Raw genomic sequence first — 69,932 nt, 5'->3', positions numbered from 1 at the left:
CAGGATCTTATTATGCAGTTCAAGCTGGCCTTGAGCTCACCTTGAAGCCCAGGCTGGTCTTCAACTTGCAATGATCCTCCTGCCTCAGTCTCCCAAGTGCTGGGATTACAGGCAGGCACCAGCACGCCTGGCTAGAGTGAGTTATTTGAAATCACTCTGCATTAAAACTAATTAAAGCTCTGGACGACTCAGCCTGCCACAGGAGAATTCACTCAAAGTGCTACAGGCCAAGGGGATCCAGTATAATTCTCCTCCATCAGCAAATAATAGTATCTGGGGGGATGAACTCAATTTCCAGGGGAAAGCCTTGAACCCCAGTGGGATGATCATCTCCCTCTTCAGGTGCCTCCAGTTCAGCATGACTGATCCCAAAGAGTTTAACCTTACCTTCCATGAGTCACCCCTGCCACTTTCTCAGAGATAATCATTCTGCCCCATTGAATTAGAAAAGCCAAATGATTCAGGCACCACACAGAGGGAATCAGCAAAGGACAGAAATAGAAGAAAAGAAAAATCTGTGTGGTGTCTTGAAAAAGAGTGCCTTCCAATAAATTTGGTGAATTGTCTTCGAGGGAATTGGCTGAATGCATTAATCATTTACTGTATATCATAACCAGCGCACACATGATTAGCTGGAAATATTTGTGGGCCCATGGAGGCCCCGAAACAATGCAGGAGAGGAAGCTGGCTTCTGCAAGAGCTCAACTTTTCCCTGTTCAAGTCTTCCTCAGAGGGGCAGGGGCTGTTTCAGTCCTGGCCGCCGCTGGCCTGAGAATGAAGGCAGAAGGGGGACAGGCAAAAAGGAAATGGGCAGCAGGCTCCCACAAAGAAATGCTTCTCTACTTCCATTCCTTGTCATTTTTCTGCCTTGCACACACACACACACACACACACACACACACACACACACACACACAGTAGTTTAGCAACCCTGAAGTTGCATTCAGAGAGATCTAGATTGAAACCCAGCTTTACGATTTCTCTGGCTTTCAAATGTATAAATTGCAACCAATAATGCTGATACCCCAACCTGTCAGGGGATTTATATAAAATGATGTACATGAAGCATGTGGTTCATGGGGGCACTAAATAAGCCCCCGAAGGGCTCAATTCCTACCTGGGTAATTTTCTAAAGACAGAAAGCCTTTTGCCCAGAAGATACTGCGTAGGGATCTGTGGAAGACAGATGGTCTACTTGCAGCAGACGTTTCCATCAAGGGTCCACTTGAGGGCTCATGAGTGTGCAGACCTCTTTAGAAGATGAAGTGGTTCGGTTTGTGCTTAGGCAAAGCTCGGAATGGCCTGGCTCTGTATTTAAGCTTTGACAGAATGAATTTGTCATAGAGTAGGCCTGGAGAAGGTCCAACACTCTTTTTTGGACATCGAAATAACCTGGAGCTTAGAATTCAGAGACAAAGCCAAACAAGAAAGCACCCTGCCATGGGTCCAAAGACAGAAAAGTGTTTCCACCATGAAAAAAAAAAAAAAAATAAATGCAGTCGGTGAACCTGCAGTTAGACACAGGGCGGGGCTCAGTCTCCTACATGCAAAGGGGTCACAGCCAGCTCTTCATTAGAATCACTGTGAGAATTCCACAAGAGCAGATCCCTGACCCCACCCCTGGAAATTCAGCAGGCCACAAAGGCCTCAGGATCTTGGTTTTTCCCTCACTTTTTATTTTTACTTATACATGTTTGCAGTATATCATGATGACATCTTTGTGGAGAATTGGTAGATGTCATTTCATTCCTTTTTGTGAATCCTCTCCCTGTCCCTCTCTCCACCTGTTGGCCCCCTTCCCATTTGCAAAAGAATTATCTGCCTACTTCCTATCTTCTATCTTGTTCTTTATATATATTCGGGGTTAATCGTGCAAGAGTAACTGTGTAATATTTAAGCTGTCTGATTTATTTCGCATAAGAGGATAGGCTCCAGGTGCATCCACTTTCCTACAATCACTGAGGTTTATCATAGCACAGCACACTGTGCTGTGTATATGCACCACAAGTTCCTTGTGCATTTATCAGTTGATGGACATGTAGGCTACTTCCAAGATTTAGCTATTACCAATTATGCTGCTGTAAACTTGAGTATACATGTGCTATGGCTAGTTATTTAGCTGGTCCTCAAAGTCTCATAATTCATAAGTTGGGGCTTTTCAGAGTTGGCTAGATCAAGAATGTGTAATTAATACTAGAATCAAGGGCGTGTGGTACTGAAGTTTTTTGTATGTGGACTGAGGATTGAACTCAGGGCCTCGTGCAGGCTAGGCAAACACTCTACCACTGAGCTACATCTCTAGCTGTGTTTTGAGACAGGGTCTAGTTATGTGGCTCAGGCTGACCTTGAACTCACTATGTAGCCTAGGGTGGCAATCCTTCTGTCTCGGCCTCCCAAGTGCTAGGATTATAGGCGTGCACCACCACTCCTAGCTTTGTGGTACTAACTTAGTCCACTGACTGGAATTAGCAGAGTTCTGGACGTGGATAATGGAAGCCCTGCTGAAGGTGTGCACAGTGCCAATCAGTAGAGTTAGATCCTGGATGGAACATAAAGGGCAACAGAGAGGGCAGCCTTACTGCTGCTGCTGCTATGGCTTGCTGTCTCTGTCTGGCACATCATGAATTGCTTCTTCTATGTGATGCCCTCTGCCATGCCACCCTGCCAGCTGACTATGGACTTAAACCTCCATACACTGTGAGCTGAAATAAACCTTTCCACTGTAGCTTGTGGGTGTTGGGTATTTTGTCTCAGCAATGAGGTAACTATAACAGGTCTTTAACTCTTTTGGGAAGACACCCAGAAGGAGAATAAATAGCTAAGTCAAATGGAACTTCTAGTTTTCATTTTTTTGAAGAATTCCCATACTGATTTCCATAGTGGTTGCACCAGATTACAGTCCCACCAATAATGTAGGATGGTTGCTTTTCCCCTGCAGCCTTGACAGCATTTGTTATTGATTTCCTGGTGATGACCGCTCTTTCTAGAGTAAAGTAGAATCTCATTGCTGTTTTAATTTGCAGTTCTCTAATGGCCAGAGATGTTGAACATTTTTTCATGCATTCTTTGGTCAGTTGTATTTCTTCTTCTGAGAAATGTTTGTTCATTTCAGTTGTCCATTTTTTGTTTAGGTCTTTTGTTTGGGGAAGTCTGACTTCTCTGAGTTCTTTATGTATTTTAGATGTTAGCCCTGTCTGAGGAATAGCTGGCAAAATTTCCTCCTCCCCCCCCATTCTGTCTCTTCACTCAGTTGAGAGAAGGTGCCTGAGAGATAACACTGATGATGAAGGTCACCATCATCATCAAGGCTATTTTTTTTTTTTTTTTTTTTTTTTTTTTTTGGTACTGGGGATGGAACTCACGACCTCATACTTGCAAGCCAGGCACTTATGCTGCTGAGCTAAATCCTCAGCCCATCATCAAGGGTATTTTTGACACTCATGACCTGCACAATGAGAGTCAGCCTGCATCTTCTCTTCTTCACCGCCACCCGCAGGACACTAACATGTCTCCCGATACACTTTGAACTTTTCTAATTTTCTTCACCCTTTCTTCCTCAAACGGCAGTGAGCTCAGGTTTACTAATGGAGCAGCATGACTTACTGCTGAAGAGGTATCTTTGGAATGAATGCAGGCTGGATTTCTGGTGCATTCCATGCCCATCGACACCCTAATGATGGCACAGCAACAAGGTAGGAGGGGCCTGGGTCATCGCCGACGGCAGGCTCATGGACACCTACAGGAAAAACAAGCTTTTGTTTCATCCTGGCCACAGACATCTAAAGCCGCATCCTGTCAAACAGTGAGCCAGCTGTCATAATGCAGGTGATAAAGAGCTGCAAAAGCGGTAGCACTTGGCACGGAAAAACACCTCCCTGAAGAGGATATTTTGCAAAGCACATGAGCCTGGTGGCACTCAGCCAGGTGAGGAAACGAGGAGAGGGAAAGTGTGGGCACAGGGACAGCGCTCGGGAAACGATAGTTTAAAATTAGTAGAACATGGAGGAAAAGGGGGAGGTAACGAGGCTGGGCTTGAAAGCAGGGTTTGTGCGGGAAAAGAAGCAGTGTGATGACATGAATACTCCTCAGAGAACCTTCCCCATGGAGTGCCTCTCCACGGAAGCCTACCATGGAGCCTCACACCGGGGGACACCCATGAAACCCCATCGTGGGACCATCCCCCTTCATGTGGCTTCCCACTATGGAGGCCCCCATCATGGAACCTGCCCTCCACCCAACTACCCTCTGTCGGTGGAGCCCTCTACCGTGAAAGCGCGTGCTATGGAAACTCTGCATGAAACTCTTTACCACGGAACTCTCACCATGCAACTTTCTGTCTTTAGCAGCTCTAAAAGCGAAAGGAGACTGAAAGCCAAAGGTAAGTTGTCTGTTAGCTTCCCAATGGAGACTGCAGACTCAGCCCAGTATCTCTACCTGCGGCATCTCTTCTGAGACACCCGGGAAGCTCCAGTGGTTCTCAGAAACAGGCCGCTGGCTGGTTGACTGATAGGTATCTCAGTGTGAACTCAAAGCAACATCAGTGGCCGAGTAAATTTAACACAACCTAATGATAACAGGCAGAAGAGTTTCATTTGGTTCAAATAAGCTCTGGATGAGGTCCTGAGTTCGATTCCCAGTCCCCACACACCCCCCAAAAAAAGCTCTGGAAGGAAGGGGAACTAGGGAAAAAGGAGGAGCAGAACCAACCTGTCAGGTTATTATTATTGTTATTATTATATTATTATATTGAAACAGTGTCAGCCACATCAAATACTACCTTCCATAGTCTAAAACCCTATCAAAACTGGGTGTAGTGGCTCATGCAGGGTGTAATCTCAGCTCTTGGGAGGCTGAGGCAGGAGGATCATTGTGCATTGAGACCAGCCTGAGCTCAAGGCCAGCCTAATCTACACAGGGAAACCCTGTCTCAAAAAGACAAAAAAACAAAAAAACCCAAAACACCTATCAAGGCCCCCATTTTCTACACGCATTCCAGTTTCTCTGGGTTAAGCGGGTCCTCTTTCCCTTTCCTGATCTTTCCAGGCCTTTGGTCACCCACTGACATTGGGCCATCTTGGTTCACACTCTCTCAGGTGGCCCTGTGGGCTGAGGTTTTACAGTGAACCGGGTACTGCCAGATACTCCCATCAGCTCACCTCATTGTGGTATCTTTCCTATAAGCACTTTCCCCCAACAAGTAAAGAAGCAGAAGAGTAGGCTGGGGATTTAGCTCAGCGGCTTAAGCACCTGCCTTGCAAGCAGGCAGTCATGAGTTCGATCCCGGTACCGATAAAAGATTAAAAAAAAAAAGAAGCAGAAGAGCAGGCGTAGTGCCACTGCTCACTGCGAGAGGCTGTGTATTTACCTGCTTACATCTGCAGCTCCCTGTATTATCACAAAGGGATGGGTGTGCTTAGATCTAAAACAGCCCCTGTCTCCCGTTCAGAGGGGAGCTGCTGGCTTACTCCACTGATGAGCTGATGGTGACTGCTGTCGGAGTCGGGGCCTGATCTGAAGAGGTGCATCCTCCTCCCTGTCGCTCCCTTCTCTCTCTGCTTCCTGGCTGCCACGGGTTCTGTGGCTTTCCTCCACCGTGCCTTTCTGCCATGTTTCCTGCCCTGGGCTGACCAGCCATGCACCGCATCCTCCCAGTACTGCGAGGCAAAAAGAACCTCTCTTTTAAACGGTGGTATTGGGTTTTTGCCCCAGCCACAGGAGAGGTAGCTAATACATCACAGAACCACCATTTCAGCCCAGAAACAGAAGTCTGTAGCCAGTCTGCTCCCCTAAATCACCAGCTCCTTCCTCTTCAGCCCTGTGAAGCCAGGTCTTCTGGCTCCAAATTTCTGCTTTATCCCCTGCACCATTTCACTTGCTTGAACTCTTTATAGAACAGGAAGTGGACAGTAATGTCCTCTAACTACATGGGTAACGTCAAAGAGCCGGAGCTCGAACTCCTGTACAAAGCCCTCTGTACCTCCGTTGATCCCCTCCTCTCAGCTCATCCGAGTCCTATCCCTCCTCCAGCACCAAGCGAAGCTCTGTTTCTCCGTGGAGTCTGTATTCCCCTGCCTTGCTGACCTCTTCCTCTGCCTAGAAATGTTTCTTGCCTTGGCCGTTGGCCTTGTCTGTTTCTTTGACAGGGCCCTCGGCAGTCACTTCTGGGTTTGTCATTTCACGTCCTCGATTCATCTTCCTCCTGGTTTTGTAGGCTTTTTCCCTGGAGCTCAGGACCACAGTGTACACCTGTTTACCTTCCTGCAACTTGCAGAGCGATTTGCACACAGGAGGAGGCAGAGCAGCACGCTCCGGGCTCTGGAGTCAGACGCCGGGTTGAAGCCCGGCCCCGCTAATTGCTTGCCGTGTGACACGGAGCTATGTAATCTCTGTCCAAGTGCCTTCCTGAAGGGTTGTTGAGAAAATTAAAGCCCATAATAACTTTCAAGTGGGTAGCACAGTACCTGGTACATATTAGTCATGCCACCGAGGTCAGCTATTTTAGGAGCTCCAGTGTTTGTCTTTCATGGGGAATGAGGAAATTGATTCTCAAAGATTTAAAAAAATGTTTTTTGAAAGATGAAGTCAGGGACAGAAAATTTCCTTTGCATAGGAAGTCTAGAAAAAATAATGCTCAAGGTGGAAGGAGGCCGAATGAGGGGGAGGCATTGACTGGCTTCTCCTTTATCACATCCACCTTGCAAGAGACTGCCGTAACGACTCCCCGGTGGGCCAAGCTCTGAAATGACCAACAGCAGGGCAGGCCACCGGGGAGCAGTGTCAAGGGCCCCCTAAGTCAGGCACAGGAGGCCAGCTTTGTTAGGCTTCTGCAGCAGCGAATGCTGTTAGGATGGAAGATGGGTCCATTTGGGCCCCAAACCCTGGTGTCCAGTCAGGACTCTTGAAGGTCAGTGACTGGAAACAAATGTGAGGCCTGGAGCAGAAATTTCTAGGGGGTGGCCGAGCAGGCGGTTTTTGTCAAGAGTCAGGAAATGTGTTGCTCTAGGTGCCCATGTTTTGTTTTTGTTTTTGTTTCTGCAAAAACAGCCCATCTCTTGCAAGGATTTTAAAGGGCAAAAGCTTGCCTTTTATTCAATTTTATTTCCATTCGTAATCGCGGAACAGACTCTTTTGAAGCACACAATGCTTATTGCTTTCTTTATGTGCATCAACTTGCAAAGATATTCTTCTCTAAGTACTTTCAGGGGGTTTTATGGAGACTTTTGAGATGGGATTTACATATAGATCATCTTTGTTGCAGTCCCGCAAGTCACAGGAGAGACTTTCTGAGCAGCAGAGCCAAGCGCCATAGAATTGGGATGTGAGGTAAGCGAATCACAAGCTCTGGGAAGCTAAAGGGAGCTAAAGAGCTGTGAAAGAGCTCAGCCAGGCGCTCCAGATAACAGGAGTGGGCAGGATTAGTGGGAAAATGGTACTCTGCTGGGTTCTTCTGGAATACAAGATCTTGTAGTTTGGGTGGTGTTGTAGTCAGGGTTTGCAACGGAAAGGATATTAGATAGACACATAATTTATAGGATTATTATAGCCATCCAAAGAGTCAAATAAAAGAGTGCAGGAAACCTGTCCATACACTAGAGACCCAAAAAATCCAGCTGAGGGCCTGGGATCCCATGGCCATGTCCTGCACAAGTCTAGTTGGAGGCCTAGAGCCCATGACAATGTCTCATGCAAGTCTTCATCAAGGATCTGTGCTGAGAAGTCAGTGGTGGAAGCCAGAAAGTCTGCAACAGCAGGGTGAAGGACCTGCACCAGCAGGCTGAGGGACCTGCACTGGAGCCAGGAAGTGATGCTCAAGGCAAGCACCAGAGCTCCCCTCAAAAGAACCACAGCCACCCTTACCAGCAGTGAGGTCCTGAGCTCCTCCAATGATGAGAACAGCCGAGTTTATATCAGGAAAGCCAGTGTGACAAGCTTCTCCAGGAGAATCAACAGCACACCAGTTTCCCCTCCAGCTCTCCGTTTATGCTGCTGGCAACAATCCTCAGGTGGGCCTTCCATAGCCAGCCCCACGCGGACTCAGTTCAGCTGGGTATCACAAGGTGACCACTTGTTATCCACTGCAGGTGGAGACATACGAAGGCAAAGCTCAGTGTAAGAGCAGTTGTGACCACCAAGCCAGGAGCATGTTGGATAAAGCGGAAGCATGAAGCGATACCTTCTAAGCAAACGCAGAAGGTAACACTCAGTGTAAAGAATTGTAGAAGCAGCTGTTACTGTGGCACTGCCCAGGAATCGCAGAACCTCCTTAGTGTGCCCATGCACTCTCTCTCTCTCTCTCTCTCACTGGCTCGTTCTCTCTGGCCTCAGCTGCCCATAGTTAAGTCTGAAGACGTTACAGCACTCCCCAACCTGTTAATGCCAGCGCCCCTTCTCTGCTCCCTTGGACATGTGTGTTGTAGCTGTCTGTTAATGAGTCTGTATCCCCAGCTAGACCTTGAAGGTCTAAGGGCAAGATGATGTTTTCCTCATCTGCAGCCTCAGAGTCTAGCTCAGGCCTGGCATACAGCAGGTGTCTGATCAGCCTTGGCTGCGTGAATGGCCTGTTCTTTAAAGTCCTTGGAGGACAGATTCATAGAATGAGTGGATCTATGATGCAGAGAGTTGGTATGAAGCGTGGGCTGAATTACTGCTGCAGCGAGCAACCACGGACCGTGCAGAGGATGAAAGATTACTCAGAGATGAGAATTAGCTCAGTGACTGAAAGGACCAGTGGGGTATTCTAAACAAGAGTGCCCACTCACTAGGGAGACACTCTGGAGAAGAAAAAGCCATCAAGTAAAGAATTCTTCGGCTTTTATTTAGAATACCACTGTAAGAGTCGGGTGTGGTGGCACATGCCTGTAATCCCAGCACTCGGGAGGCTGAGCCAGGAGGGTCGTTGAGAATTCAAAATCAGCCTGGGATACAAAGTGAGCTCAAGGACAGTCTCAACTGCATAGAGAGACCCGGTCTCAAAAAGATCAATCAATCAATCAATCAATCAAAAAATCAATGTAAGAGGGAAAAAAAAAAAAGCAAGAGAAAAGCAGTTTGGCCCAGGTGCTGTCTCAAGGCTGGGGAGCTTTTCTGGGGGAAAAGAGAAAGACAGGCTCCAGACACCATGCTTCACTCATCCAGACTTCTTGTTTACCATTTGATACTCACGCAGCTGTGCTTCCGCTCCGTAGTTTAATCCTGTGTGTGCTTCTGTCCCACATTTTAACCATTCATTCCTGGTTGAGCCTATGCACTTTTGTCTTGCAGTTAACTACTCATTCCTGGCCAGGTCCCCTAAAATCACCTTCCCAGAAGTGGTCCCGACAGGTTGCTCTGGCCAAAACACTGTAGTCCTCTCCTCTCCTTCCTCCTTTTTCTTTTTCCTGTCTATTCCAAATATCTTCCTCGGACCATGATGATCTAAAGCCCTGTTCTATTTGCATCCTGCTTCAAAGTAGGGGTCTTTACATAAGCAACACCACCCAGCGCTCTAGAAAGTTACTTCATAATCTTGCATAGGTTTTTCAGAAGATCCAGAGATGAAGATTTGAATGCAAATCAGTGGAGAAGCGATTCTGAGAGAACACTGATAGGGGGGAAAGAAAATGAGGCAGGAGCAGGAAGGAAGACAATTTAGGGTGTATTTATGGGCCCTGGAGCTGGTCCTGCGGAAGGTCCCCCAGAGCCCGTGGAACGCACCTCAGAGGCATCCCCATGAGGAGCAAGGGAGCTGCGGCATTTATTCATCAGCTCTCATCCAAGTCGACAAAGGCTGTTTTGGGAGCCCAGGGGAGATTAATCCTGCAATGCTACCTGACTGTTCCATGCAGTAGAGAACACACTCCTGAGCCAGCGAGAGCCCTCAGGTGCCTGGAATCAGTGTGCACAGCAACAGCGATCTCTGAGGGATCCAGACAGCAGCGCCAGTATGTCATGAGTACTGTGCACGTTTCCCAATCCCAGGCTCCCTGTATCTTTCTGTAAGGCTCCCTAAGTCAGGCAGGAGATTTTGCACAAACCCAGATGCTAGACTTCTGCAAGAGCATCTCCTGACCCTGGCAGGGGCTCGAAGCAGGCCCAGCTGGTGCATTCATACCCTACCACTTGCTTCTTAGGGCTAGTTCAGGGAGAAAGAGGATCTGCATAGCAAATCCAGTAAAGCGTGACTTCATTATCCATAGACAAGCAGCAAAAATCAGTAAGAGCCTATGATCCATGGCGAGCCAGTTCCCCAAGGCCCAGGAAGGTGTCCAGCGCGGTTGAAGTCTCATCTGTGGGTGTCAGAAGCTGACGGACCACAAATGCACCCCACTCTGGGTTTTACACATCCGATGTCCCTTGACTATAGAACTCAAGACATCCTGTTGTTGGGGGAATCAAAAGCAGAGCTCAGGTCAATGGACATTTCTTTCCTCAGGACGATGCATTCCTGGGTCACTGTCCCTGAGAATCCCAAGCATGACGGGAAGAGTCGGGTCAATCAAAGCTGCTTGGGGATCTGCTCTGTGCCTTTTGCTACCTACTGTTAGCCTGGCGTTCCAAAGGCTTCCATCTCTCCTCCCAGGCTGCCCCGCGACAGCCTCTGCTCCTGTCCAGGAGCCCACTGCTCTGTAAGGCAGCGCACTCCGCTGCTGGAATAACACATGCCAACCTGTGTTTCAGATTCCATCTCTCATCTTGTGATTTCCAGCTTAGTTCTGCCCCCCTTCCTTGTTGGAACCCCACTGTTGCACTACACTACTGTGGCACGGGGCAAAGGACAAAGGATTACTTGGAGTCAATGTCCAATCCAGACTCCAGCCAGGCCCGGAGGGGCTGCCCTTACCTGAGACTTCTCAGGGTGGGAAAGTCTCACAAAACAGCCCCAGACTGAAGCTCTGCGGTCTCTTATTGATAGAACCAGGATGTAGGGGGCAGGGGAAGGACGGGACAGTCAGGATGGTCTGTTAAATGACTGACTTTGGGCCTAATTTAAATGATTATTGAGAATGGGGAGGGCAAAGGCCAGCCCATTCTCTCAGTAAGCAATGCATTTTGAGCCCAGAGTAACGTGAGGCCCAGTAGGCTATCTTTTAATCTCTACCTGTGCATTCTGGAAGGCTTCAGAATCCCTTACATCTGCACATCCATTTCCCACATACCTCTGGCCAATGCCTCACACCCCGCAAAACGATTCCCCTACCCCGTCCACAAGAGTAACACTGTACTGACGGACTGTGGTGCTGGGATTGGACCCAGAATCTCTGCACTGAGCTACAGCCCAAGCCCTTTATTTTTAAATTTTTTTCATTTTGGACAGGTCCTCACTAAGTCATTAAACTGCTCAGGCTGGGCACAAACTTGTGATCCTCCTGCCTCAGCCTCCCAAAGTACTGAGATTACAGGCATGAGCAGCACTTCATTATTAATAGATTTTCTAAAATTAACTGGTTATGGCTTTGCCATGGCTTTTCTTGTCTGGCTCATGTCACCCGCTGCCTTTATCCTTCTTCCAGGGTCGTGGTCTTTAGACCGGAGCTTCTTGACTCACAGCGAATCTGCTTCATAGCAGCATCTGGCACTATCCGGAGACATTTTTGGTTACTGCAACTAGAGTGCCATGTCCTGGGACCCAGCCAGGGACGCTGTTAAGAACCCTACAAGACATAGGGTGGCTCCCATGCTGTAGGAGCAGCTGACCCAAAATGGTCAACGTTCTTGTAGCTTAGACACCTTGATCTGGACACGCCATTATCTAGGTTACTACCTTCTAGAATTCTATGATTTGTGGCACGGTGTTCAGAATTTGATACGTGGCACCTGTGAGAACAGGTCCAAAAGGAGCCCAAGAGCACAGGGTATGGTTGTCCTCTCCCTCTGACAGTGCTGAAGCATCCACCATGCACCCTTCCCTCCTAACCGGGCCAGGGCAGGGACAGCTTCTCATCCCATGGAAGCAAACTGCTCTCAAAGCAATGACTAAGGAACAAAAGCAGCTGGGTATGGTGACTCACACCTATAATCCCAGTACTTGAGAGGCTGAGGCAGGAGGATCTTGCAAATTAAAAACCAGCCTGGGCTACAAAGTGAGCTCAAGACCAGCTTGAAATATATATCAAGACCCTGTCTCAAAAGGACAAAAACAGGGGGCTGGGAATTTAGCTCAGTGGTCTAAGAGCCAGTCTGGCAAGTGCAAGGTTGTGAGTTCAATCCCCAGTATCAAAATTAAAAAGAAAAAGGACAAAAACAAAAACCAAAGCTATAGAAACATAAATGTATATCTAGGTGGAGGCAAATTACCCTCTGAGCAATTCCACAATGCTTTAATCATAATGCTGTAAATTGAATAAAATTCATTTCAATTTGCCCTGAAGACATAATCATACATCTTCTCAAGCAAATTTGTCGCCTGAAAATATGATTAATTGCTTTCTTACAAATTTTCACCCAAGACACTCTTAAAAATATCATGCAGGAGAGACCAATGCTCCATCCCTGCACCCTTTTTGGGTAAGGATGAATTAACCAGCTATAAATTGACTTAATTGTACTGTGCATGTATTTATCGGATCCAAGAAAGTATTCCAGTCCAGATGGTTTGACTGCTAAGTCCTACCAAAGAAACTGTTAATTCCTATTTTATCCAAACATTCTAGAAAACTAGTGAGGCATGGAAATAGAGGCAGCCTATAAGCTAGTACAATCATAAAATTCAAACCCTCCAATGGTAGTTCATAAAAATTATACAACATTAATAAGAATTTTTATAAAGCAAGGGTGTTTGCTTACTGCAGGAATGGAGGACAACAGAAAAATCCATTAACGCACTCATCACTCTAATGAAGGAGTGGTCACAAGGACACAGGAGATAGACCTCAAGGAAATATTTTTAAGGGGTTTTTTCTCCTAAGTATTGGCTGCTCTTACTGTGTAACAAATAACCACAAAATTTTGGTGATATAAAATAAGCATCTATTTTTTATATATCTTCAGATAAGGAGGGAGTCTGCTACCTCAGGCTGGGCTCCGCTGGGCATCTCAGCTTTAAATTTCTGGGGAGTGGGTCAGCAGGCTGAGTGGTCAGCTGGGTCTCGCTGGCTGGAGGATGCACGCTCACCCCACAGCAGTTCAGAGCAATAGTGGGTGCACTGCTTGCTTCACTTCCCCTGTCTGTGTATTTGTCCAAAGCAATGTGCGAGCGCCAGTTTAAAGCTAAGGAAAGAGGAAAGAGAGTCTGCTTCTCATGGTAAGGAGGATAAAGAATAGGGGCAGATAGTATACTGTATCCCAGGGCTACAGGGTATGTGGGCATTTATTTATAATTTATAAATATATATGTACATGTATATTACATATAATAGTTTTTATATGCAAGTGTTTCATAATTTAAAAATTAGATTCATTATTTACTTATTTGTCTCTTTGAAACAGGGTCTCACTATACAGTACTGGCTGGCCTTGGGCTCACTTTGTAGCCCAGGTGAGTCTTGACTTTGCAACAATCCTCCTGCCTCAGCCTCCCAAGTGCTGGGATTACAGGCGCGAGCCACCACGCCTTGCTCAATTCACATTTTCTTAGCCCATCCCTAAGCATCTGCTTTTGAGGTAGATAACAGATGTTTGTAAATTCTTTTTAATTCCTCCTAGCGAAAGATGGAATCATGCTTCTCAGTTCCTGGAACCCAGCTTAGCTATGTTATAGTCTGATTGATAGAATGAAGTGAAATCAGTGTCACTTGTTTTAAAGCCAGGCATCCCCCAGCACTCTGGAAGGCTATCACAAAATTGAGCCCAGCCTGTGCAAAATGAGACCCTATCTCAGAATTTAAAATAAAATAGGGTTGGGATGTAGCTCAGTGCAAAGGGCATGGGTTCGATCTATAGCACTGAAAAAAAAGAAAAGTTTTACACGGAGCCCTCACGAGACCTGCAGCTTCCATTCATTTTCCTGCAGTGCCACTCAACCCTGGCTCTCTTGATGTTGTGACCCACATAATTCTTTCTTGCTGGGACCTGTCCCGTGCACTGCAGGATGCTTACCTGACTTCTGCATCTAGACGCCCCTTCCAAGTCTCACCCACCCCTTTCCCCCAAAGGGACAAGCTCATTAGTTCACACCCAAAGCCCATGCTTGGAACCCTTATTGGCAGAAGCTGTTCTTGATGATCATGTTTCTTCTGTTCCGAGAAAGCATTTAAAGACGTTTACGGGGCTGGGGATTTAGCTCAGCGGCATAAGTGCCTGCCCTGCAAGCAGGCAGTCGTGAGTTCGATCCCTGGTACCGATAAAAAGGAAAAAGACAAAAAAAAAAAAAAAAAGTTTACAGAGTATCAAGACAAAATAATTTCGGAATAAAGAAGAAAACAAAGAAAAGGGCAAATAAGGTTACTGAAGCAAGAGACATTTCCTGTTTGCTTCGGCTGATCCTTTCTATCCTTCTCCACCTGCTCTGGGTTCCCTTAACAGTTCCCCGATTGAGGCTTCGCCCAGCTACAGTCTCACTGGGGGCCAATAACCACTCTGTTACGCTGCTCCTTCTACCCTGGAGGTCCGTCCCTGCTGGCTGCTTCCTCCTGCCCACTCCCACAACTAATTCTTCACCACACCCTCCTTACTTAAGCCTTCTGAAGGTGCCACATCAGCTGCCAGGGACCCTGATTCCGACAGTCCACGTTATACTCCTTAATTCTGCAGTCAGCTCAATGCAGGCCATAAAGACTCTAAGGTCTAAGCGTCACTATCAAGTGAAACACAACAACGGGGTCTCCAGTCTCTTTAGACAAAGCCGACCCACCCCTAATACACCAAGATGGCCAAGACATTTCCTGTGGTTTCTCCACGAGGGTCCTTGTGGCATAAAACTCCATTCTTTTGTTTTGCAAACCATCTCTAGTCACTAATGGCTCAAATACAGTCTCATCCACACTGTCAAGTTAACCTCAGTCTCAGAGCTCACACATCACACACACGTGTGGATCACACATTTCCATTCCTGACTCTCCCTCGAATTCTGGTTTGCACTATTCAATGGATGTCCACTCCGATACCAACAGGCACCTCAAACTCTTGGAAATGCCCCAAACAAAACCTTCAGTGTTTATTCTGCGCTCCCCTCCTCCTACACTGCCCTCTTTCTAGTAGCGGACCCCAGCATTAATCACTTGGTTCCCCAGAACATTCGTGTGCATAGGGAGTGTTAGAATTTACAGGAGGCCATCAGTTTGGACAATAGACCAAACCAGAAAAGACCTACTCATGCTGAAGTTCCATACCATTTTGAATTTGAAGCCAAAACAAAATTGTTTTAGTGCATCTTCCAAGAAATCAGGAAAGAAAAAATAGCCAGATTCCCAGACAGGCATGTTTTAGCTGGTATAATAAAGTCCTTTTTGCTTTTATCTTTACAAGGAAAGTAACTCTGAGACAACTCAACCTACTTTTTGTTCTGCTTCTGCTTTCTCCAGCTCCCCTCTGTCCTGACTGAATTTGGTTTGTTTTGAGACAGCATTTCACTAGGCAGTTCAGGTTGGCCTTGAACACACTATGTACCCCCATCTGGCCTTGAAGTCACTGCAATATTCCTGCCTTAACCCCCCAAGTGCTGGCATTACAGACATAGGCCATCATGCCCAGCCTGAAATACTCCTGTCCTGGTAGCTACATGCCTCATTTAAGTTAGGTCTCTGCTCAGATAGCAAACCCTCAGAAAGGTATTTCCTGGCCCTTGGCTCCACCACTCTCATCCCTTATTTTCCCTTCATAGCCCTGGTCAGCACCTGACCTTACATTAGATGCGTACTTGTATGCTTGTTTACTGCTTGTCTTTCCACTTACATAATCTCTCAAAAAAAGAGGTTGTTTCATTCACCCCAGAACCACTTTGGTCCTGGAATATGCCCTAAATATTTGCTAAATGAAGGAAAGAGTGTTTGACTAGCTTATTGACTCAAGGTATGCAAGATCAAACAAGTATCTGAGGGCCCATTAAGCAGGAGGTACTTTGCCAGATGCTTTAAAAATCTGTAACTGTGTTCTTCTGGGTAGGTACTAATGTGAGGGCACAAAGAACTCCTAGGATCCTAGCAATGTTAGATTGGTGGTAGTTGTACAGAAGAATAGTTGAGGCTATACTTGAAATTTCTGTATTTTAAATTTCATCTTTTTTCTTTATTCAGTCAGTGGATTCAGCACTGGGCCTGAATACAGAGCCTTCCTGCTGAGCTTCACCCCCAGCTTTCATTGTCACATGGTCTTACTAAACTGCTGAGTTGTACAGGTTGGGCTCGAATTTATGATCCTACTGTCTCTGTCTCCTAGACTGCTGGGATTACAGATGTGGGCCACCATGCCTGGCTCGGGTTTGTTTTTTCTTTTCTTTCTTTTTTTCAGTGCTGAGGGTTCCTTGCGTGCTAGGCAAACAATTTATCACTGAGCTGCATTGCTGGACTAAAGATTTTTTTAAAAAGTTTCTGACTGATCAGGTCAGACATCAACAAACTACTTCCAGGGTGACAAGAGGACTGCGCAGCCTGCTCTGTGAGCACTGAGTCCCTGAATACGAAGACTGGCGTACCCTGATAAAAAGTAAAGGGCTGGCACCATCCTGACCCTAGAAACCTCAGTGATCTCGAGCCTTCTCGGTCCTCGGTCCATCTTTTCACTGTGGTGCTCACAGATGGAGCCAGTAGAGCGCTCAATATGAGTTAGAGTCTCCGAGGCGACAACGAGGCACGGGCCAGGTCTTGTTTAGCCTCTTTTTGGTTCATCTGGAGCAGCGACCACGTTGCCCAAGTGTGTTTGGACAGATGCGGGGATACGGACTCCCCGAGACGTCAGCGCCGCGTAGAGGCGGCCACTGCCCCGCCGGCGCGCATGCGCAACAGAGCGGCTTACGCAGGCGCACGACGGCCCGGCGCCGGAGAGGGCGGAAGGCGGGAGCGCGCGCCCGCTCCGGAGGCGCGCCATGGAACAGCGGCTGGCCGAGTTCCGGGCGGCTCGCAAACGGGCCGGGCAGGCGGCCCAACCGTGCGCTTCAAGTCAGACCGTACAAACCCTGGGAGAGAAGGCGGAAGCAGTTAGGACTCCAGAGGCAGCCTCAGGCTGGTTAAGGCGGTTCCTGATACTTGTACGGAAACCGAGGCCCGCGAATGCCCGGGTCCCGCCCAGCCGCGCTCAGGTGAGAGGACAGAGGCCTTTGCCCCCACCTGGCCTCGGGGACGCCGCCATGGCCTCTGTGGAAACCGCCGTGGCCCCGCCCCCTAGGCGAGGGCACGCCCAACACTGATGGTCGCAGGTCACGCCCACCGCGTGTCCTCGGCAGCCCCGGCGGCGGAGGCGTGGCTGCGGATTTATGCAGGGCTTGGGGTGCAGATCTCGCGTTCCTGTGGCCCTAATGCTTTTTTTTTTCCCAGCTGGGGTCCCACGCAGCCCTTACTCCAGGCAGAGTGCAAGCCCTTGAATTGTTCTTTGGAAGTTGAGGTCTCGCTGTCACACCCTGTCGTGTGGCTTCCACCGCTTGAATTGGAGCCAGAAAAAGTTTGTTTGCAAAGCTCACAAACCAAATAACCGGGGAGGCCGTCCCCAACAAAGATCTTAGGAAACCCTGGGGCCAAAGGGCATTTGAGGGAGAGAGGAGCAAAGCAGAGTTTGGCTTTTCTCTGCCAGACCATCCTTGAGTTAACAGTTGGATTTTCTCCCCCTTGGTCCGTACTTGTTCTTTAAAACATTATTTCCCTGCAAGTCGAAGGTTACTTTTAATTAAAGAGCAAGATTAGCACAACCTTGGCCTACACTTTGAAGTTACCTGAAGATCATCATATGCCTTGGGCTCTTTAAAATTGATGGTTCTGAAGTCTTGCCAGTCCTGTCTTTTAGTTCCTTTTTCCAGAAATAACTAACTTTGCAGTTAGTCTTGAAGACACAGGAGAAGAAAAAAGGCAGCAGCTTTAGCCTGTGAGGTAGCTTCACTTAGAGGTGTCCTGGGACCAATATATGGCTCAGCTACGTGGCCTCCAAAATTAATGATTTTTAAAGTCTGCTGAACGCAAGCGAGGCTGGAGGGTTTATATAGGTTTTGCCTCTTCCTTTAGGTATGCTGGCGCTCTGGGAGACCAAGCTGAGCCCCCCTGAATACCGATATGCCTTGCTCGCTTTAAAATGATTACCTATAATCATCCGTTACAGTGTAACATCTGTTTAAGGATTATTTTTTAAAGCAGAAATTTACTGTTCCGTATTCTGAATAATACTCAGAATCCATTGTTGTGCACAGTATTCAAGGTTCCCATTTACTTGAAGGGTTCAACACTCCCGTTTCTTTTCACTCATTTTTCTCAATTGTCTTTGGCTGTCATTAATTAGAGTTTACCCAGCACAATTGCTCAAGATTTAGAACCCATTTTCTCTTGTTTTCCCCCTTCAGTTGCAAAAACAATGTCAAACGCACACACTGAGCCTCAGACTCTACCTTATTTCCAAAAGAACCTGAGATCACTGAGTTGAACCCAGAGACACTGAACTCAGAGAAAGTTTCTGTTATTAAGAGCCCAAAATCTGATGGCCTGACGAGAAGCAGCAGTGACCAACCTTGGGCTGGTTCTTAGTGATCACCCCGCCCTTCGTGAGTGATTTGCCTTAGGCTCATTTTCATTGACAACCATTCCTGGCTGTGTGCTGGTTTGAAAATTCTCATTAACATTTTGTTTTTCTGAAGTTACAGTCTGGCAATTCTGATGACACGTGGTAGCCTGTCAGATTTTGTTAGTCATCTGTTTATAATTGCATCTCCGAGGCAGTCATGGATAAGAAAAGTCACATTCTTCTTCCTCCTCCTCCTCCCTGCAAATTTTGCTTGAGGAAAAACACAATGCAAAACTTCCTTCTCTGATGACTGTCTGCCATATAGTGACAGAGATGCTGGTAATTTTCTAATGCTGCGGAAACCTCCCACCTCCTTCTCTAGCAGATGCTGTGCATCTTTAATTTCTCCCTTTCCCTCACTGTGACGCATTCATTCAGTGATCTCCTCCTGAGCCTGCAGTGTTCAGCTTCCATCCACAACCCTGGAGGCTGCAGTTAAGACAGATAAAGTCCTGCTCTCGTAGCACTTCATGTCAGCGTGGGGTGGGAAAGCGCTTAGCCTCTCAGGGTTTCCACAACGGCAAATTGGGAATAAATGTTTGCCTCCAGGACTGCAAGCATTTGGGAAGCACTCAGTAGTGGTGGCATTTGAATGCTGTCCTCTTTATGCTCCCTGAATAATAAATTCAGCTTATTGGGAATTTGGGTTTGCATACCTTCCAGATGTATCCCGTACCTCTCCATCCATCCATCCATCCATCCATCCATCAATCTATTATTTGTCTTTGGCCTCTGTTAGCACCTGATCAGCCCTGGTCCTCCCTTGCTGGGCCTCTTGCATTAGCACCAGTGCATTCTCTCCCTGGCAGACGGAGTGGTTGTAAACCTGAGTGGGACTATGTTAGTTTCCCACTAAGACCTTCCTTCGTTTCCCATTTTCAGAATCTTCCCTGCGGCGTGGCTGACCTGGCATGGCCTGGCTGCTGCCTTCCACCCCCACCATCATCTCGTCCCCTTTGTACAGGATGCCACAGTCGCTCTGGGTGTCCTGTGGTCAGACAAGCCAGACCTTTCCACCCTCCTCGTTCCTCCTCTTGGGCAGGAAGGATTGCACACAGTGGCCAAGCTTAGTGGATCGCGCTTCTTCTTTAATAAATGTCAGGGTAGGGGATGTTGATATGTCCAGAGCCTCGCCAGACTTTCTAGTCTAATCAAAAAGGTAATAATTACAAAGCAGATGCTAAAAACTGAAAGTGCCAACAAAATAGAATTTCTTGCACCGTAATCGGATGACTGCTACTTTTTGTGGAGGCCAGTATTTGTGGCCCCCCTTTGAATGCTCCATGAAGAATAGAGGACCCCACTGAAAAACAGCTACAAGTTGCCTGGCATTGAGAACCTAAGCATGAGGTGCTGTGTTCAGGCCCATGACACCAAAAGACACAACAGTCCTTCACTTCCATGTTATGTGCACTCCGGGGACACATGGGGCCTAAACAAAAGAGGGGCACTTCGGTGCTAAATAGCGGTGCTCAGTGACAAAGAGTCTGTCAGTGTCCCAGGACAGAAGGTGTCCTCTGCGATGGCCCAGGACAGACCCAGTTCACCAGTCTCACCAGCTTAGAAACAAGGTGAGGTGGGGCTGGAGGTTTAGCTCAACGGCATAAGCACCTGCCTTGTAAGCAGGCGGTCGTGAGTTCAATCCCCGGTACCGATAAAAATGAAAAAAGACAAAAAAAAAAAAAAAAAAAAAAAAAAAAAGAAACAAGGTGAGGAAAGGAGCCAGCGGTAATTCCAGGCCACAGAGCGTCCCTGTGGAGCAGGGTCAGTGTGGCTGGGGCAGAGGGGTCATCTATGGAGCACTAGATCACGGGTCTTGTGGCACAGAACATCTTTTTAGGCTTCTGTTTGTCAGACTGCAAGTGGCAGCCCATTAGTGGATGGTGACATACAGAAGATTGCATCCTCCTTTCAAATTGTTTAGACCAGGACCCAGCAGAGAGCTGCACATAGGTATGCCAGGTGGCAGTGTAAAGTGTATTCCTTACTGTAGGTCAGGCCCACGGATGTCTGGGAAATTGTGGGCTGCCAATGGAGCCCTACCTAAAGGTAGCACACGCCTGTCTCCTCGGCGTCCGACATGGGCCCCTGGGTACTGGCATTTCCATTTGTTGAATGCATGGAGCACCTTGGGTTCCAACCGCGGGAGTTCAGGTTTGAACACTGTGGTTGAGGTTTATGGGAGGAGGTCAGTGCGTGATTTAGAAAATTCTCCTAGCAGCTGTGCTTCAGCTGGCTTGGGGAGGAAGAAATGGGAGGTGGGAGTCTAAGTTAGGAGATACTGCCCAGGACCTGGCCAGGGTGCTTAGGATGGTGAGAGGGGGCCTCGGAGTGGCCGGAGCAGAGTTTCTTATTTTTTTAATAAATGAAGGAGATTTTTGTTTTCTGTTTTGGGCATCATCTGTTTGTTTTAGAATCATGTCACTCATCCTGTTTGAGCCCAGCTAATCAAATCAGCGAATGTCCATTGTCTCTGCATGGGAGACTGCTGCCCTGTGGGTTACTGGGCAGTTTCTGTTTGGGGCACAAATTAGCTTGTGTTAGCAGCAGACTGATAGGAAGAAACAACTCCCAAACATGGGAATCCACCTGAAAGCTGTGAGGTTTTTTGGGGTCACATCTTGCTGAGTGCTGATCATTCTGGATTCAGCCGGAGCCTGCACAGAAGCTCTCTGGCGATGACTATGTTAAGAGAGTAGGGTAAGAGAAATAGAAATCAATGAGCTGCAGCCTTCCCAGAGCAGCAAGAACACCATTTCTAGATTAGCTGTGGTCCTCCCACACCATTACCCATGTACTCTTACTGTGGTTTGGTTGTGTCTCCTAGGAGGTGGCTCAGCCCCCGAGGAACGTCCCCAGTCGTCCTCCTCTGCCTCCGCCTCCACACCGAGACCGGTCTTTCCTGACCAGCATCACCTTCCTGAAGGTCCTTCTCTGGTTGGTCCTACTGGGACTGTTCGTAGAGCTGGAATTTGGCCTGGTGTATTTCGTTCTGTCCTTGTTCTACTGGATGTACGTAGGGACGCGGGGCCCAGGGGAGAAGAAGGCAGGCGAGAAGAGCGCCTACTCCGTGTTCAACCCGGGCTGCGAGGCCATCCAGGGCACGCTGACTGCAGAGCAGCTGGAGCGCGAGTTACAGCTCCGGCCCCTGGCGAGGACCTAGGCGCGGCTCGGCTGCCACCAGCTAAGCCTGGGCCCGACCTCCTGGCCCAAGAGCATGGGCTTGATTTCCACTGCAGGGACTGAGCACAGCTTGCAGGTGGACTCTGACTGCATAATTCCTTGCTCTTTCCCAGACGGGTTGCTGCAGTTTTATCCTTGACCTTCTCTCTGGCTTGGGCGAAATCCCTTAGAAGACACTCACTCACTGTGCTGTTAATAAAACGTTAGTACTCAGGAGGGGAGGCCTCTGTGTTCCCCAGTGCAGAGGGCCGGTTGGGGGCGCTAGGAAGTGACGATTAGGTGTGGTACCAGGCTGCATTTTAAATGCACATGTTCTCTTTAGGTCTTTTACTATTTACATAGCATTTGTTCCGTGAAGAGTTTAAGTTCCAAGCTTTGGAGTTTCATTTGGCTTCCTGTTGTAATTTTTGCTTTCAGGCATTAATGGCACTGAGCTATGAAATGTTAGAAGACCTCATTGTTTTCAGACACAGGTCCCCGCACAGATCTCCCATCCCCATCTGCCAACTTCCTTTTATTCTCTTCCCCACTGACTAAAGGAAGAAGAAGCAAGGGGATGGATGTGGGAGGCATTTACCAAAGTCAGTGGCAGAGATATGATGTGATATTAGTTGCTACTCATTTATTAATCAGTGATAAATTCAGTTAGAAAATCCTTGGGTGTGTACAGAGGGAAGGGTGGGAACAGAACTCCAGCCGTGCTGGCTGCGTGGGTTACTCTTTATTTTCTAAGGGCTTTAAAGGCAGTGGTCCTTTGGCCTTTGGTTCGGGTGAGAAAGTACAGTGACAGAGATGAAATCGGGATTGATTTCGGGTACTTGCCTCTGCTGGTTCAAGTCTGGCTTCATTGAAATGGCAACAGAACCATCAAATACTCCTATAGATCATACTGATGTGTAAAAGGACTCTAGTTTTAAACAAAACTATGCCCAAACTTCTAGATTTTAAAGAAATTTTTGAGTCATTCAAACTTCAGGAAGTTTTCAGTTTCAGAGTTCAGCTATTAATTCTTTATTATGAAAGTAATTTAAACATTCAGAAGGTATTATTAATAGAGGTCTGTTAGTGCTTTTGTTCTTTTTTGTCCGGTTTACCTATTAAAGCATAGTCTTAGCTAAGTTTAAATGTACGGGAGTTCCCTGGTTCACACATGTAATTCTTTCCGTGATTCTGGTCACAAGCCAAATTGGACATGAACTGGATCAAATTTAATGGTTAGAGTCACTGTTTACCTTCTGGGGGAAATTCCATTCACTTCTTACCCAATTCAGTTTGCAACCAGAATCGTGGAAAGGTTTTGAAGATACGAGGCACCGCTGTATCTCTTATTGTTTGAGTGCTAACACCCGCCTAGGCCCTTGGGATATGGTAATGAAAAGCACACGAACTGCTGGCTCTCCAGACACGTGATCTACCTGGGAGTGTGGTGGGGCACAGGATAAAGCCAGTGACGACAGGGATAGGGACCAGTTGCGTCTCTGTGCCAGGCTGGCCGGCACAGTGTTTCAGGCCTGCTGAATGTCCCCCTGGTCTGCAGTTATTTCCCCTCCAGCCCTTTGCCAGCTGGGAATGTGGCTGCCCCTGGAGTCACCAAGGTGAGCAGAAGGTCCCTCACAGCTCGCAGAGCTCTCCCCTGAAATTTCTGTTGGAACTGGGTGCGTGGAAACCGCAGGAAGCAGGTGGATCCCTATGAAACACGAATGCTCTGATTGCATGTAGGATGAGACTTTGTTTCCCCGTTTACTTTCCCGTGGCTGTCCTACTTCCCTGGGTATTTTACTTTGACCTCTTAAAAGCTTAACACAAGGGAGAAATCTCTGTAATCAAAGTTTTACTGCAACAGCCAGGTCAATAAGCATCATTGTGGGACAGAATTAATTTCTGTTTTAAAAATGTGTGTTTCGTGCTTTCCTATAAAACAAAACAAAGGGTTGGAGATGTAGTTCAGTGGTGTAGCACCTGCCTGACAAGTGCAAGGCCCTGGGTTTGATTCCCGGTAAACCCACTCCCCCCCCAAATAAAAAAGAAAAAAGCCCGTACCTCTGCGGAAGGGAAGTTTGATCATACAGTGGTCCCAGCAAGAGACTTCCCCTAAGCGGAGGAGAGACCCAGCCTGGGAGGGACCTCGGGATCACACTTCGACAGTGTGACTGTTTATAATGAGGTGGGACCTGAACTGCGTTCAGCCCATCTAGGTGAAAGATTTGTCACCTGTCCCTGTTCCCCTGCTCACAAAGCCTGCCTGTAATGATAGCACTGCCTTCTAGGAAAAATAGCATGAGGACCGATTACATGCCTGGCAGGAGGAGGAGAAAGGACAGTGTGTATCTGCAGCTCTTAGCAGACCATTAAGCTTTAGGTGCGACCTTGATTTCCCAAATTCAGGCCTGATGAGCTCAGAGTTTCCACTCAGCACCTGATCATTAGCTCTGAGCGAGGCCTCTGCCATCAGGGAAGAGGGCTCTGCAGGCCCTGCGAGCACCTTCTGTCCAGCGGGGATCATGATTTCTGCTTCTGTTGCTAGCAGCTCATCTCATCTGGTTAGGGGGACAGTTAAGCTTGCACAAGGGACCCCAGAATGACACTGTGTCCCTGCCACTGCCAGTCTTGGGCAGGGCCAACTTTATTCCTGCCTAGAGATGGTTTCTGGCGAAGCCTAAAGAAAATTGCAGGTGCAGAATTCATACAATTGTTTGTTTTCTGAGAGAGCTTTTGTCCTCACCGCCTTCTCCCTCACCTCCCTGGTTTGTTTCTTCTCTCTCCAGTCAGTCGGGCTGGGAGCCCTGGGGCCCACTCCTCAGCCCTCCTGCAGCCCCCCTGTGCTTCTGGCTAAGTCATGCCCATTGCCCTCTGCGGCCCAGTCTCCCTCAGGCCCGCGCTGACCCATCCTGAGAGTCCCAGGACCAGGGAGGGGTGAACATCCCCATCGATAGCTGCAGAGACCTCTCTTTAAAATCCTTGGCTTTTTTCCAGGGTGATTTAGGCATTTGTATTTTACGCTTATCAGGCTTTTACTCTGAGTGTGGGAAGTCTTTCATATTTGCCCTTTGGTCCATCTGTGCAGCAAGAGTGGGCTCAAAATCTGTTTCATAAAAAGTTAGAAACTCACACAATTGGCAGAACCAATGAATCCCAGTTGGACAGAAGAAAGTAAAATTTGAGTTGTTTTGGATCCTCGCTGCTACTGCCGGCAAACAGGAGGAGGCGCTGTGGCTTGGGTACCCTGGAGGTGCCCTAACCGCCTGCTGAGCAGGAGAGCTGGCTGGCTGGCAAGGGTCAGGTTGCCATGTCACAGAAGTCCTGCCACCAGCGAGTAGCTTGGAGCTGCCACTACACAGCCTGGGTCCCTCCGCCTCCCACTTGATAATTTATGTCATGTGGAAAAGCCACTGGCATGTTTATGGGAAGCATTTGAGCTGCTTTTCCAGATGTCCCTCTCACTGGTCACAGAGGCAGAGCTCATCAGAGGTCCTGGGAAAGCCATAGAAATCGACCCGAAGTGATTTATTATATGCATATTTTAAAATAAAACACCAGCCTCTCCCCAGACCTAACAGGCAGCATTGCAGTTGCCTGTCCACATCTGAGCTTGGAGGGAGCCAGTAGCTGGGGGTGACAAGGACCTGCCATGCTGGCAGGGGAAAATCAGTCCCTAAATCAAAGAAAAGCAAAATTCAGACTGAATGCCTCGGATTCCATGATGTGTACTTCTATTTCATAGTGGAACGTTTGGGCTTACGTCTTGAATCTCATTCTCAAAAAGCTGAGTGAGAAGACAGGAGGAACGTGCAAAGAATCACATTACAAGGTGTGGAACATAACATGGATGTTTACAAAGGGATGAGGGTGTGTGTGTGTGTGTGCACGCGGAGGGGTCATGGAAGGCAGACCCCGCTTTCCACGCTAAGTCCTCTGCTTTAAAGCCCCCTTACCCACATTCCAAGACCTGAAGCCATGCGTAATGTCAAGCCCGGGCTTTCTGTGCTTCCTACACACACACATCCGTGGTGAAGTCTATAAATTAGATGCAGCATGAGATTAACGATGAAGCCAGTGAGAGTTGTAAAAACAGGTGATTGTTGCTTACTACAATTTCCCACTGGGTGTTTTCAGTCCTGGAACCACAGGGGCAGCAAGCGAGGCCACAGGAAAGGGGACACTGCCACGTGGCTCCTCACTGTACATGCTGTCTCCTGAGCAGGGCAGCGGCGGGTGCTCTGAAAAGGGGATTGTGGACGCCCCCCCCCCCCCCCCCCCCGCAGAGGAATCTGCAGGTCCTGGCCGTGAAGAGCCCAGAGTCTCCGTCCTCACGGGCTTCCGCCTGACCTCCAGCACACCCCAGGCCAGAAATCGTCAAGGCTGAAGAGGGAAACCAACAGAGGGACCGTTAGATCCAAGCAGAGGAAGATGGCTGCGTATTTGAAAAGGAGATAACAGATTTGCCACCTTTTTCTTTCTTTCTTTCTGTTTTTGCGACAGGGTCTCACTATGTACTTCAGGCCGGCCTTGAACTCACTATGGAGCACAGGCTGGCCTGGAGCTCACAGTGATCTTCCTGCCTCAGCCTCCTGAATGCTGGGGTTACAGGCGTGAGCCACCAAGCCCAGATGCCATTTTTCAAACTGTTCATTTGCAACACCAAAGGGAGCGAAAAAGAAACAACCAAACAACTACTGTAACTCCAGCTCTATAACTAAAGATAGTTTGTTTTTGAAAATTTCCTTCAAGACAAGATTTACATAAAGTAGCAGGTCCTGGTCTTGGAAATACAAGGAAGGAATGAGGCCTCGCTGTATGCTCTGCAGATATTTCAGCGCTCAGGAGCTGGAGGGTGATGGGGTTCCTTCACCTTTTGTCTTCATTTGTTCTTTTTTAAGCTCAAAAACAATAGCACCTTATGACAGTTCTGCCCCTCCCTTGATTCTTCTTTTTCCATTGGTGTGACGTTTTTATGGAAGTGAATGGCACAGGTCAGTTTTCATCTTTAAGACTGCCTGCCATTGTTGGGGTGGGTGCTGTGTCTCTGCCCTCCCTCCCCTCCCCTCCCGGAGCACCTGCCCCTGCCAGGCCTGGGCTGCCCTCCAGGGGACGCCCCCACGCCTGTCATTTAGGGTGCGGGGCTTCCTGTCAGAGCTGTTTGTGTTTATCTGGGAAACATTTCACCCTTTACCTGTTCTCATCGAACCGCTGGAAATTCCTTTAATTTCTTTTGGGAACCCTTTACAAATGACGAAAATGAGCTCTTGGGGTCCTGGGTTTCAAATTTTTTGCTCGGTGTGTTTAAGTTAGTTTGTGTTTTTGTTTCTATGGGAAAATTTTTGTTGTCAAATCTATGTGTGTATTTTAGGACTTCTGGATTTGTGTTTGTGTCATCCAGCAAAATTTTTTTCCAAGTTTACTTAGTGCTTTCATTTTCTAGATTTAAGTTTTTAATTTACCTAGTATTTATTTAGAGTAGGGTGACAGAGAGGGATCTGGCTTTATTTATTCAGGTAGCTTGGCATCACTGATTTAATAACCCATGTCTAGCCTCTAATTTAAGAATCATCTGTATCATACTGTATATTTTTTGTGTATTTGCATCTAGTTTGTAATTTCTGGTCACTTCTATTGATCTATTAGTTTTTTTACATTCTAGTGCCTTATTTTTTAAATTATAGCTTTATAGTATGTTTTAAAATTTGAATGGACTAGAACTTTTGTTATGACTTTTAGTTTTTTTAAAAATTCATTTTTCTGTGTGTGTATGTGTGATCTTTAGAATTAGCTTGAGCATGTCCTGTTTGTATTTATGTTGCTATCACACTAAATTTACAAATAACAAAACATCTTCAGGTTCTTATTTACTACTGAGGATCTGTCCAGCATTTGTTCAGACCTTCTTTGTGCCCCAAGTTCACTTCATATTGATCTTACCATTTCCTGTTTATTCCTGGTATTTTGTCTTTTGCTATTAAGGTAAAGTATAGGTCTTGTATTGTCTTTTCCAACTAGTAGTAGTTGTCTTGTGCAGGCATAAGAAAGCTATTGATTTTGGTATATTAATTTTGTAACTGTCTTCACTGAATTCTCTGACTAATTTTAATGGTTTTTCAGTTAATTTTCTTGAATTTGTCACAAGGGAACGACTTCCTTTTCAAGCAATGTAAAATTTAGTTCTTTCCATTTGCTAGAACTGTTAGCTTTTCTATCTAATTAAATTAACTAGAACATCCAGAAAAAAATTTAAGTCAGAATAGTAGTCAGTGATATCATTGTCTTATTCTTGCTTTTGAGCACATTTCAGACTTTTGAGATGGTTTTGCAGTTAGGCTGGTCTTGAACTCACAACAGTCCTCCTGCCTCAGCCTCACAAGTGCTGGGTCACAGGCAAGGGCCACCACACCCAGCCAGGATTTATCATTACTCATGGTTCCAGTTGGGAATGAGTGGATGAACAGCTGTCTTCTGAACTTTATATTAACTCTTTAATCCTTCATACTTTAGGATTTAGTAGTATCCTGTAAATGCAGGTAGTAAGTTTTTATTTCTTTCTTGCTACTTCTCTCCATCCCTAGATACCTAGAGCTATTTATTTATTGGTTAATTAGCTACAGTTCCAACCTGTTACTTGGTTAATCAACCTTACACGGTAAGTTTTGGCTGCAGCCATCAGGATGATGAAATCAACATAGCTGCACTGCCTGATCCCTCCTGTCTCTTTCCCTTTCCTCCTTTTATTATATTACTAATATGATTAAAGTTTTACATCTACATTGTTTTGTAATTACGTCTGTACTTTTTAGTATTAATCCTATTTGTAACTGATTTTTTCACTTAATGGTAACTGAATATATTCTCGTGCTGGCCTTCTTCGATGTTGACTTGGGCAGCTGTGTGATGATTCTGCATAGACGGATGCATCAGCAGTGATTTAGACAATGCTCTTATTATTAGACATTTAAGTTGTATCCAGTTTTCATTGGCATGACTAACATAGATCAGGATAATCTCCTGGAAATTTAAAACTGTACATTTTCAGTGTGTGGAACAGAACAATTAGATGCCAGTTCCTGTTAGAACAGTCATCTCAAACTTCGATGGCCAAGTCTCTGGGGAGCTTGTTAAAATGCAGATTCTTTCTATTTGGTAGACTTGGGTCAGGGTTGCAATTCTGCTTTTGAGACGCGCTCCCAGCAGAGACTGGTGCCGCTGGCCTCTGGGCCACACTGTGGACGGCAACAGCTCCGGGTACATTTTGTTTCTGGGGAATTTTACTTGACTGACAAGAGTGCTAGAAGACGTCATTGGCAGGAGTGGTTCCTTGTGTCTTGCAGCCATACCTTAAAATATCATGGTTGCATCAAACTATTCGTGGCAAGTAATCATTGGTGAGCATTGGCTTTATTATTTGATTAACGCAGCCGGAAAGCTCCCTTATGTTGTAGATGCCTCATTTGCCGGAGCCTGTGGTGGACACGTGGCTGAGGGACTCTCCAGGGAGCACAGCCTTGTCACATTGGCAAGAAAGGCTGAGAGCCCTGGGGGCCAGAAGTAAAGCAGAGATCAGACGGGGACCCTGGAATGAATCAATGCAAAGAAATCTGTGAACCCCAATTTGTAAGCAGTATCTGCCCTGTTAGCCTCCCGGGGACGTGGCTTGTGCTGGGTGGATTGTTTAGACAGTTTCGTCTCAGCAGGCCCTGCACCATCTGGTCACTGCCTGTCTCTCCCAGTTACATTTGCTTTCTTGATGCTAACCTTCATCAGGGGTTGGACCAACATTCTGCAAAGAGCCAGATGGTAAATAGGCTTTATTGATTATTCTGTCTCTGTCATGACTACTCAGTTTTGTGGTTGAGGAGCAAAAGCAGCCGGAGACATATGTAGACAGATCAGCATACCCATAAAACTTTATTTGTAAGACCAAGCAGAGGGCCGCAGTCTGCCGACCCGGCTGAAGTACACTAACTAGGCTTCGCCTCGGGCTGTTGGGAGCCCCTTAGCGGCCCTTGGAGCTACTCCTTCATCACACTCAGTCCTTAGAGGTTACTTTTCAAAAATAGTAATAACAACTTTTAATAATTCCTAGAGAAAAGCATATGTATTTTTTAAAATACACAAAACAGTTCATTTATAGTGGACAGTCTTCAGGGACAGAAATGGTTTTGCTATGCTGCTTGCTTTAATTGCATCCTTTCTAATGACTGCATTTGGCATTATGAAATGGCAAAGGGTGGGTAACGGGAAAGCATCTCTGTTTTGGATCCTTACTAATGAAGAAATAATGTCTTTGGTTCCTCTGGTGCTTGTCATGGATTATACTAGGTCCTGCAGATTACAGAGTCTTCAAAGAACTATTTCTGGAAAGAGAATTTCTACACAATTTGCACGTCTCCTGGAAGTAACAGGAGCAGTCTCAGGATCTAAGAAAAATCTGGCCAACCAGGGTGAAGAAGGGACCTGGGAGGGGTATTTCTTGAGGAAAATGATTGTCTTAGTTACTTTTTTCATTGCCAAGACAAAATACTCAACAGCCAGTTAAGAGAGGAAAGGTTAAGTTAAGGGAGGGGAGGGGTATTTAGCTCACAGTTCATAGAGACTTCAGCCTGTGGTTGGCTGGCTCCAAGGCAGATGCCATGACAGAGGCATTGCCGAGGAGAAACAGTCCATGGCAAAGCCAGGCAGGCAGAGGCCAGCACACAGCAAACAAGCAACAGTGCTTTTCCTGCCCCTTACATTCTGTCAAAGCCACTCACTCTCGGGGAAGGTGGCGGTCACCCCCAGAACTATGCCAAACCAATCAGTAGACTAATTTACTAATCATACACACAAACAGATGATTCAGGTTAGGACCTAGCAGCTTTGGAGAATCCAGCCCCAGGAGGAGAGAGGTTAGATTCTGGAGGTCACATGGGGTCTCAGACCTTGCACTGTAGCCCTTAGACATCCACATGTATGCACCGCCTTAAATGCAATGGAAATGTCACTGCTGTTGTGTCTGATGCTGAGACTTTGTATGTGTGACACCCTTCCTGGGCTTTCATTGGGAGGTCTCACGGTCTTGGCCAGTTTCTAGAAGTGGGTGTTTTACTAAAGACTTGTGCGACATTGGTTGTTCAGATGTTTCTCTGAGTAGCTGAGAATATTCTGACACAATAATTTTAGCATAACGTGGTGGTTCTGTACTAGAGCACATAAACACCTTTTTGAAAAGGTCCAAGCAATGTCATTGGAAGGACATTGGTTTAGCTTGAGCAGAGTGAGGTGTCTTGGCTTTGACATGTGGCTGTGCCTTTTTATTTTTTTTTATCGGTACTGGGGCTCGAACTCACGACCACCTGCTTATAAGGCAGGTGCTTACGCCGCTGAGCTAAATCCCCAGCCCATGTGGCTGTGCCTTTTGATTCTATAATCTCTACTTCCAACACAACACCAGGACTTGAAAGATGTAACAGCCTGGGGGTGGTTTTGCTGTCAAGTGGCATCTAATTGGTGGCTACCAGCGGGGTTCATCAAAGCTATAAATTCAATTACCATGGGATTCTGGGGGTTGCAGAGCTTTCTGGAGGGCAAAAATATGGTGGCAATACACCTGTCTCTTTCAGCCAGGGACATACATAATGGTTACAGATTGCTGAAAATTGGGCCACAGCTATTAAATTTGCGTGGTCATGTTCCCAAGGCCCCACTGTGTGTTTCTAATGCCACCTTAGGTCACCAGAATTGAAAAGTCTCCTGCAGACATCGTTTACTGCCTCAAGTCCTTGTTCTTTTACTCTAGAGATTTAGAAAGCTTAAGAAAAACAAAACAAAACTATCGGTACACACACACACACACACACACACACACACACACACACACACACCCTGCCTCCTCCAGGTAGCCCATCTCTGGGTGAGGGACTGCTCAGTGTTTGTTAAATCTCAGCTATCGATTTTTTTCCTGGTTGGAGGTTGAACCACAGATAAATTCTGAGGTCTATTGTCCCTACCCAAGGGGAGGCACAGTAACTCATTCTCACACTGGTGCCTGGCGTCAATGGGAGGACAAATAAAAGTTTTGTTAGATTTACTCTGGGCTGTGAGTCTTTTTCTCTTTCTAAAATCACTGTGTTCGTTGAAATGAGCCTTTGCACCACAGAAAACAATCCATCACGGTTTGGGATTGGAGAACTCTACAGGGAAAGAGCTCAGATTTATGGAAGGAGGAGTTAATAACTTTAACTAGAGACGGGGCTCCTAACCTAGTGCACTGTCCTTGTCACTTGTAATTCTCATTCTTTTTTCCATCTTTATAATTTCTTCTTCTCTTTTCCTGCAGCTCTTTTTCACATTTAAACAGTCTTCTGTATTTATTTTTGAGACAGATTCTCACTATGCAGTTCAGGCTGGCCTTGAACTCACTTTGTAGCCCAAGTTGGCCCCAAATTCACAGCGATCCTCCTGCCTCAGCCTCCTGAGTGCTGAGATCACAGACATGTGCCACCACACATGTGTCTACTTACATTCTGGCCTCTTCATTATGTCTTCCTACCTATTCTTTCCACCTTTGGAGGACACTCGATTTCTATTCCTCCTCATCACAGACTAAGGAATCTGTTTTCTCTCTTCTCCACCCATCCGGCTGTGATTATTATGCAGTCTACTTCATGCTGCTGGTTTGATCCAATTTCTGATGAGGGAAACCTCACTGTTCTTAATATTTCTTGGTGTGCTCTGGTGGGAGGATGGGTAGGGAAGAAGGGAGAAAGGAAAAGAATGAAGGACAGACGGACAGACAGCAAGAGCCTGAAACGCATGTGATCTCGGCATAGGATTTTGAAAAGATAGAAAGGCAGGGAGGGGCCCCTGGCCCTTGAGAACCCCACTGCACACGGCCTGAGCCGGCTCCTTCACCAAATCAGGCTGGAGCTCACTGATCCCACCTGCAGGGCAAGAGTCATCAGACTGTGCCTGTATCTGGCATGTCACTTGAGTCTGGGGGCCAGCAATGCTCATGAGCCTCCCTCACTGGGCCTCAGCAGGGCAGGGCAGCACATTCCCCGCACCCGCTTTTTTTATGCTAGCAGAAACCCTTCTTAGCCAAAGTACGACTTCAGAAGAAGGGGCCGTCTTTGTGTCTGATGTACACTTTCCCCCGAATCTCATGGTTCTTTCTTGGTTTGGGAAGTGTTTTCCCGGGAGGTGAGAGAGAGAGAGACAGAGACACCTCTATGTTGCCCCTGGTGCATGGCGAGGAAGGGAACAGAAAGGAGAGAACATCAGTCAAGGAGTGACCGAAATCCAAAGCCGGACTGTGCAGGGAAGCTGAAGCGTGGATGTCTTATCTGCCGGTATCAGGAGGTGGCTAAATTTGTGACTTGCTCTCGGAACAGGAATCCTTAGGCTTGTAAGAGACAATTCCCATGGTCTGCTTTTAAAGAAATGGGTGTCTGTGTGTGGGGAGATGTTTAAAGGAAAACATCAGATTACATACCGATGTTCAGAGGAAACTGAAATAGTGGCAGAATCAGAATTTGCAATTCCTTTGCTCTTCTGTAAGAGTGAATTGCAAACCCCAAGAGCAAGCAGTTATTTAAAGTTTATTTTCCTGAAGATGAATCTCTAAATAGCAGCTCCATTCACATCCTGCAGTTGCTTTGCAAATAAGGCTCATGCTTTTATGATTTTTTAAAAAATGGATTTAATGGACTGAGTTCATCTAGACAGGGAGATCAAATGAGTGAGTGGAATTAGAATACACATCCATTTGGCCATCAGTCACTGCCGAAGCCACTCGACCACCCAACTTCTCTAATTAAATGACATTGCAGTCCCCGTAAAAAGGCTGCAGTGGGTAAATTAGTCCTTGTGAGTGCTCTGAAGATGAGAATCCTGATATGAGTAATGGGCAAGGGCTTTTTCCTTGGGCTGGAATTGGCGTCTTTTGTGTTTTTCCTCTGCACCACGGGTCACCTGGGTTGACACTGCAGACACCTCCTCTCCCAAAGAGCAAGAGAGACACAGGAGTGACAGGCTTTTTATTTGACTTACACGGCAAATTAGGAAAGAGCCTGCATCCATTCGCCTCCGCACAAGGAATCATACAACATGCCTATTCGCTACCGTCAGCAGCAGGCCGTGTTTTACACGAATTTATACATGAAGAAATCCCATGAAATGGTCTTGTTGAAACATTCATGAAAGGCAAGCGTCCCCCCTGAGCACTAAAGATAGAAATTTAGCTCTGTCCCCCTGTGCAAGCTTGGATCACCTCTCTCTAGGTGCATTTATTTAAAAAACAGACCTGCATCGAATCCAAAACCAATAGTTTTTGATGCTCCTCTGCTTTAGGGATGAGGTGCTTAGGGAGGTGCTTAGAAGAACTGCACACCGGGAAGCAGAACAGGAAACATCTGGAAGATCCAGCCCTGTCTGTATGGGGTGAACTTTGCCTTTCTTAATGGTCCCAGTGACTCTGGGACACCAAAGGCAAGAACTGAAATTGTTATCTGGTCCAGAGGGCGGGAGCTCTTTCCTCCCCATGTTGTCATTTATATGTGGTTTTCTTCGCCTGGATTGCTCTGACACAGTGATAATTTACCACTCTAGATGCTCTGGGTTCAGTGATGACTGACAGCCTGACAGCTGCCTCAGAAACGCTGCATCTCCTCAGCGTAAGTCAGGATGCAGGCCACTGACCGCAGTGCCCTCCCCCTGCCAGGGCGTGGGACGTGGCGCAACGTTTTCAGCTCTGCAGCTCCTCACTCTCAGCTGAACCCCTAAATTGGTCACGGCTGAAAGAATGGCATTCTCAGTATGGCCAGCAGGGTCACCTTTTCCTGAGGCAGCAGGCACGGCAGGATGAGTGTGGGGAGGATTGTTGGATGCATGGGGGTGGGACACAGCCATGCTGCTAGTCAAGGGCCTGAAAAACCATGGTTGAAATGACCAAAGAGGAGAAGGGAGACCCCTTCCCTCTGAGAGATTCAGGTCAGTGAAGTACAAGAGACTTCAGGAGCTATCAGGAAATGATGATCCTGTCTGTTTCCCGCCAATCTGTAACCCTTGACAGGGCAGAAATAATTACAGATACTGCAGACACACTGTGACACTAAGTCAAGTGTTTGCAATTACACTGCCCAACAGTGGGGCCAGCAGGAAACAGCATAGGAGAATGGTCATGTCCGCAGAAGTCCCTTACCCTGGGCCATTTGCTATCCCAGGGGAACTCACCCCAGCCGCAAAAAAGGAAACAGAATAACAGCACAAAAAGAGTCAATACTAATTTGGTTCCTGATGAATGTTTAGCAAATCATTTGCAGACTAAGCCTATGTGTTTGAGGATTGTTATAGTTTGCCTTGTAGGAGCCAGAAGCAGGGTCAGCGCTGTAGATTGGAATCAATTCAGCAAAGGGAAAAATAAACCTTTGGAATATATTTTGTCTTCCCCAAGCACGTAGCAGGCATTAGCAGTAATGGGAGCCCTGTCTGTGCATGGACAGCAGGCATCTCCCACTTAGACTCTCAACCGTCCTCTCCTGGGGAGGTGCAGCCCCGGGACCTTCACAGCGGGCACAGAATTGTGGATTCATGGCAGCTTTATGCTGCTGTGTATAGGGCACACGCATGCACGTACACACACGCACACACACACACACACACAATGCTCTTCCTTCTGGTGGAAGAGAAAGACAGAAAGGGGTCAGGGAGGGGGAGCCCTCTTACCCGTGAGCTGCTGAATCATGGCCGGCACAGGTGAGGGTGACTGAGCCTTTCAGGGCACGGATGCAAATTGACTCTACTTGCTCTGAGTGGCTCTGTGCCATCGTTGCTGGTCTACAGTTGCCCAGTTTGCAGGGAGTACAGTGCCTGAGAGGCCAAGGGGGAAGTTCAAGACCTTCTTATAAATTTTCCTTTTAGTACATTCTATGTGGCTGTCAGTATAATTTTTCCAACACACACACACACACACACACACAGATACATCTGAAAAAATGAAACCAACCCTTTAAGAATGGTGGATTTTTCTATCTCAAATAGCTCACAGGCTGTTTCTGTGTGCACGTGAGTTCTGATGCAATTTATTTTTTCAGAAAAGGATGGATGAGGTGCTGGAGTAGAATCTGTAAGCAGACCCCTTTGCCCTCTCACCAGTGTAAATTACCAAGGGGAAGACACTGTTTGCTCTTCCGTGGAAACTCTAGGCCACACTACTGGCTTTCACCTAGCATATCTTGGTGGCCAGTTTTCACTTGTCCTTCTCAGAGGGCTCACTGGGATGAAAGACTGGCGCTGTGGCCTCAAGCAAATCACATCTGTGAGCTTCCCTCTTGCTTCTGTAGATCAGGCCAAGAAGGATTGTCAAGATCTTTCCTGCCCAGTGTGAGGTGCATGGAGGTGTTTGAAATCATTCCCTCAATCCAGAAAGCTGTCGTAAAAAGAGAAGGCAACTTTGCAATATGATTTGTGCAGCTCTGTGATTTAGAAGCTCAAAGACAACAACAGCCAGCAGTTGAATGACAGGGTCGGCGCCCTTACCCAGCTCGTGGCGCTGGCCAGGGTGCTGAAGCCGGCTGGCATTCACAGCACCCCCGGACCTTGCTGGCTGCACAGTTTAAACAAAGCCAGTGCCTACACCCTGCTGGTCAGCAACTGTACCCCAGGGCAAGAGTTCTCAACAAGCGCCAGGCTTAGCCTCGAAGTGTGAGGATGTAAACAGCCAGCAGAATTTTAAAGTACATTACATTCGATAGTTCCCAGACCTGTTAGAGCTATATTTAGTGTAGGCAAGTTCTGGAATAGCTCGGAGGGAGTGCGGCGCCATCCACATGAATATTAATAGCACAAGGTCTTGGAACAAGGAAAAGATGTCTTCACTTCGGTATCTAGAATCTATCTGTGAAAGAAAGACTTCATCGGGCTCAAAAGTCTTGGGGTGCAGGAGGGTGAGGGGCTTCCTGAAACCAGGAATCAACAACTTCATTTGAGAAAAACACTTCATTGATAGTTTAGATCTAATTGTCTGAGTTCCTAGGTGCTAAGATTCTCCCACGATCTCTCCCAGCAACAATGTCTTTCAGGCAGATCACATTGGTCTCTTTCTTTGCTGCTATGTCATGCATTAATGATTTTCAGAATTAGTTTATCTGATACTGAAATACCTGCACCAGAGCCGAATCCCCCAGGAACCCCAGCACGGGCACCTCAGGGGATCCTCCCTGGCTTCGAGGGGGAAGAAAACCTCTCAGCCTCCCCGCCCTGTCATCGCAGTCCAGGAGGTCAGTCCTCTGCATGGTTCCCTTCTTAGCCCCAGGTGCCACTTCCCCAATAATGGAGACACAACACTTGACTGCAGCTCGGTGTGAGACATTTTCTGCTTGGTGTGTTTTATGTCCCATTCTTATTTCCCCAGCCACCATCACTTTTCTGAGGGCATAGAGAACGTGTCTGGTATAAGCTTTGGGGGGGGGGTGCCCCCACTTTAAAAGGAGATGGGGAATTAACACACAAGGGAATCTGTCCTCTCCCTTCACTCTCCGGGACTTCGTTCCTACTCTGGAAGCTTCCATTGCCCCTGTATGCTCATCACCTGCCTCCCCAGGATGGCTGTCTGCCTCAGTCTGGGTCTCTGCAGTGCTGCTAGGAGTCTGCTTTCTCTCCATGCCTGGGGGCGCAACAGATTTTTCTTCCCCATCCAGCCTTTCTCCTGCTCATTGCTTATCGGTCGAGGCTGGAGGCAGCGTGAACGTGAATTAGCTCAAAATTCGGGTGAGTCAAATTCATCACCTCCCCCGGACATAATCACAGCACACACTTTAGCTCCATTTCCATCAGGCAGAAGACAGAATCGCACGTTTGGACACATGGACCACTCACAGCAATCAAGAGAAGTGCTCCCAAAGGCAGGGACTTCAAAGCAGGGGGAGCCCTCTGCGATGGTAATCATGGGGCTTGTTGGCTCCCCTTGGAGTCTCTTCTTGGTCACATCCCCTAAATTTAGAGGGTGTACCCAACTCCCATTCAAGCAAAAGAATCTGGTCGCATCAGAAAGCATCTCCACAAGGGTTCTCTTGGTCCTCGGGATTTCCACAGTGGCAGGTCACAGACATCCACAGTGGGGACATTCTTTAAGTGTCACACCAGAGGATCTTTGAACATCTTTTTAAGGACGAAATTGGGCTATGGTGCTTGACAGGAGCCCTGGTTCCCACATGTGGCAGAGGCAGGCACAAAAGCAACTGCGACCCCAGGGAGAAGTGGGAATCAGCAAAGGGAACCTCCAGTGCTTCCTCAGGGTTTATTCGAGTCACCTTCCATAGCCACTTCCAGAAATAGCCACGGCTGGTGGCCCAAAGCCCTCAAGGGGGATTGGTGGTGAGATGAAGGAGAAGACGAGAGAAATGGGCAGCTCAGACACACGTGGAGCTCCCCTTAATGAGGTGGTGGCCCCCAGTGGGACACATCACCGAGCTGCTTGGCTGAGGTCAGGGCTGCCTCTCTGAGGACCTCCTCCCCCATCGGCCCCAACCTCACTAACCAGCCATTGACCTTGTGTTGGAGCCTGGGGGTGATTTGCTGCTCCATCTGGGGGAACCCCAAGGGCCTTGTGGCTTAACAGGAAGAACTCCTCCTCATTTTAGCAGCGATCTTTTTTTCCTCTCCTCCTGCCACAGTGATCAAATTAGCAGGCTGCTTCTCCTTGGAGAAAATGTGTCCATGGCCCCAAGAGGCACTGCCCATTTGCCTGGCTGATGGGTTTGGGGAGGGAAAGCAGAGATGTCTGTGTGCATGCGTCCCTTCCTTCCCCTGTCCCCAGGAGGGTCACTCCCACCTCGGGCGGCCACCCGGCCAGCAGCCAGGACCACGGAAGGGCAGTGCTGGGTCTCAGCTGCAGGAGGCCTGGCAGGTGGCGGCATACATGCTGCTGCTCACTGTGGCTCCGCTGCTCAGGCTGCTGGTGGGGCACTTGAGGGGCTTCATGCTGCTGTCCCTCTGGATGCGCAGATGCTCCAGCTGCCAGCGCTCCCAGCTCTTCCGAAACTCCATCTGGACCTTCCGAGGGAAGAGGAGGGGGCAACAGGAGCCATCATGCAAACCAACTGCTCACAAAATGGCCCCATTATTACATTAGTGGAGAAGAGAAAAAAATCCACTATGTTATATTATGAGACATGAGTCAAGGCCTTCGGGCACCTAAATTAATATGCCAATAAAATTGTTTATCGTTGTCTCCTGTTATCTGCCTCTCCTCAGAAGAGAGATGGGTTTGATGAACTAATTGGTCCTTTCCATCTTTAAAGTCTGTGGTGCAGCTAAGTACCTTTTACAATCCATCACAGCATCAGAGAAGGAGAGCGAGGGAGAGATGCAGGAGACAGGATGGGAGACCAAGGAATCTGACTTGAGCACGCGCTCTCTGATCGCAGCATGGACCACTGCAGGGGACAGGGCACCCCTATTCCTCATGGTGCCTGCTACAGACCCTCTAGACCCCGGCGCTTCTGTTCAGCCCCTCACAAGGAAGGAGTGAAGGAAGCTAGAGTTCTGGGACATGCTGTGGTCCAGGCCCATTTGGGGGTACAGGGAGGTGCAGCAAGCTCAGGGGAGCTCAGTGAGGCTCCCGAGCCACCTCACTCCAGGTCTGAGACCCAAGAGAATCCGCCCGGACCAGGCTATCGCCTCCCTCAGGAGAAGCCTCTTCCAGCCGGCTGAGGCTTGGGGCAGAAAAACACAAAGGCAGAGCTTGAGGGCTGTGGCCCCTGGGCATGGCCTGGGACTGTGGTTCCCAGAGAGAGGGGTCTCTGCTGCTCTCTGGGTGTTATTCCTGTAAATTTGCCCTCCAGAGCTCCTGTGCTGTCCTTTGATGACCCTGCCCGCAACCTCCATGCGCAGGAGTGTCTGGGGCCCAGGCTTCTCTAAGCCCAAGCACTAGGAGGGCCGACTGTCAGCAGCTGTGAGTGAGGAGCTCTCTGCCAATCCCCCTACCAGCCCCTGTGCCAGCCACCTCCCCTCCTCCTCCTTTGCCATCCATCTAGCTTAGCCTAGAAGGATGCCTGGCGTGGCTGCATGCCATCCCTTAAAAGAACTTTTTCTGGGCTGGGGATTTAGCTCAACGGCATAAGTACCTGCCTTGCAAGCAGGCAGTCGTGAGTTCGATCCCCAGTACCGATAAAAAGGAAAAAGACAAAAAATAAATAAATAAATAAATAAATAACATTTTCTGTGCTGAGTATGTCTGAGATCGCCCAGAGCCAGCCTGCCAGGGAGGCCTGGTATCCCAGGCCACACCACGGAGCCCAGGCCTGTGGAGCGGGAGGGAAGGAGGCCTAGCAGGTACCCTCTATGGCACTCTGCTCTTTGCCAGCTCCCCGGCTGGCCAGGCATGTGTGCAGCCAGGCCGACAGCTGTGATGGGCACCTGAGGTTCACAGTGGCTCCCTCTGTGCAGCTACAGGGAGGCCAATCTTGTCTCAGAGCCACCCACTGGAGAGAGGAGACAGAAAGATGGTAAATCAAAGGACCCTGCAGGTGCCACTTCAGAGACTGCAGTGGGCGCGAGACCCCACAGGATGTCAAATGACGAGTGTCCCTCCCCCACCCCAACTGCCTCAGCACTTGTGAATCTCCATGGCGGCCCCATAATCATGACTGTCCTCAAGGCCCACCACCTACGTGCCCCCATCTTCCACAGATTATCTCAGTCCCTGTCCTCGCTAAGCCTGAGAAGTAGCTGCTGTCACCATTTCCTGCACAAAGGAGAAGAAGGGAGGCATCTCCCGGTGTCTCAGGCAGGATTTGAACCTGGAGCCAGCTTTGCTCTCATGCCCGGCCTCCTGCCTACAGCAGCCTCGAGGTCCTGCTGGCCCCTGGCTGTGTCTCCCCTCTGTTCATCGCACCTCGAGGCCAGGACCACACCCTCCTCTCAGCATCCCGCTCCCTGCACGAGGCCCAGCACCCAGCAGGTGCTCACTGTGTGTGCAGCAGGTGAATAAATCAACGGGTATCTAACATCAAGTCTGTCCCTCAGCTAAGCAAATGAAATAAAGACAACAGCCTGGCCCTGGAGTCTCGGCCCAGCACCTCCTCCCTGCCCTCGGAGCTCTGTGGTCCTGAGCACCCTGTCTGGCAGGCGCCACGCTGCCCCGGGGTTGGGGTGAGCTGACAGAGCTCCTTTAGCTCCATTTATACTTGGAGAGAAACAAGAGACACAGAGTGACCCTGCTGGGGCGACACAGTGTGGGAGTACAGAGCCACCTCTCTCTAGCTGTGAGACCCAAGCTCCAGCAAAGCCACCCCCTGACCCCACATCACTTCCCTGTCCTGACCCCTGGCCACCAGCTGCTGATGCAGGCTTCAACAGTCACAGGGCACCGAGCTCAGGCTATCTTTTCTCCTTGGGTCACAAGTATCTGGCACTGCCATGGCAACCCTGGGTTTGGAGAACAGCTCTGTGGGCAGAGGCCTCAGCTCAGGGGCCTTGTGAGTCTGTGGTGGCCCAGGGACAGTAATGCTTCTGTCCCAGTGCCTGGAGGAGAGGGAGAAGGTCTCTGGGGCTGGGTGAAAGACACAGGGCAGTGGGCCGAAACGAGGCTGGCTCTCCTGGTCTCTCAGCAGCGTCTCCTGGACCTCCTGGCAGGAGCCTGGAGAGACTGAGGGCCAGACAAGTGGGGCTACAGCCAGGCCTGGCCAGCGAGGCACAGCTCAGGTTCTTTGCCAAGATCAGAGCAGGAAGGTGTGGTCAGCTGTGGAAGCTGAGTCAGCTGTGGATGGTGGGTGAGGAGGGAGGTAACCAGGCTTTCAAGGGTGGAGCCAGGAGCCCAGGGGAGACCCTGCAATGTGGCGGGGAGGCCAGGCCCTAGTGAACGCAGTCCTTTAGGGACACAGGTGGGAAAGGTAGGCAACAGCATTGGGTTTGTGAAGGTGATAAGACGGCAGTAGACAGCCTCAGTCTCTCCTCCCGAGCTCTGTTCCTCATTGCCAAGTGGGGGATACAGGCAGGCCACCCCATCTCGTCCCATCCGCTACCAGTCTGCAGTATAAAACAGCAGTGCCCAGGGCCCACCCCTCGGCCTCCCTCTGGCTGAGGACACACTGCCTTCCTGCCCTCTTAGGGCTCTGCAGGCCGCTGCTGAGCTCCTGGAAGCCAGCTTGGGGGCAGCTGGGATGGCCCCAGGGGCAGGGCAGCGCCCCCTCCCCTTCCAGCTGCCCGGCTTCCTGTTCTCTGCAGTGTCCTCTGAAATGTCCTAGCCGCAGTGTCTGGGGTGGTTGTGACAGGAACGCGTCCCGAGCACCCTGCAGGCCGAGATCCATGATCGCTCATGCCAAGCAGCCGCCTGGAGGAGCGGGCAGGTCTTCGGCACCTGGCTACGAAGAGACCGAGACCGCGTGCTCGCCGTTCCCACCGTGCTCAGGCTTCACCTGACTCCACTCTCATGGGAACAGGAAGGATCTGAGGTTCCCCAGATCTGTGGAACCGGCCTCAAGTCACAGATCATCGAGCAATGGGACACGGGCCAGAGCCATGGACTGAGCCTTTTCTGCCGAGCCTTTCCTTGCACCTTTTCCGCTACCTTGCAGTTTGTTCTTTGAGCCACAGCTCACAGCTCTGAAACACAGAGCGCCTCACCCGCTGCTCTTTCTATGTCCCTCGCGCCTGCAATGTAAGACAACTCTGTTCTCATGTACTGACTCTAAGATCCCTGAGGCCTCAGGGATATAGATGCCACACTGAGGACCAGTGTCCCTGGGATCCCAGAGTCCTGGCCTCCCCGAGGCAAACCCTCATGGCCTGATTGCATTTAACAAAGTCCTCGGTTTCCCCCCGGGCCACTTCCTGTTGAGGTTGTCTCTCTGGGGGATTCCGAGGGGACCCTGCTGCTGCCCCATGACTATTTGGGAAGGACCTGGGGAAAAACACTATGCCATTTGTGACATCCGGTTTGATGGCTTGGGGTGCTCCTGCTCTGCTCTGGCACAGACCTGGTGCCTTGGAGGGAGAGGCCTTTCCAGGTGGCCACAGACACCCTCCTCCTAGGAGCTGATCCTCTCCAAGAGGGGGCAGAGGGCTTTGTGGGGTGAGCAAGAACAGCCTTCTCCCACCCAGCACCCAGAAGCCACGGTGGAATCCACCCCCTTTTCCCCAGTGGACCAGGGCTCTCGCCTGTGTACACAAAGAACTCAGTATTTTCTTCTTTAAACCAAAACCAAGCTGACCCTGGATCTGCCACTCCTCCTGGGCCCAGCTTGAGGCAGCTTTCCTATATTCTCTGGCCTTCAGTGTTTTCAGGTGCAAAAACTGAGCTTAATGAAATTTAGCAGTGTTTTCTTTTTTGGAGGGGGGAGGGGTATGGCCATTAAATGACATGGTTATTACTAAAGCCCCAAGTCTGCGATGTGGTGCTGTGTGTGTGTTGGACACTGTGCAGTAGACACCACTGCCACCCAGGAACCCTAAACGCGAGGCTGGGTCTTCCATGATGCTATGCCTGCATGTGTGTGTGTGTGCATGTGTGTGGAAGAGAGACAGACAGACAGACAGCATCACAGGACCTGCACAGAACCCTCAAGGGTATATTCAGGCAAGAAGCCAGCCCAACTGCAGCGCCTCAGTGGGGTATGCAGGGGGGTCCCCAGGGCCCAACTCCTGCCAGCCAGGGCCAGCAGCCCAGCAGTGTCCCCACCACCCCGCCGCACACCTCACCTCATTGTTGACAAAGCAGTACAAGACGGCCACCATCAGCCCCTGCAAATGACAGGCAGGTGAGAGGGAGAAGTGTGCTGGGGCTCTCACCCCATACCCCTCTTCAAACCGGGCAGCCCAGGCAGAGCCAGGCACAGGCAGGGTTCCCTCCCACGTCCTGGAGGAACAAGGAGGCCCTTGCAGGTGCTGCACAAGCCCTACAGACATCTGTCTGTCTTGTGCCCAGGAGCCTGGACTCAAGGAAAGACGCCGCCCTAGAGTGTGGGGCCTGTCCCCAGTCGGCCATCTGCTGCCTCGGTCCGGTGCTCCCAAGCCACGCGGCATCTGTGGGATGTGTCCACGTGGACGTGCTCTCACACAGAGGTCCCCCTAGTGTCTATATTTTCATACCCCAGCTTTGGAACTTCGTGACTCAACTTTGTTTTAACATCTCTGCGCCCCACTTTCCTCCTCTGTAAAGTGGGGGATCTGCCAGCTTCTGTGACGATGAAATGCATCTGTGTGTCTAAGGCGCCTGGCCGGCTGCTTGCCACACAGCGGACAGCAGCTGTGATGCAGGCCGAGTCCCTGAGTGCATCCCAGAAGGCTTCTTGTCCCTTGGGCCTACAGAGAAGCCTTGCCAGCTGTCAGCACCCCTGGAGATGCCCAGACACCTGGTGGCTCTGCTCCACCATGCAGCTTTGGGCACGGGTCACTCCCTCAGGCTGCAACCCACCCACCTCTTCCATCTGCGCAATGCAGGTGCAGGCAGGTGTTTCCCCTCCCTCGCTCTGGGGCTGCCCAAGCAAATGCCCCCAGCCACGAGTCACCTGGAAGGAGGTGAAGGAGAGCTCTGTGAACAGCTTGATGAAGCGCAGGGTCCCCCGGGCATGTTCATCCATCACGAAGGCAAAGATGACCTCGTGGGTCCCCAGTAGGGGGATGAGCGTCAGTGTAGACTTGGCCAGTCTGGGAGTCAGGGAGAAATGTTCAGGGTTGTTCTGGACCTCATGCTGGATCCTCTCCCAGCTCTGTGCCTTCCCCATTCCGGCCAGGACCTGCATCTGGGTGGACACCCCTCCACTCCAAATACCCTTGGATAGGCTTCCTGGAGGGCAGGAAACAGGTCAAGACCTCTCAGAAGCTCAGGGGCTGCCCAAGGACAGGGCAAGGTCCTACGCCACACATCGGTAGGTTAGAGGGTCACATAAGGCTCCAAATTAAGCATCCAGCATCTCTCTGGACAGGAGGGAAGGGCTGAGGGCTCCAGCAGAGCCAGCTCAGTGAGGTCACCTGCACTTGATATCTGTCTTGCACATGAGATTGGCCTTCAGTTTGGACACCACGATACAGATGACCCGGACAAAGATGAGGAAGTTCACCTGCGGAGCACACGGGTGGTGGCTGGGGACCCTCATCCGCTTCCCCGGCCCTTTCCCTGGCCCCAGCCCAGGTGCACCACAAGTCCTACCTGCACACATCATTACTCACCCCAATAGCAAAAAGAATGGGCAGTCGGATGATGAGCCAGTAGTTCATGTTAGAGTTCCTGGTCCAGCATCTGGGGAGGGACAGAGACACCACGGAGACAGATGGGACTCCTGGGGCGGGCACAGAGGCCCAATACCCCAGCCACGCAGAATACCATATGCACGACCAAGGTGCTACCCAATAACCAGGCCCATGGAGCCACGCAAGAGCTCTACAGGTACACACACACACACACACACACACACACATGCATGCACATGGGCACACACACATGCAAGTGCACACACAAGTTCCCACATATAGAGAGCTACACACTGCCCCCAATCAACCTTCCATGGACCTATGAGCATAGTCACGCGTATATCTAGCATCATACACGAAACAAGTGAGATAGCTCCTTCCCCAACATTTCAGAAAAGCCTGCAGGACAAAGCCCTGTGCCCCAGGGACCCAGCACCAGCACCAGCATCTCACCCTGGGGAAGGGGTGGGGTGGGGTCTTGAGTCCACACATTAAGCTCCTGGTCCCTTGCTTTATCCTCCCAAAGGTAGGAGCCTCCAGGCCCCAGGGTCCAAGCATCCCGTGGACCTTTAAGGATGGTGACCTTGGTGACACAGGCCCTTACAGCAGGACACTCACCCCTCGTCCTCATAGAGGTACTTGACAATGCCCCAGGGGATAACAAACAGCAGGGGAACACCTAGGAGGAGAGAGGGAAAGAGGGGAGAGGGGCTGGCAGGACAGAGCCCCCCACGCACGCCCAGGGCCCTCACACCTCCAGCCAGTCTCCTTGCCAGGCACCGAACTATTCCTAGGCTGGTCTGGGTGCATGGGAGATGGGAGGTGGCAGCCACGCGTCCACCTCCCTCAGCCACCAAACTCCTCAGGTGTGGTCTCTCGGCCCATGCACCTGCTGCCCGCTTGGCTGGAAGCCTGAGCGAGAGCCAGGAGCCCTCTCCTTCTCCCTGGCAGGACAACTCACCACCCACAGAGGGGCAACAAGACGTCCCACCTGGCTGCATGCAGTGGCTTAGATAAGTGTCCCCCAAAGGCTTGGTCTCCAGAGTGGTGTCAGCGGGAGGTGATGGCATTGAAGGAGGTGGGGCCTTAGGTCACTGGGGACTTGTCCCCAAACAGGATTTTGGGACCCTATCCCCCTCCACCCATCCAGTCTCCCTCTTGCTTCCTGGCCATAAGGTGAACAGAGTGCTCAGCCATAGGCAGCCTACATTTCCACCCTGTACCCCTACAAAAGGCCCAAGGCAATGAGTCTCACTAACCCTGGACTGGAAACTCCAGAATGTGGGCTGACAACCTTTCTCTCTTCCTCAGGTAACTACCTAGGGTATTTCATTATAGCAATAGGAAGGTGACTAACACCGGGGCTGGCTAGTGTGGTGGGCAGCCTCTTTGAGGGCCCACATCCATCCCTACAGCATGGTGTTCACGGCTTTGTGGCCCACAATGCATAGCGTTGGTTTGTGTCTCTAATCATCTATGGTGGAAGTAATGGTAATGGTCATCTCTGGGATCAGGTTATAATACAACTTGCAACTTGTCCTGGCTCATCATTTGCTTTGGGGGAACCCAATTGTCACCTCATGGGGGTCAGAGAGGCTCCTGCGGGAAGAAATGGAGGCTTCTTGCCAACAGCCTGGTGGGGGAGCTTGGGGTTGATTCTCCACCTCAGTTAATCTTGACAGGCAGCAACCTGGCCAACATCTTCTCCAGTCTAAATCAGGGATCCCGAGCTTGGGTGCCCAGCTATGCTGAACCCCGATTCCTGAACATAAACCTGTGATATTGTAGTCATCTGCTGCTTTAGACAGCTGTGGAGCCACTTGTTACACAGCAACAGAAACCTAACACAACTGCTTTCCAGTTCTCTGAGGGTCAAGCCGAGGCCCCGCTCACCCTGAGAGCTCGGTCTGGGTTGGTGACTTTAAACCTGGGCTGTTCATCTTCCTGGGACAGGGGAGGAGATGGATCAGGAGCTCAGACGGGCACAGGTGGAACTGGACTCCAGGGCTGCGACTCCATACTCTGACCAATTACCCTTGACGGTTGGGCACCGGCTTTCTCCTTGCCTGTCTCTACCGATGCTTCGCTTTGAGTTGGATCCACTGGTCTGACACAGGGAAGGGTGTGCATAGGGAGATGTGGACACTGATGTGAGTCCACAGGGGAGTGGGGTCCCTGCACGTGCGTGGGTGGCTTGGTGGGTCTCATCCTCTTCGGGCCTTTCCTAGCCCCGCAGGGCCTCCAGGACTCATGGACGTCCACCCCCCAGCAGCTACAGCACAGCTCCTGGACTTGGTGATGGGGGGGAGCAGCATTGCGGCACACAGCCGGCCAGCGGGCTCCATCAGATCCCCCCACTCTTTTGACAGTCCTGGGCCTTCACACTGAGTCACAGCCTCAGCCCTTTCGTAAACTTTTGAGACAGAGCCTCACTAAGTCACTAAGCTGCTCAGGCTAGGCTGGAGCTTGTCATCCTCCTGCCTCAGCTTCCCAGAGTGCTGCAGCTACAGGCGTGTACCACCACACCCACCTGGCCCACTTATTTTACCCAAAGCAGGTAATTTATTTTTTATACAAAGGGACAGGGCTGGGGGTGTAGCTCAGCAGCATGGTGCCTGTTTGGCAAGTGTGAGGACCTGAATTCAACTCCCAGTAAAATTAAATTTAAGGAATAGAGTGGTCTTTAGATGCCCAGGTGTGGATCCTGCCACAGAGACAGTGCTCAGCAGGATTCGATGAACAGATAAGTCAATATACATTGAGGGAGGAGCCTTAATATATCACTGAATCCCCCAGGCAAGAACGTGCCAACTCTTCGAGCCACACACACGCACTGAAACTCCTTCTTTGCGGTATTAGAGGTTGGACCTAGGACCTTGCTCTGAGCTCCATCCCTAGCCCTTTTATTTATTTTTTAAACTTTGAGTCAGGGTCTCACTAAATTTCCCAGATGGCCTTGAACTTGTGATCCTCCTGCCTCAGCCTCCTGAGTAGGTGGGATTACAGACCAGTCCCTCACTGACCTTTCTCTTTGATCTCTGCCCCACAGCAAGGAGGCACTCAGGCATGCTGCCGCCGGGCCTGGTGAGCTGCACCCATCCCCCACCCATCCCCAGCACGGAGCCTTTTTCAGGAGCCCGAGCTCAGCCCTGCCACATGCAATGTGCTCCCTGCTGGCTGCCTCTTTCTCCTATTTAGAGAAGCAAAACGGGTTGGCAAAGAAAAGCTCAAATGAAGACACACGGAGGGGAGACGTGCTCGTGTCCCTTCCTGTGAGTTTCTGGGGCCACCCAGCTGTTCACAGACTGCAGGAGAAGCTGACTTGGTTTTTAAGGGCTCCCCAAATGACGCCAGAGTCTTAATTTTAATTCTTCTGCTTGTATGTGACCTAAAAGTTCTTCCCGAGCGTCCCCCCTTGCTCCAGAGCCCTGAGTCCGCCTGTGAGGGCATCACGTTATCACTCTTGGTCCCCCTGTCTCTTCTGCTCTCCCCACCCCGATTCCTCAAGAAGAAGATGCTGGAGGTGAGGAAGTGCTCCCGAGCCGGTGCTTCGCAGGCCGAGCCCCGAGCATGGGGGTGAGGTGGCAGGTAAAGTGCGGGTGACCCTCGCCATCTTTCACTCAGAGACCTCCAGGGCACCGAGTGTCCTCAACTCCAGCCAACCGCCCCGCTCCCCTGCATACTCCACACTGTCTCTTTGATTGGTCCTGCCCTCGGGTTGCCATGGTGATAGGCCCTAACAGCACTGATGCTATTTTCCTAGAATGGTCAGATGCAATCATCCATCTCAGGATGGCCTGAGTGCCCCTTGATGGCCCGCTCCTCCCTGTGTCCACCCCCAGGGAGCTGCTGGCCTCTCAGCTGCCCCTGCCTGGTTGACTGCCTGGCTGGCTCCAGAAGCCCGGAAGGGGCGGTGGGTCCTGGGGAGGGGAGACGAGCTGGCATCTGTGGGCCAAAGCCAGGCCCACTTGTCTCCTGCCCAGAGGCTGAGCCTGCTTGATGGCACCCACAGGGGATGGACAGGCTGAGTCCTAAGGATGATAAAAGGATGCCCAGGGCCTGGGAGTCAGGAGCTCCTCAAAGCTCCTGCCTTTGAGGCCCTGTCCCTCTCTGGGTCCTGCACTCAAGACATGGGCCACACTGAGACCTCTGCAGAGGGTCCAGAGTGTCACACAGGGCAGGGTAGGGAGGCTGAGGCACTTCCGGAAGGGTGAACTGGTGGCCACATGGGAGGATGCTTCTACCACCTTCCTGGACCAAGAGGAGCCTTCCAAGAGCCAGAGGCGAGAGGGGAGGAAGTTTCTGGAAGCCAGAGTAGCCCGAAGTAGATGAAGAAATGAGGGGTGTGAATGAGAGCGGCAAGCAGGGAGGGGGCTATGGTGCAGGGAATGGGACCGCAGCTCCCCTGGCAGACCAGGGAGGACGGGACTCTGTCTCAGGTGGGTGCCTGCAGTCCCTCCAGCCAGGGCTGTGCCATCCGCTCTCCTGGCAGTGCCAGGCTCCCGGCCCTGCTCCCCATCACAGTCCCATGTGGTGAGAGGCAGAAGCACAACCAGAAATGTTCCAGCAAAAAAACAGACACGATGGTTCTTGGCAAACTTTTTTGGCTAGAACATTTCCAGCTGGGCTCCGGGCACATCCGCGGTCCACCCCTCGCTTCCTTGGCTGCCTCTGGTCACCCTGCCCCGCCTGGCTCTCTGCATGCTCCTTTCTGTCATCGTGCTGCCTGCCTGGGTCTCCACCCTGGCCGCCCTCTCCTGCTCCTCCTCACCGAGGTCTAAGACTCGCTCACCATTTCCCTCAGGACTCCAGGGCCGCGGGTGGGGTGCGGCGCTCTAGCTCCATAAGACTTTGGGAGCAGGGATTTAAGGACAGCACTGTGACTCCACCGCTGGGTGTGGCCGTGATATCGGTGGGATTAGGGCAGATGGGGGTGGAGGTCCCATCACAGGAGAAGAGGCGGTTACAGCAGGCCTGGCCCAGCGGTGTGCGCTGAGTCCCAAGTCAGGCAGGGGTCACGGCCTCCCTCCCCCTCGGCCCGGTGGCCTTACCCCAGCCTATGCTCAGGTAGAGTCTGAAGGCGCGCTGCTCCGAGAAGACAGGGAAGGCCAGCAGGGTGTGGAGGTACACACCCTCCACCAGCAGCCAGTAGTAATTGGCCGCCACGCAGTACTGCATGAGCAGGAACACCAGCCTGCAGCCCAGGGAATCCTGCGGGGAAGTGTGCAAAGCGTCCGTGGGGACAGCAGCCCTGCCTGCAGCGCCCTGCCACCCATCCCTGTCCTGTCTCAGCCACTGTCTTTGCAAGGTTCATTCAGGGTCAGGGAGCTTATGTCTCATGTCCAGGGCCGGTGCTAAATGACTCTGTCTGCCTTAGTTCCCTGGGGGACAGAAAGGACCTTCATGCTACCCCCACACAGTGAGAAAATCAGCCACAGAGACAGTGACCCGCCCGAAAGTACACAGCTAGGAAGCCGCAGGGCTGGGGTTCGAGCTTAGGTCGGTCTCCACAGTCCGTTCCCTCATGTTCGGCTGAGAACTCCCCATGGAAAGGTCTTCTCCCTTAGCCTGGGCCCCCAGGAGATAGCCTGCCACCCACATCAGGCTGCAAGAGAATCCCCAAGTAGACTGCCAACCTCATCAGACCAGAAGGTCCCTAAGCTGGGCGGATTCCCCATCAGACCAGGGAATGCAGGGCTCCTGAGCACCAGGCCCGGTGGCGCTGTCTTTCCTTGCTGTGGAGCGGCAGGAGCAGCCTTCCCAGCCCTCCCGATCGATCACACCTCACACCGCCCACCTGGTAGGAGAGCAGCCCATCCCACTGGTGCTGCTGGGCAGCCGTGCTGTACATCCACTTGAGGGCGGCGTCCTTGATGAAGACCGACAGGGCTCGCAGGATGAAGGATGCAAAGAGGTTCAGGTGGATGTAGTTCCGGGTGCAGTGCAGGTGCCTGAGGGAAAACGTGGGCCCCTTTCCCTGGCAACGGCAGCCACACTTCTGCGCTACCCCTTCCCCACCCGTCGGGCATGTCTCCAACGCGGGGGGCTGTGCTCAGTTCCTCCTTCCTCTGTGGGGGTCCACCTTCCCCATAACCTCGGAGATCCTGGGCCAGCTCAAGTCCTGCCTCTCCAAGAAGCCTCCAGTGGGGCAGTCACCCCCTCCGTGCTCTCCCTTTGGCACGGCACTCTTTTTTATGGTCTCGCATAGCCAAAGAGATGGGTGTGTGAGGATCAGTTTCCCCAACGGGACTTTGCTTCTTCTTGACGGGGACCCACAAGTTAACGACTGTCCTGTTCACAGAGGCAGATCAGGGCTGGAACGGGCAGGAGTTCAGATGCTCATATCCTTTTGTGTAAAAAGGCACAGCAAATTAGAAATACAAAGGTAGTTTTCAACCTGATAAAAGCTCCGGACCCTACCAGAAGGGCTTGTGACTCCTTAAAACCAGGAACACAGTTAGGAACTATGCTGTTGTCAGCTCCATTCAACAGACACTACAGATCCTGGTCGCTGTACAGCAAAGGGGTCAAAGAGGACAAGACTTAGCAAATCTAACAAGAAAACGGGCAAGATCATTATGGAGATTATAAAGCCTGCTTAAAATCCGTAAAGAAAAATTAAGGGACGATGCATAGAAACAGCGCATGTATGGACAGAGGGACCCGCTCTCTTGCAGGAGTTTATTAGTTCCCCCAACATTAACTAATAAATTCAACACAGCTGCAATAAAAGCACCCGCATTTTTGTCGAGGGACTTTAAAAGCTTTTAAAGAACAGCTAAAGGCCAAGAGAAATCCAGATACTCTCAACAACACAAAAGAGGCTCAGGCTGTAAGACAAGGAAAATTCCCAGTAGGTCTTTATGAGATAAGACACCACGCTTTTGGGTCAGGGACGGAAAGGCCAATGGAAAGGGAACCAGTGACAGGAAGCAACTCATAGATACACGGGGCCTTGGTGCACAGGGGAGGAACTGAGAGAGAGAGGTTAGGTCATCACCAAACACTATTGTGGTAATCAATCATATGTACACATGGAAAAAGGAAATTAAGAAATTAAATCCCCCATGTTCAGCATACACAAAAATCATGGTGAAAAATTACGGTGGATCAGAGACCCATAAGAAAAAGAGCAAACCTCTCCAACTTTTTAGTAGAAAATAGATGTGATTATGTTTATGGCCCCCCAGATAAAGAAAGGTTTCTTGAAGATGAGCATAAAGAAATATAGTCTTTGGGAAAAATAATTTTTAATCAATTGATAAAGTTAATTTTTTATCAATGGACAACGCAGACTGATAAACTGAGCAACTTCACTGTATTAAAATGCAGATCTTCTGTGCATAGAAGGCACCAAAGAGTGAGTGAAAAAATACACTACAGATTCAAAGAAGGTACATCCTGGCTTAGTATCCAGAATAATGAAGGCCTAAAATACGCAGGAAGAAGCCAAATATACCAACTAAAAACTAAGCAAAGGACATGAGCAAGTTTTCAGAATATGAAAATAGCTTCTTATCGCTAGTCATCTGGTAAAGGAGTAAAGGAGAACTTCTCACACTTCAGATTAGCAACACAATTCTGAACTGTTAAGCACGGATGGGAATGCTGAGCTGAGGGGCCTCTCTTCCTGCTTGAGAGAGGGCAAGTGAAACGTTCCCTTCGGAGAGCAACTCACCACCACAGGTAACAGGCAAAGCAGGTGGCGTTTGCTGGGCAATCTACCCCCAGTTACATGGCCCCCTGCACCCCACAGGGTGTCATGCGTAAGAATGACTTTTGGAACAGAGTTTGTCATTCCGAAAGAAAGAAAAAAAGGGGACACTCCAAGTATCCACCAACATGACTACAGACAAACCAGTAGTGTGACAATAACGGAATTCGAGGCGACAGTTAAAATTAACGCAACAGAAACCCTGCCTCGGTGGGCATGAGTCCACTGAGATGCTGGGCCACAAGATAATCACAGATGGGTATGTACAAGGCACTGTTAAAGGCACACGAGACCTCGCTGTATGCTTCTACAGAGGCTTACAAAGATGGTACAGGAGTACGGAAAGGGAAGGGATTACAAAGGTCAACTGAGGGGTTTGGCTCTGGTGGTGGGCAGGGAAGGGACCTGCTTGGACAGGGTCCCTAAGTCACTGTACTCTGAATCCTGGACTAATTCATCACAGAAGAGGAGGCTATTCACCCAGTAAATGTGTGTACTGAGCGCTGACTGTATGGCTGTCCTGGGCCACATTCCTTGAGGACAAGAAGAAGGGTGCCACTGCCCCTGCTGCTTGGTGTCCTGAGGTCCCCACCCTCAGAATTCCTCCTGCCCTGGAACCCCACTGTCTCGGTACAGCCCAGAAGAAGAGGGAGAAAGCTGTCCCCAGCTCCGACTCAGGAAGAAGGATCTCATTTAGATTTGACCTCAGGAAGAACTTTTCCACCGAGGCTAGTGAGTGCCAAAGACAGCAGGATCCCTAAGCACAGAATCTTTTCTAAAAATCATAATGACTTTTTGATCGGTTAAGTCGCATTTGCTCACTGAAGAGGGTCCCCAGAGTTTCCACCCACTGGAAAGCAGGCTGGGGGGGGTGTCCTTTTTTGCAGTCAGATAGATGCACCTAGGCACATAGCAGAGATCCTGCTGGGGACAGAGCACGGGGCCATCCTCAATCTCCTGAGCTTTGGAAAGGACCTGCTGTGCTGTCCTGTTGGTTTGGAGAGCGAGTGGGAAGCAGTCCCCACCCAGCTGCAGCCCCCCTTACCTGAAGCTGAGCAGGATGGCAGAGGCGATGACCAGGGCGGAGAAGGACAGCGCGTAGCCCACTGTGTAGATGATGTAGAGAGACAGGAGCTGCTCCTCTGGGGAGCTCTGTGTGCACACAGGGACACGAGTGTGCTATGTGGTGCACCTCGAGGCCCTCTTCCCCACTCTTCTTTCCTGGGCCCCAGGGACAGAGGTGGGGCCTCAAATCAGACCCCCTGGGGATTCTGGAACTAAGAAAGATATTGATCTGTGGAGATGGTGCTGGGCTCCTGGGGTCCAGTTTAATGCCAGAGCAGTGAACGTGCACCCAACAGCACGGTGTGTAAACCCAGAGGCAGAGGCTGGACGAGATGCCCACAGATGGACCCCATGACATGGAGACCCCCCCACTGCCCTTTCTGGGACTCAGAACCCCTGCTCAGCTCACTTTCTCCCCGCGCTTGGACTCCTCGCACTCCGACAGGTCCCTCCACGGCAGGCTGGAGTTGTCCCTGTGCAGCCAGAGGCCCTCTGGGGTGCAGAACCTGTACACATGGCCCTGCAGCACTGGGTGGGAAGATGGGCAGCTGAGTCTCAGCCCAGGGTGGGCAGCAGGCCCTGGGCTGGAGCCCCCAGCCCTCCCCAGCCTCGCTGTCCCAGCACTGGCACTTCTGAGTTAGTGACACGCCTGACGCCTCTACACGCACCATTCCCCAACACACGTACACACACACGAACACAAGCACACACCATGATGGTCCAGGCCTGGGACGGGGCATCACCAAGATGAGGACCACTAGACTCCTCCTCCTTAGCACTTGGGCGTGCAGTTAGAGGAATCTACATCTCTGAGATGAGGTCACTTTGGTCCAGATTCAGCCTCACTCACATCACACTACTGCCCAGAGCCGGGCTGGGCAGCAGCGGCCCTGCCAGGTCCAGTCACTCTCCACGATTCCTGAGTCTCCACATTCAGCCCCCATCTCCCTCTCACACTCCTTGGGGTGAAGAGACCCTAAGACCAAAGCCGGTACTGCAGAGCTGAGAGGGGATGAATCAGTTCCAATTTGGGGAGCCCCAGTCTGAGGGAGTCGCCGGAGAGAGAGAGGCGATCCAGTGATCCTTCTGGAATGAAGGCTCTCAAAGAAAAATCAGAAAAGTCCTCAGAAAGGGGGTGGTGCAAACACAGCCCCAGAAGAGCTGGCAGTGGGACACCACCTGTGACCACTGTCACCCCACCTGGACGCCCAGCTGCTGGGGCAGTCTCCCTCCATCCCTCCTACCCGCCTACCCAGGGAGATGGGTGGCTTTGTGGCCCCAGGTTCACGGGAGGCCAGGACAGTGCTTTCTAGGAGGAGGGGCCTCATTCCTTACCTCCCCAGGACATAAGTCAGGCACCAAGGCCAGGGTACAGGGGACAAAAGGGTGAGGGGAGGTGGGCTGGCACAGGGACTCAAGGAGGGAAGCTGCAGCCCCAAAACACATTTTAAAAGGATTTTAAAGACCAGCTTCCTGTACTGTGACAGGAAAGGAGAATGGAGAAGCCACCAGAGGCCCTGGGTGACAGAGACTGGTCAGTGTCCCGATGGGCGAATTAGCAGTGAGGAGAGGTTCATGGCCTTGTGTTTTGTGGGGAGCACTGACAGCCCCCAATCGGGCCCCCAGGGGCACCCTTTTAGGCCAGGGGCTCCATTACACAGATCCCCAGCCTGGTGAGGTGGCAGGGAGACCTTTACAGTGGGGCCCGTCATGCAACAGGACCTTGTCCTCCCCGCCACCCAGCAGGGCAGCCTCCCAGCTCTTCCTGTCCTCGTTCACCCTCCTTTCATGAACAAGCCCTGAACAAGAGAAAGGCATCATCTGGGCACACGGCAGGCAGATTAGCTCAAAGCATTACTTCCTCTGGACAAACCTGCCTTTTAAGACTTCACCCAGAAGAGAAACAAAAACCTAAAAAGCTAATGGCAGAACTTCCAGTGGGGACCAGCTGTGGGCTGAGCACTTGGTTACTAACAAAATCAGGCCCATAGGAAGACAAAGAGGGACAGGCAAGCTTCTGATTTTAGCAACCTGAAGGGAGCGTCTCAGGCCCCAGGACACTTCTCTTATCTGTGGCATGGATGCTGGACATTCTCTCCTGGGGTCAAGGTTTTTGCTGGGCAGCAAGATCAGTCGATGGTTGCAGATACGGAGACCTGGGCCGACTCCATGAAACTGGCGTCAGAGCCTGGCCTGGCAGCCCAGCTGGAGGGCAGGAAGGGAAGAGAATTCGGGGAGGCCAGGGCGCCCCGGGAAGGGAAACAGTGGCCCACAGCGGTGTGGCTTCCCACAGCTAGCACACAGGCACAGCAGGCACGCTGCCATGGCAGGGCCTCTCCCTACCTGTCCCACACACACCTGCTTTGCAGGCTGGGCTGGCACAGAATCTGTTCCTCCACATCTGTGGTTTGCACATCAGAACCACATTATGAGCTCGGTGCTGTTGATCCCATTTTACAGATGAAGCAAGAATCTCTAAGAAGCCACACAACTTGCCCAAGATCACCAGCTAGGAATAGCATGGTGAAGACTCTCCCCCTACCTCTTGGGCCCCGGAGGCCAGGTTAGCAGCCAAACTTGTTGCTAAGTCAACAGTGACCATGTGCCATTTCTCCTCCGCCTTTCCTCGGAGCTTGGATTTCCCACCATGCAGCCCTTCCCAGGAGGTTCCCCTTGCCAGTGTAGCCGCTGGCAGCTGGCACTGCCCCGGGGCCTCTGCTCAGAGCCAGCTGGGGAGGTGGGTACAGACATGCACATTCCTGGCACAGAGTCAGGAGATCGCTGTGTGCCCGAGAAGTCCAGCCAGCCTGCTGTCAGTTCCCCTTCATTAGCATCCAATATTAAAAGCCAGGGCTGTTCCCGGTGGAGTCCGTGGTCCCTAGGCGCCCATCCCGGCTGGAGGTGGGCTGCATCCTGCTCGGCCCTGCTTATCAGCCCAGCTTTATCTGGCCCTGGAGCAGCTGGCCAATCACAGCCAGGGGCTCGGCTCCACTTGTCAACAGGAGGTGAACCCGGGCAGCCTCCGCATGCCAGGAGGCCCAGGGATATTTCATTAAGTCAGCCCCTGGTGCTGGAAATAAAACCCCCAATTAAACACTTCCCCTCCCGGAAGCGGCCTCGGCAGCGCCTGTAATCAAGCTAACAGCCGCCCTTCCACGTGGACGCGAGCACTCAGGGCTGTGGAGAGCTGCTCATGAATCCATTAGTCGTTGCACCGTGGCAACAGAGGTGGCAGCCAGGCCTGCTGGGCCCCATTCTACAGACAGGGGCGCTGAGACTCATATCGGTCCTCCCTGCAGTGGTGGGAAGGGTCAAAGGCAGACTGGCCATGAAGGCACCTGCTCGGGTCAGGGTAAAGGGTCGTGCACGGCCTCAGGAGCCAGGAGGGGGAGCCCCAGGGCTCTGGGTCAGATCCAGCTGTGGGACCCTGCATGGCTCACTCCACCTCCCAGGTCTCGGTCTCCTCAGCTGTGAAAGGGGGTCCTTCCTCAAGAGACGAAGCTCGGGAAACGCCAGTGCAGAGGAGGCTTGCAAAACCCAGCCGCCGTGAAGGCTCTGTGCGCCCCACCCTCCTTCAGGGAGGCCACAGTGAATGGTACCACTCCAGCCAGAGCTCCTGGGGCCCAGCTCGGGCCTCAGTCTCCCCTTAGCAACCCTGGGCTGCCATAAGAACTCCCAGGCTCAATATCACGCAGGGAGGCACCTGCCAGAGTTTCTAAATTGTGAATTATAGGCTATTTTAAAGGCTTTTTATGACTCTCATATAATTAGAACTAAGCTAACAGATAGGTAGAAATCAGGAGAGGGGCAGCTAATGAGGCTGGAATGATTTGTAATCAGTAGATTCACGCTGGTGAGTAAATAAGGCTGCTGAGGTCCCCTCAGGCACCCAAGGGGTACCAGGAAGCCCCTGCGGCCCCACACACAGCCTGGGTCCCCAGGTGCTTCCCAGGGACACGTCTTCCCGGCACTCATCTGCTGCCACCCTCTGCACCACCCTGACCCCCAAGTCCCCAATCCCAGGATAGAATTCCAGGGCTTTGCTGGCCTCCCTGGGACGCTGTATAGCTGTGTAGCCTGAGGCCTGGCACTGTGTCCGAGGTGCCACCTGAATGTCACCCCCCTCCCTCTGTGGACAGCCCTTCGGCAGCTTCTCCCAGTTCTTCCAGGCCTGACCCTGATGCCACCTGTTCCTGCCCAAGGCCACACCCCGGGCACACATTGGCTCTGACCTTCCTCAGCACCTCAGTAGCTTCTCGGCACACCCCGCAACCCTGAAGGTCTCGGGGCACCTCTAGCTCCAGGTGAAGACTTAGCTTAGCACTCTGACAATTGTTCTGACCTTGATTCTCCTCCAAAGCAGCCACTTCTGCCCAGCTCTGTACCCCAGAAGGCTGACCCTGGGGACAGCATCACTCTGTCCCCTGTCCTTTGCTGCCTTGGGGCAGTGGGCAGCACTGAGATGGAAGACCCAGGCCGGCCGTTTCTCCCTGCCTGATACTGAGGCTCCAGCAGTGGACTCACCTCTCTGTGGCCGCGGTCCTGCTGGTGGCTTCTCTATAAAAGCGCCAGCTGCCAGGTGGACCTCAGGCCCAGTTCCTGCCCCTGGCTTCTCAGGCCTAGGGGTGCTAAAGCTTTCCAGCACTGCGGTCCTCAGCACACGGTATACCTACTTGGCCCTGTGAGGGACCCTAGCTCAGCACAAGGAAGCTTCAGAACTGCCCCAACCTGCTCCCACACGGCTTGGGTGGGCTGGGGAGCCCCCAGTGCCAACCGCCTCTGCCAAGGGGGTGCCAGGCCAAAGATGGCAATTATGCCTCAGGATCCTGTTTTTTTCTAGACTCACAGGAACCAGTGGCAGACCAGGAACCTATAGGTTGAAGTCGCTGTGTGAGTGCCTGTGAGGCCCTTAACTCCGGAGAGAGGAGGCAGCCTCGGTGATTCTGAGTGTCAGAGAAGGGAGTAAATTAGCCGGGCGCGGGGGAGGGGAGGGAGCTGGCAGGGGGCCGCGCAGAGGCCGTTATCTTCATGGAGAAAGCAATAAAACCGTGTTCACTCGTAAACGGGCACCACCAGGACCTATTTCCTGCTCAAATAAAATTAAAGGTGATGGATGGAGCCACAAGCAGCCGGCAGAGCTGGGGGCGCTCGGTGCTGAGTGATGGGCCCTGTCCCCTGTTCGGCTCCCAGGGGTCTAGAGGCCCAGTTAAGGCTGGCCACGCAGTGGGCGGTCCCCAGCCCGGGAGAGGCGGGCAGGTGTGTGCATGGGCGGGCGGTAGGGTGGAGGTACGCAGGCAGGAGGGAGCCCCGACAGTCACCCTCTCCCCCAGATCTGCTGCTCCCCACCTCACCACCCTGTCCCAGCTTCCCAGGGGTAAGTCAGGCCCAGAGAGATCTGGGGACCTGCTCCTGTCACACAGTCAGGCCGGGCAGCAGCTACTGGCGGAGCCACTAGATGGTAGGGCTCCTGGCACTTCTCCCCTGCAGAGGTCACCCAGGCCACTCAGCGGTCCCAGGCCAGAGCTGCACACACGGGCAACCCACCCCTGCCAATCAAGGAAATGACACATAGCACTGAAACACAGCGACTTCAACCTATAGGTTCCTGGTCTGCCACTGGTTCCTGTGAGTCTAGAAAAAAACACGTAGCATCTCTGTGCCTCAGTTTCTCATCTGGAAATGGAAAGGCCGTGGGTTACTTGCCTCAGAGGGTGGGTGGGAAGCCTCAAGGAGGTATGTGTGCGAAGCGGTGAGCAGGGCCATCCCTGTGCTCTGAGGCCTGTCCTGTGCCTGTCTCTCTGCCGGCCCCCGCCACCCTGTGCACCTCACTTCTGCCAGAGGACGCGATGGGATGAAGCCCAGGTCAGGCCCTGAAGGGCCGCCTCCTCCAGGAAGACCTCTGGCTTCACCCATCCTGGGCTCATTCTCACTGCTGCCTGTGGGCTGTGTTCTGCGTGGGGTCAGGCCCTCCCAGCTACCTCCGAGGTCAGAGCAGAGCCAGGTTCAAATCCCAGCTGTGCTATTTACCACCTCATTAAACTCCTGGGTCCTCAGTTTCCTCATCTGGACAAGAAGCAGAAGCATGGAGTAGTTGTAAGAGTAAAGGAGAGCGGGGCGTGGTGGCGCACGCCTATAATTCCAGCAGGGGAGGCTGAGGCAGGAGGATCGCTGTGAGTTGGAGATCAGCCTGGGCTGTACAATGAGTTCAAGGTCAGCCTGAACTACACAGTGAAACCCTGTCTCAAAGAAAAGAGTGAAGGAGTGACCTTTCAGGAGAAGACCGTGTCAATAAATACTATTGACACATTTTATGGAGGGAAGCGTCTTTCTCCCTTTATGGAGACCCAGCACCTCGTGGCCAGGCTTCTGGACTTCACTATCCACTCCCCACTCCTAGCCTCAGCACAGGAGGCTGGGACAGAGCGACAGTGTGAGGACATATTAGTCAGCCCTCAAGTCAGGGGGCCCCTGCACCTCGGAGATCTGTTTCCTTCCCACCTACCTAGGGACCTTTCCCAATGTAAGGGCCATGCCACCAACACCCGACCACGGCTCCCCGTGAACCCCTAAAGAGCCAGAAAGCAGACAAGAAGGGTTACCTAGGTACACATAGTACAGATGCACAGTCCCAGGACACCCTGTGCAGCCCCCGTCTGTCCCCGCGTGGCTTCTTCCCCAACCACTAGGTCAGGGGAGTCACTTTCCATCTTAAGTCAGACCCCACACTGCCCCCCACGCCTGCCGACACCCCGTCTCCCAAGTGAGGCAGGCCATTGGCTTGAAGGCCTGGAAACTCTCTGCAGTGGCCAAAGCCACATCTCAGGGCAAGGACCGGCCAGCTCTCCCACAGGCCCTCGGCCTCCACGACACAGGGAAGGCAGCAGACTCACCGCTGCTGGCCCAGGGCAGGTACCAGGGGCAGCTGACGTTCACGAAGGAGCCCGGGGGCCCATCCGGCCAGCAGGCGTAGTCATCAAAGGTCCTGTTGCAGAACAGGCCTGGGGAGAGGAGAAGAGTCTCTGAGTGTCTGTTTGTGCCTGGCTGGGTGCTTCTCCCCTCCCCACCCCAAGGCCCCCACACTGTAGAGCTGCACCCCACTCCCCTGCAGCGAGTGCCTACTATATGCCGAGCACTTTCCTTCTGTGTAAGACATCAGTATTTCCTGCCCCAAGCGCTGTGGGCATAAAGGCTGTCACACAGCTAACTTACAGTAGTAAGTGCTCAATAAACAATTCTTCTAGGCCTAATTTTAAACCGCACTTCACAGGTCAGAGGGAAATGGCAGCTCAGGAAGCTGAGAAGACAAATCTTCCTCTGTGCTATAATCACGGGCCAGGATTTGAACCTGGCCCGTCTGGCTCCAGTCACCACCCCCATGAACTCGCCACAGTATTTATTGTGGTTTGTTTTTCCTTTGTTTGCGATACTGGGATTGAACCCAGAGTTTTTTCACTGAGCTACATCTTCAGTTCTTCTTAATTTTTTTGTTTGTTTTGAGACAGGGGTTCCCCTAAGTGGCTAAATTGCCCAGGCTGGGCTCAAACTTTTGATCCTCCTGCTTCAGGCTCCCAGAGTGCTGGGGTGACAGGAATTGGGTGACCAATTCCTGATAGCAGGTGCTCTTGGATCTGCTGGTTCATCAATCCATGCATAGGCTGGGACGGGCTAAGGAGACACAGGTGGAAAGGCGGGGTCCCTACTCCGATAGGCTCACACTAAGGGCAGGAGGGACCAGACGGGACAGATGAGACAGGACAGAAACAGCTGCCCAGAGCTGACGAGGTGGGTGGGAAAGGGCCAAACACAACAGCATCCCTGGGGAAGAAAGAGCCTGAGCTGACCGTCAAGGACCTGCGGATTCGGGACAGGTGGAAAGTGGACAGAGGGCATTCGGGAGAGGGGACAGCTCCACCCAGGGACGGAGGCACAGGGCGCATGTGGCGTCCCAGACAGGAAACCATGCCCAGCCATGCACTCGGGGTCCATCGAAGCCTTCTGAGAGCTGGCTGGGCCCCAGCGACACTCACCGGTGGCCGGGGCTGGAGTCTCAGTCAGGTTGCGCTGGCACTGACGTCGGTACTCTCGCCATTTCTGCACTGTCTCCGACAGGGACACAGTGGCACCCTGGAGGGGGGAGGGGAGCAGAAATGGGGCCCCCGTGGGTCCAGCCAGCCCTTCTCCCGCCCCCTGCCACCCCGATGTGCTCTTGATTTCTTGAGCTCCTGGAGACCTCATAGTCCTAACCTTACTGGGCACTGGTCACCTCTGACAGGAGAGGAACAAGTGTGTGTCACACAGGGGACCCAGGTGCAGCCTTTGACATCTGTACCCCTCCCAGGGACCGTGCATAGCTCGATGTGTTGTTGGCACACAGAAAACTGCTACTGAATGGATGTCTTTGGGGGTGCACAGGTGAGGGGGAAGAGGGGAGGGTGTCACTCATTTGTGGTGTCACCCGCTCTGGCTGAAGAAGAGACTTCCTGAGGGCCAGGCCTTGGTCACTGCCTGGGGTTCCCCTCTGTCTGGTGCCCAGGCAGCCTGTCTGGAGACTACTTGCACTTGTGACCTTTCTAGAACTCCTTCTAGAAAGCAGGGCTTAGTGGGAGAGGGACTCCGTGAAGGGCGCACAGGGCCTCAGGAGGTGGAGCCTGGTGACTTCCTGGAGAACTGAGACATGGGGTGTGGTGGCATCTGGTGCAGCAGACAGAGCCAGGATGTCCATCATTAGCAAATGCAATCACGGGTAAAAGAGGACAACAATGGACACCCCAGGACTCCCTCCAGCCCCACCCAGCATCTATACATCTATACGGAGCAGGCAGAGTCCCAGGGCCGGAGGAAGAGTCAGGAAGGTGCCACAACTGACCTTAAGTCTACAATCCCCAGGAGGTCCAGAGTTGGCTGCTGGGCGCACGGTGCCCCCTCCCCACCCAAGCAATCCCTTCCGTCCAGCTCTGCGTGTCGCCTTCGGCGATGCCTGAGGCTGCGGTGCTTTCTGCTTTCATATTTTCCTAAAAGACCTTAAAATTCCTCATTTAGAGGCTGCTATTGCTGAAATGACCAGAGAGCCCCTTGTATACAATTTAGGATCTATACATAATTTAAAACCAAAATTTGCTTCTTGAGATCCCAAACATGTACCCGTGCGTGGAAATTAAATCATCAACAACCCTTCCGAGGCCTGTACCCCTGACTTGCAAAGCCCCAAAGCATGCACGGAAGATGGTTTCTGAGTAAGCCTGCGCGGGTCTGGGCTGAGTCGGGGTCTATGAGACAGCTGTCCTTAGCCACTTGGAAAATTCCAGAATGAGGGGTGTGTGCTTGCTCTGAGCCCCGGGAGCTTCCTTGAAATGAGGAGCTGATGGAGGCTTCCTGAAGGACACAGCTCTTCTGAGAGCAGAGGTCAACATGTGTGCTGTATTTGGGGAGGGGTGTGGAAAAAAGGAGTCAATCACACCAACCACGAAGCCCGTGCGTGACCATAACCACCAGTGAGGGGGCGGCATGGTTTACAGTAGCGTCCTGGAGGATCCATCTTGCCTCCGCCCACCTGCCTCTCTCTCCTTCCCTCTTTAGCCCTGGAAAGGTCTCTTCCTCCCTCCCCTCCGTGCAGCAGCTGCTGGTGGTAAACAGGCAGAGACGGGGAGACGGGGAGACGGAGACAGCCCCTGACGGTATTTGTTTCCAGTAGGAAGACTGGTGGGAGGCGGCCACAGCTGGGAACTGGGGCAGCAGGTGCACCTAGGCAGGAGGCCGGAGGGCTCTGCGACTCCAGGGACAGCACCACGAAGGGCAGCCCGGTCACCCACTCCAGGAGCTGCAGACAGAGGTGGCTCCATCAGCCACCAGCTCTCCGGGAGCCCGGGCTTCTCCCCGCTGGGTGCAAGGGCTGTGTTGCAACAGAACTAGCGCCCTCTCTGCCCACCCCTGCTCAGGATCTACGAGGGATCTCTCTCAGCCTCGCCTGGGAACCTTGGTCTGCAAGCAGAGCTGCCTGGATCTGTGGCCTCTCGGACCCCTGAGGAGCCGCAAGTGGGCCAGGTTCTGGCCTGTGGCTGTGGCGGGGGTGGGGGGGAGTGTGTGGAGGTGAACGGAGGCTGCCTGGCGTCAGAGCTCAAATGCTCTGCAGGAAAGCGAGACAAGAAGTGGCTGGATCGGGTCTTGGTGCAGTGTGAGCTCTGGGGGACTCAGGACCGGGAGGTGGGGACATGGCACTGGACGGTGGGAGGGGGGACGGTTGGCTGCAGGAAGGGAGGGCTTTCAGCAAAAGGGCACAGTCGGGACCAAGACCTAGAACATGGGAACATGGGGACAGCAGGAGAGTGGAGGGGCAGACAGTCACAGGCTGCGGTCTGGGCTGAGGCTGGGTGAGGCTGGGTAGACTGGGTGGGCTGGAGCCCACCTGGATGTCCAGGGGTCATGGTGGTGGGCAAACAGCCCCAGCTGTGAGCTCAGATCTGGGCTTGATCCTGGGGCTTCCAACAAATGAGGCAAGTGTGCAAGTCTGTGTGCAAGTTTTAACTTCTGGCCTCAGTTTACACATGTGAGAATGGGAACAACAGACCTCTGCCCCCCTCTACCCCAGACCACTGCAAGGACCAAGTTAGGGCTTAGAACTCTCCTGGCAGGCGGACAGGGCTCCGTCCATGCAGTGCCTCTTAGGGGCTCTGATTCTAAGAGAGGGCAGAGTGGAAGGAACAGGGAGGCCTGGCTTCCTGGATTTCAGGGTCCCACATTCCTTTGCCTCTAGAAGGAAGAACCTAGCACATTTTCCTGGCCCAGGACCAATCACCCTGCCGAGTCTGTGACATCTTCCAGCAGCAAGTCCAGCCGGTGGCAAAGTGAAGCAGGAGGAGACATGGGGCCCCAGCCTGGGAGGGTGCCAGGTGGCCCCCACTGCCCAGATACGCACCCCCGCCCGGGGTGGGTGTCAGGGGAAGCTGGGGCTTCCCGGAGTGGCCCTGGGAGAAAGAAGGCAACGGGGACAATGCCCAGGTTTGAGGCGTCAGTAAGGCTGGACGTCCCTCAGACTGGGAATTTGGGGTGTGGTCTGCAGAGGAAGTCGTGCACAGAGAGTCCGAGTCTTTGGTTCATATCCCAGCTCTGTCTGTCAACAGAGGACACTTTTAATCTCTTGGGGCCTCAGAGTCCTCATCAGGGGGCACAGTCCGGGACACACACAGGTGACTGCCGAGCCCTGCACAATGGGCAGCGTTGGAGGGAAGACACGGGGAGAGGAAGCCCTGGGCTCTCCATCACCGGAAGGCGCTGCCTCTCCGAGACCGGGCCCACCTGGAAAAGGGCCTCCTGTTTCTCGGTGCCAATACGGCTACCGGATTCTTTCCTTTTCTGGAAACCACTGGGGTAGAGAGGAAGGGGACCTTGGTCTCTCTGGGCACCCAAGAGAGAGAAGGGAAGGTGTGAGGGCCTCTCAGAAGGAGGAAAGGGGGCTTCAGAGACACATTTCCCGAAGCTCCCAACTGGGTCCAGCCTTCAGGCTGCTCAGGGTCCTGGGTCCTGCCTCCCCCCTCTGCGGCCTGCAGGGGCGGCTGCCAGGTCTCCCTTTTCCCCCCACTTTTTCTTGTTACGGGCTTCAGATAGGCGGGCAGGGAAAGGCCAGCCATGCACACCTTCTCAGGGGCACAGGGACCGCACACTGCCACGCACACTTTAAAGACATTCCCAGAGTCTCCTCCCACGTCATACACACCCCACCAGGCACACACTCACATGCTGCCCCCAACCAAGGCATACATACTCAAATCCTTGGCTGACACACCAGACCCACATAGACACTGTGACAGGCACACCTCTCTCTCTCTCCTGGACAGCGACATGGCCAGCAGACATCTGTTCACTTGCCAGGATTTCTCTCTCTCTCTCTTTCTCTCTGTCTCTCTCTCCCTCTCACACACACACACACACACACACACACACACACACACTTTCTCTCAGATGTTCCCATAGACACAGTGTCACATTGGGATCACAAACACACACATGGATACACAACTACATTGTTGCACACATAGCAACGTGCACCAGTGCAATGCCACACACAAATATACAGAGCAACAGGGGCTCCCAGAGCCCGCACCCTTCTCCAGGCCCATCTCTGTCTTTATCACAGGTCTGTCTACTCGTGCACAGCCGGGTGTGCACACAGCAGGGGCAGGGTGCAGCTGCGGAAGGACCTGTATTTCCTGGAACCATGGTGGAGAGAGCCCAGCTCAGCATGAGGTCCCCACCAACCGAGGCACAGCCTTGGACTCTGTCCACCAGCAGTTCCCAGTCCCCAAGGACAAACGATCCACTCCCCTGGGGTAGCTCAAGCTGCCACCTCAGGTGCCAGAGCTTTAATCCTCTCCAAGAGCCGTGTGATGAAGTCCTGTTTACAGGTGAGGATGCCGAGGTTCGGGACGGTCAAACACCCTACAGAAGATCAGCAGGTAACAGCAGATATTTGAACCCCAAGTCTGTCTGGCTTTAACTCCGGGTGTTAAAGTCTGTCTGTCTGTCTGTCTGCCTATCTGCTTAGGAGGCCAGCTCCCTCCTGGGGAGTCGTGGAGGTGAGGAGCAGTGAGGGGAGTAGTCTACCCCAGGGACAAGGCAGCAGTGGCCCAGGTCACCTTTTTTGGAAGTCATTGTGACCATCTCCCTGCCTGCAGGGAAGCTGCTTCCAGCTTCCCCAGACCTGCGGAGGAGGAGGGCCCAGCCCCAGCCCCAGCCCCAGCCCCATGCACTTTTTATCCTTTCTGTTTCTCAGCTGTGGGTTCACTTCAGCCAGGGAACTCTCCTTTCCCCAGCTTTTGTTCCCCAAATTGACACGAGGGAAGTGACTCTATTCCTGTTGACCTCATAGAAAATAAAATGCAGGGTTCATTATTCTAGCGTTGGATCTGCATGTGTGAGGTTTTGTCACAGTTACCGCAGTCTAACTCAAGGCGGCTGTCACTTCCCTGCAGAGGCCAGAGGCCTCCCCCTGAAGCTCCCCGCTCTCCACTCAGTGCCCGGCACCGCCACCCTGGTCCTCTTGCGGCCCAGGACTTCGAAAGGAAGGACCAAAGGAAAGGGCAGGTTCAAGGAGCCTGGCACCTCTGGGACCGGAAGCCAGGGGAGGAGACAGCCCAGGGAGCTCTCCTGGTTCCCTCCCAGCCTGCAGCAGCAGGGCACCGGTAGTGAGTCTGCAGTCCCGTCCTGCAAAGAGCTCAGGTTCACCAGGAAAGCCCCGGCCTGGCTGGCACGGCATGACAAAGGGGCTGTGGCATGGGGGAGGGGGTCACAGGGACCATGGGCGGCAGTTGGCACTGGGGAACCAGGAAAGGCATCGAATGAGGCTGGGAAAGGATCTGGGGGCTGAAAAGGTGCCGGCACCTTAGCTGAGAGGCACATCTGTCTACATCTGGTTCTCGGGTAGTGTATGGAGTTTGCCCCCTCTTGCCTGGCCTGTCATCCGTTCTGGTACACATTTTAAGACTACGCGGGCCCACTCCCCAGAGACGTCAGTCCTTTAGGTCTGGGAGTAAGGTGGTGAGAAGACAGTGTTCCCAGAAGCAAGACAGGACGCCCAAGCCTGCCCTCCGTTCTGCCCAAGCACGTCCCAGCATCTCTGGACAACTGCCCTCTCCAGGGGCAGCTGACCACCTTCCTCAGGCCAGGAGCTGGGGAGAGGGGGTGGAGGAAAGGCAGGAGAGCCAGAGGGGGGCAATGCAAGGGTCCACCAAGCAGGTCAGGGCATTCCTGCGTGTCCCAAGATGAGGTCTGGTGTGGGCTGTCAATCAGGGGGCTCAGAACCGGTGTGCAGGGTGTGTGAGGGGGCCCTGGCTGCTTCCTGCACCCAGCTTCCTGCACCAAGCTTCCTGCATGTCTGCTGCAGGGGCTGGGGGGAGGAGGTGGCACTTAAGTTCCATCTGGGAGGTCACAGAGGAAGGACAGCAAGCTGCCACCGCAGGGACCCTGGGGCTATGAGTCAAAGGCTGCACCTGGGGCCTGGGGCGGGGGGAAGCCCGGTGTCCCCCCTGGTCCCTCTCGGCCCTCCGAGACCTCTCAGCGCGTTTGATGGAGGATGGAGCAGGGGCGGTAGAGGGGAAACCGCAGGCCAGGGGTCCTGGGCCCGGGCTGTGCCAGGGCGACTGGCACGGGGTTCAGAAGCACAGGAGTTGGGAAAGTGGTTTCGGGAAGGGCAGAGCGAGACGCAGCGCCCAAGTCAGCGCAGGGCGCCCTCGGGCAGCTGGCGCCCGACGAGGGGTGCGGGCGGCGGGAAGCGGAGCCCGACCCGGGGTGCGGGAGCTGCCCAGCGTCGTCCGCCCGGGCCACCAACTCTGCGCGCCCCTTGGTCCCCAGGCCCACGGCGTCCTCGCCTGCGGTGGCGGAGTTTCGCTCAAGTCCGGGCCGGGCAGCACCCCGCGCCCGCGGCGCTCCCTCCCGGTCCCGGCCCGCGGGGCCCGCTCACCTGGGGGCGGGGGCCGGCCCTGCCCACCGCCCCGAGCAGCAGGAGCGCGAGGCGCAGCGCGCGGGGGGCGCCGGCCATGGCGGGGCGCTCAGGACCGGGCCATCGCTGCCACCTGCGGAACCGGCGGCGACTGATCCAGGCTGCGGGAGGCGCGCGGCGGGCGCGGGGGAGGAGCCGGCGCGGGGCCGCCCCGCCGCGGGAGGGGCCGGGCACTCGCGGTCCCCCGCCCCGCGCCCCGCGCCCCGAGTCCAGCGCCCGAGTCCGCGCGCGGGCAGCGCAGGGGCCGGGCCGCTGGCTGTGCCCGTCAGCGACCAGCGGCCGCCTCCCGCCCCCGCACTTGCGCCCAGACGCCTCCAGGCTCTCCGGCCCGAAGCCGCCCTGCACCCCCTCTGCCAGGTGCCCCGAAGGAAACTGAGGTCTGGAAGTGGACTTCCCCCAGCACTCGCTCCCCAGAGGGACTTGGGAGGCAGAGCCACCCGGCCTGGCCATCCCTCCCCAAGTCCTTGAGGGAGGCTGGGGCACACAAGCACAGGGGCGGGGGGGGGGGGGAATGCACCGCGGAACCCCAACAGCATCTAGGCGGTCCTCGCCACCTGGCAACCTGGGGAAACACGGTGCCGGTGGGGGAGCACTGAGGCACCTGGCTGCCTTTCTAGAAGCTTCCTGAAGCTGACACCCCTTGCAGCTCCAGGGCCTGCGGGTCTAGCCACCGTGCAGGTGTGGCCCCGCGTGCCCATGGCTGTGCCCAAGTGCCTGTGGCTCTGTGTTGTGTGGCCTGCTTGTGCGGACGCTGGGTTTTACCTGCCCCTGTCTCCACCTCCTGTCCCTACTCACGGTATGGAGCAGCAGAGCTGCAGATTCCAGCGTCCGCTTTGCACCCCGGATGCCATGCTGAGGGTCCTAGTTTATCTTACATTAGACAAGATAAAGTAGGTGGGAAAATGGGTCCCCCACACACACCAAGAGCTTTGGTGCCACTGTGAGGAAAGTGGGTCCTTGTCCCACCAGGCCTGCCAAGGGGGTTCATCTGGGACCATTTCGAAGAGAAAGTCTGTGAGAACAGCTGTACTTTGGGGGAGAGAACTGAAAACTTGTCAAACCCCTGACAGAGGCAGGACCTGTCTGAGCCAGAGACGGCCGGAGGGAGAAGCCGCAGCGTCCATTCAGCAAGAGGGGTCCTCTCTGGCCAGCTCTGCCTCCATCTCTAGACAGTCCTTTACGCCTCCCACTGCCCAGAAGTCAGTCCATCGGGCTTTCTGTGTGATTAGAGTCTCAGCAGCAAGTCCAGAAAACTCCATCTCCAGGAACAGTGGTGTAAACCAGGGCTGCCATGCAAAGGCTGCAGATTCAGCAGAGGGCTGGCGTGGCTGCTTCCTGATCATCAAGATCCCTGCACTGTCTACCTTTCCTCATCTTGTGGTCCAAGGTGTCTACTTAGGATCCAAAGTGGCTGCTCGGGTTCCAGTCTTGAAGTCCTAATTCCAACCAGCAGGAAAGAGGAACACACCCTCTCTATCCTTAAAGATATCTCCTGACCGTGGCAGCCACTGGTCAGAATTTAATCACGTGGGCACTGCTGGCTGCAAAGGAGGCTGGGAAAAGGTACCCTTTAGTCCAGGGAGTCACCAGCATATTGGGCATTTTATTACTCTGTCTCCTGTTGCTAATAACACACCACAGACAGTTTAAAGAGTTTCATTGCGGCTAATTATTCATATCAGAAGTTGAGGGGCCGCCTCTGGTGAAAGCCTT

At 51.9% G+C, this 69,932-nt stretch overlaps 2 protein-coding genes and 1 long non-coding RNA gene across 4 annotated transcripts; 2 read left to right on the top strand and 1 right to left on the bottom strand.

Annotated features, from left to right (window-relative positions):
* Positions 1–16,867: 16,867 nt before the first annotated feature.
* On the top strand, positions 16,868–22,011 carry Saysd1 (SAYSVFN motif domain containing 1). The gene is made up of 2 exons (XM_003473680.5): positions 16,868–17,149; positions 21,440–22,011. The coding sequence occupies exons 1-2, from the start codon at positions 16,937–16,939 to the stop codon at positions 21,773–21,775; spliced, it is 549 nt and encodes a 182-aa protein (XP_003473728.1). The 5' UTR covers positions 16,868–16,936; the 3' UTR covers positions 21,776–22,011.
* Positions 22,012–38,042: 16,031 nt separating this feature from the next.
* Glp1r (glucagon like peptide 1 receptor) lies at positions 38,043–68,334 on the bottom strand. The gene is made up of 13 exons (XM_063238975.1): positions 68,181–68,334; positions 61,756–61,852; positions 60,619–60,726; positions 54,138–54,256; positions 53,709–53,815; positions 50,747–50,900; positions 50,001–50,160; positions 45,568–45,628; positions 44,929–44,998; positions 44,731–44,819; positions 44,268–44,406; positions 43,459–43,500; positions 38,043–38,811 (listed from the first exon to the last, which is right to left on the bottom strand). The coding sequence occupies exons 1-13, from the start codon at positions 68,256–68,258 to the stop codon at positions 38,644–38,646; spliced, it is 1,392 nt and encodes a 463-aa protein (XP_063095045.1). The 5' UTR covers positions 68,259–68,334; the 3' UTR covers positions 38,043–38,643.
* LOC134473711 (uncharacterized) lies at positions 63,289–66,618 on the top strand. 2 transcript variants are annotated; one of them, XR_010044107.1, is made up of 2 exons: positions 63,289–63,760; positions 65,859–66,618. It is a non-coding gene; the product is annotated as an uncharacterized LOC134473711 (long non-coding RNA). The 2 variants fall into 2 exon arrangements; XR_010044106.1 differs by having other exon boundaries at positions 63,289–63,899.
* Positions 68,335–69,932: the final 1,598 nt, after the last annotated feature.

This window comes from Cavia porcellus, unplaced genomic scaffold (genome assembly GCF_034190915.1).
Source record: "Cavia porcellus strain 051 isolate PalLab524CR breed Dunkin Hartley unplaced genomic scaffold, mCavPor4.1 scaffold_28, whole genome shotgun sequence".
NCBI lineage: Eukaryota > Metazoa > Chordata > Mammalia > Rodentia > Caviidae > Cavia > Cavia porcellus.
Note: the sequence above shows the minus strand (reverse complement) of the source record. Positions and strands in the feature narration are given on the sequence as shown.

Bases quoted from the DNA above. Each gene is read 5' to 3' on its own strand.
- Glp1r (XM_063238975.1), bottom strand. From the start codon at position 68,258: ATGGCCGGCGCCCCCCGCGCGCTGCGCCTCGCGCTCCTGCTGCTCGGG. The intron at 61,853-68,180 runs GTGAGCGGGCCC...TCCCCCCTCCAG, and splicing joins GGGCCGGCCCCCGCCCCCAG to GGTGCCACTGTGTCCCTGTC. The intron at 50,161-50,746 runs GTGGGCGGTGTG...ACTTCCCCGCAG, and splicing joins ATGGGCTGCTCTCCTACCAG to GATTCCCTGGGCTGCAGGCT.
- Saysd1 (XM_003473680.5), top strand. From the start codon at position 16,937: ATGGAACAGCGGCTGGCCGAGTTCCGGGCGGCTCGCAAACGGGCCGGG. The intron at 17,150-21,439 runs GTGAGAGGACAG...TGTGTCTCCTAG, and splicing joins TCCCGCCCAGCCGCGCTCAG to GAGGTGGCTCAGCCCCCGAG.